The following is a 69681-nucleotide window of genomic DNA, read 5'->3' as shown; positions in this document are numbered from 1 at the left end:
CCAGGTGAGGACTCAGATCCCCTCCCTGCGTAAGACACAGCTCCCCCATCCTGTTGGGCTGGGAGAGCCGCCCTCACCAGACAACTGAACTGCAGGTACCTTGGTCTTAGAATGTCCTACCTCCAAGGCTATGGGGAATCAATCTCTGTTCTTTCTGAATTACCCATCTCTGACATTTTGTTGTAGCAGCATAATGCATACTAAGACTTCCTCTCACAGTTCCCGAGGCCCCAAGTCCTCAAGACATGTCTAGCTTCTGGTACTTTGCATGAAGCGGGAGGGGGCCTTAATGAAGCCTCCGCCCATTCCCTCATTTTCAATCTGGAGACCTGAGGCTCAGAAGGAATGGGACCTGAGGAGGAATGACCGGTGCACACCTCTTTGGAGAGCAGCTGGAATCAGTGCTCCCTTTATACGGTATGTGCTCGGAGCTGGCCCCTCTCTTCTCTGACTTACTAGGCTGGGCTCCATCCTGCCACCTTGAGAGCTCAGTGCTGCTTGCCTTGGACCCTCAGCACCTAGTGCAGCAAAAGGTGGGTGCTTAGAAAGTTTTGGGGGAGAAGGCCCCGTGGGTCAGTGCCTCTGCTCTGTGCTCACCTTGCACACAGCCAGCCCTCGGCAGAGCTCTGAATCACAAGCACCTTAAACAAGGTTATAGCCACTATCTTATCTCATCACGCAGCTCCAGGTGAGGCTGGGAGGACTTGGTCCCCTCCGCTGCTGATAAGGGTGCGTGTCTAGACAGAAAGAGTCCCTTGTCTAAGGACATACTGCAGAACAAGGATGGTGCAGAGCTTCGAGGGAGGGGCTCTGGGGTGCTCAGGGGTAGAGGGCGTAGGGTACATGCATATGGAGATGCTTGATAGAAATGGCTGGGAGAGACAGCACTGGCATGCAGAACAGATAGAACTTTCTGGCAGGTTGACTGTGGGGAGGACTGTGTGGAGAGCAGGAGGGGAAACCCTAGAGTCTAGGGCCGAGTGTAGGGGGTCCCTGATACTGTGGGTGGAGAGACAGAAAAGACATTCTGGTGTTAAGCAAAAATGGCTGTTAGGTGCTGTCATATATATGTGTGTATACACACACACACACACACACACACACATATATGATTTTTTTTTTTACGTTCTTCACTGGGTGGTGGCAAATTTGAGATGCCTGACAATTGGGGGGGGGGGTCTCTTCTTTGTCATATTATCTCCACACACACACACACACACACACACACGCTGTCCCTGCATCATTACTCAAAGGACCAAGTCCAGGCTACTGGGTGACAGGAGAAGATCCCATGCAGAATGGGTTTGGTCAATGTGAAACACAGCTCTTTCTCCAGAGAGAACAAAGTGCATCTCCCCACAATCACCAAACTGTAGTTAAGTGAGTCGGTCTGCAACATCTTCAGCACAGAGCGGCCTCTTCAGAGTGAAAGAGATGCTGATCTGGAGAACAGAGGGAGAACTAGAAAACAAGAAGCAATGTAAACAGGGAGAATGGGTCTGGCTGCCGCCATCTTGGCCACATACTAACTGTGTTAAGTGTTCTGCGGGCTGCAGGCCTTTGTTAACAGTTGGCTGCCTGCAGAGCACTGACATTCCCATAGAGACTCCAGAACCAGTCTTTCAAAATATGGCTTGTCTGCTTTTCCCACCTTACAACACAACCAACCTCAAGATCCTACAGCCTATAAAATCCACATAGACGCTAGACATGGGACCAGCAACCCTCAAGAAAAACAGCCTCAACTGCTGATGTCATGTCTGACCTTCTAACACAATGAAGACATAAAGTATTCCTTGTCAAGCCCTCTTAGTTTTTTAAAAAAAAAAACCTACACAATTCTGTACAACATCCTCCAGGTTTATTATACCCCCTACATCGGCCAGATGTTGTCTCTGTCTGTCTGTCTGTCTGTCTCTACTGGGATTGAGCTCAGGGACTCCTGCTTGAGCCACACCTGTAGTCCTTTGCTTTTAGTTTAGTTTTTTGAGACTCTTAGAACGTTTTGCCCAGACTAAATTTGAACCATGCTCCTTCCTTTTTTTTTTTGGTCATTCATGGGACTTGAACTCTGGGCCTGGGTGCTGTCCCTCAGCTCTTCAGCTCAAGGCTAGGCACTCTACTACTTGAGCCACAGCGCCACTTCCAGCCTTTTCAGTTTATGTGATGTTGAATAATTGAACCCAGGCCCTCATGTATGAGGCAAGCTCTCTACCTCTGAGCCACCTTCCCAGCCCCGCCCCATTCCCTCTCAGCTTACTACTTGGTCCCCTGTCTGGATTCCTTTCTTCAGTAGTGACCCAGGCCTCTGCCTAGGTCTGCTGTCTCTCAAACCTCCTCAGGCCTCACCTACAAGTAGAAGGACTTCCTTTACAATGGTCAGAGGTTTCAGAGGAACTGGAAAGCTACTCACCCAGCTGTAAGTGAATCCTGTCCTCCCTGCCAGGGGCTGTAGCAGCTGACAGGTGCCCTTCCCTGGTAGGAGGGGGCAGGGTCTGGGGCGGTGGAGGCCCCAGTGATGTCTGGGTGGTGGGGGCCCCAGTGATGCCAACTGCAGCCTGTCTTCTGTGCAGCGTGAATGGGGATCCACTGAGGCCTTCTTCCCTGAAGGCAGACACCCAGGGGGATGCCGTATTAACACGTGTACAGACTCAGGCCCAGTAGCACAAGCTCTTCTTACCCATCACTCTCTGACCATGCCTCCTCTCCCTCTCTTTTGCATCCCCAAGGGCTCCCCATCTTCTCAGGTGGCCAGTCCTTGGGTAAAACTGATTTCTCCCCACCAACTCTCCACTCCTGAGTATCAGATTCTGAGAGGTGAACAGAAGGACTTGGGGGTAGGGGACAGGAATTAGGCATCTCTATTTGACAGTGCGGGGAACGGAGGCTCTGACTTGTGATGGGACCTGCTGAGTTATGGAAGCAGAGATGGACTCCAGGCCGGTTGGCTTAGCTTTGGAGCCACATAGGCTCTGGTGGATGGGGCTGGGGAAGGAGGAAGACAGGCAATGAGGTCCTTTCTGCCCCCCAGTGAGCCTGGCCAGGACAAGCTCTTGCAAGTGCTCTCTGGAGATCCTCTAGGGACCGTGCCTTTGTGAGGCCGCAGAGAACTGTGCAGATCTTCGGCTGTGGAATGGGAGTGGGTATGAATCTCTCCTCCTGGGCAGGGGGCCTTGCTGGAGCCCCCAGGCCTTGACAAGCCTGGGTCACCTCTGGAGTGGGATTTCATGCCTGCTTGATGGGGTGCTGTGGGATGAGATAGCATCAGGTGGCCTTTGGCTGACTCCTGAGCCTCGGTTTCCCTGTCTGTTTGACAGTGAAACTTGCCTTGCTAGACTCTAACCTTTCAATGAAGTACTTCTGGGCCAGGAATGGTTTTTTTTGTTTTGTTTTGCTTTGTCTTTTTTCCTCCTACTTTTCTTCTTCCCAGCTCTTCGGGGGTTCATTTGCATTCCTGGAATGAAGCTGTTGACTGTCCGACCTGCTCTGCTGCCCATCATAAAAGCTCGGGCAAGGTTTATTTTGGAGAAGCAGCTCTGGAGTGCTGGCGGGTGGTGCCTGAGCCTCCCCAGGGAGAGCAATCAGACCCCCGCTGGGGCTGCGGGAGGAGGGGCCGGGCCTCCACCAGCCAATGAGAGCCTCACTCCAGGAGCCGTCTGGAGGCCGCAGGGAAATGCCTCATTTTTATATGTAAATAAATCATTTCCAGAGATTGCTCTGATCACAGCGGCAGCTGGCCATTAAAAGGTTTTAAGTGGGTCCTTTGCCACTATAAACTTTGTTCAGCATCTTGATCAAGCTTGGTTGTTTTTCCTCTCTCTGCTGATTTCACAGAATCGCTGACTCCTGGTGCTCTGGCCTGCTCTGCCATCGTATATACCCGCCTCTTGCATACCTCTGGACACAGAGAACTCACTACCTGTAGGCTGTCCATTCTGTGACTGGACTCCACTGACTGCCAGCCAGGGCTTCTGAGTGAGCTGGAATTGGAAATTGGTCAAAGATCAGCTGGCTGTGTCTGTGGGGGACTGTTTCTGGGCTGGCTATTTGTTCCCCTGATCGCTTGGTCTATCTAGTCTGTCACCAATACCACAGTGCCGGGAAGAAGACAGGTTCACTGGAAGTCTCCATGTACCCTGACCTGAGATTTCTGCTTCAGTATTGCATTTAGCTTTTCCCGATAACTTCATGCTATGGCCTGGCTATCTCCCCAAAGGCCTGTGTATTAGAGGTATGCTCCCAAGTGTGGTGCTTTTGGAAGGTGGCACATCTTTAGGCCAATCAGGTATGTCATTGGATAAGATATGGGACCCTAGCATCTTCCTCTTCCTCTTGGGGATGAACCCCAAGATCTGGCATCTGTACTCTACCACTGAACAACCCCCGTACTTTATTATTATTATTATTAGTGTGTGTGTGTGTTCACTGCAGTAGCAGAGCTTGAACTCAAGGCCTCATGCTCTCACTTGGCTTTCTCCACTCATGGCTGCTGCTCTGCCACTCAACCCAACCTCTACTTCTGGCCTTTTGGTGGTTAATTGGAGATAAGAGTCTCATGGGCTTTTCTGCCCAGGCTGGCTTCAAACTGCAAGCTTCAGATCTCAGCCTCCTGAGTAGCTAGGATTACGGACGTGAGCCACCAGCGCCCGGCCTCTTTCACGTGTTGTCATGTGACAATGAAGGCACCCCTTACAGTTGAGGCTGACAGGTAAGGGTGGTGATGGAGGAGTCATTGCCCATACCTACACATTACAGGTTGCACAATGTGGGTAATGTCTGGGGGTGGGGGAGGGGCGGGGGAGGAATCCCAGAGACAACAGTGGAACATTCCATCAGCTGCGCCCCACCAACCACCAAGATCTAACTCCTTATGAACCAGGGTGGGTGCAGCTGACCCTTTGGGAAATACATATGGGAGGAACTTTCCGATTGGATATCTTAGTTGATTCGTTTTTGCTCATGTCTCCTCATTATGTTGTAACTCAGCTGGGAGAAACGGAGAAGCCACATTTTGAGAGGTTGAATTGGGAGTCTTTATGAGAAAGTCAGCAGCTGTAGGTGGACTCTTGTCCACCTGCAGCCCCTTGAATACCCTTAGCATTGTTAGAAAACTAAGCCATGACAGTAGTAAAGCAAAGAAAGAGCAGAAAACCTATACCAACAAACCAGACCAACCCCATTGGAGAGCTGAAGTGGAACACCAGGGTGACTGGAAGAGAACCAGGAGCCAGGTGACACAGAGGCATGGGTGGGGTAATGAGGCTTGAGCGGGTCTGGGCCTGAACAGAGTCAGGGGCAGGGGGCAGGGTCGCAGGAAACTTGTGAGTTCGAAGCACAAGATTGACAGGTCCAGTAACCTATCATCCAAGTCCCTACCCCTGCCTCTAGGAATTCAGGCACGCCCATCACTGGGAGGTGGGACTCCACCTTTCTCCACCATGAAGATAAGATGGCACCAGTTAAACCCAATACAAGCAAAGTGGTGCCAATTAGACTCAGCATCCTTAATTCCGTTATGTGTGTATAGGAGTGATACACAGGTTTAAGAAACCCTTGAAATCTAAATGTGTCTAAAGCAGCTCCACTGATCAGTATGAAAGAAGACAGGGGGCATCTTGTCCTTGCCTAGGGGTCTAGTTGGCATCCTTGTTTGTAGTGGTTTATTCTTTCTTAGTTTGTGATTCTTAGAGACAATCAGCAGGGTAAAACAGCGAGGGGTCGCATCGGTCAGCCTCCTGGGACAAATCCCCTGCTTGCCTGGAGGAATTTATGAAAAGGAAGATTCACAAGGTCAGGCCACTCAGAGAGCCCAGCAGCAGCCTGGGAGAGAGGACTAAGAGAAGGGCAAGTTGGTGGCTGCTGCTGCCTTTGGTAGGGCAAGAGACAAGGAAATAAACCTCCACCTCCTGGTTAGCCCTGTACGAGAGCCAGAGGCCAAGGAATCCTTGAAGCTACTTCCCAGAGATTTCCTTCCTGGGGCACAGAACAGCTGAAGATCTGAACCAGGGTCTCCGGGCACTGCTTCTGACCGTGGTGCTGTGCTCTGTGCTCAGAGGGCCCCAGGTAGGTGGGAGCAGTGGGATGGGTGGGTGAGAGCTGGAGTTCTCTCTCATCCATTCTGGATGTCCAATGGCCCCCTGCAGTATGACTGTGGCTTGGCCGGTTCAGACTCTGCCAACCTCCTTCCTCCCCTCCCCTCTCCTGCCCACCCCTGACTTACAGCGTGACACTCTGGGGGGAGACACAAAACATCTGCTCCAGCTGACACTTGGCTCTGGGATGGCAGGCATCCGCACGCAAGGTGATAGACGGCGAGACCGCTGGTCGCTGCGTGTTTATGGTGCACTTGGGTGAGTCACGCATATTTCAAACTGGGTCTGGTGCCTCTTGCTCAATCAGCCTGGCCACCGGGGTCTGTTCTGATTTAGGGCTCAGGCTGTATCAACTCAAGTTCTGAGCTTTTTGGCTTGCCAAATCTGCAGCGGATCTGAGTTCACAGATCTGTGCACATCGGAGCTGTAGGCCCTGCTGGAGGTACAGATGGGGAAACTGAGGTCCTGCAAGAAAAAGTACAGACCCAGGCTTCACATGGGGGCAGAGAGAGGGAGACCCAGAACCCCAGGGAGCGGAAAACCGTTGCTTGTGTTCAGGTGTAGCATGGAATTTCAGGCAAGTTACCTGATCTTCCTGTCCTCAGTTTCCTACTCTGCAAAATGGGGTGATAGTATCTCCCTGCCAAGGCGGTTGTGGGAATCTGATGGGCACCCAGACAGAGGGATGGTAAAACATTTTAAGCAGTACTTGAAGCTAACAAGCTGGCCAAGGAGTTTGTTGAATGACTTGGTGAGTGTTTGACAAGCTTCATAGACTATTAAGCATAGAGTTCTGTCCCATTAAAGCAAACGAATTTCACAAGGCTGTCTATGCACAGCAGGGAGAGCCTGCAAACTGTCTGCTTTCATAGCCAAAAATCCAGGCTTTTACTGATGGGATTTAAAGGAGACAGTGACAATTTGAGCAGGAACCTGGTCACTGTCAGGTGCATGGGGTGAAGTTCTCATAGCCTGCACACAGCAGGATCAGAGGCAGCCGTGAAGCCTCCGGTCATGGCCATGGCCAAGAGGAAGTAGTTGATGCAGGGAGTGAGTCCTCTGGGGCTGCAGGAAGGATGTGGCTTGGACTGAACCCAGTGGCTTCACCGCAGAGAGGCTCATAGAGGAGTCTCCGATCCCAGGGCTGTCTGAGAGGGAACAGAGAGGCCACATGGCCCCCAGGATGGCCACAAGTTCCTCAGAGACACAAGATCCCAGTGTTGGGAGCTCAGAAGAAGGACCAGGCCTGAGAATGGCCTCCCAGCCACTTATGGGCTTGCCTGCAGCATAGCCGGTCAGCCCTGGGTTCCGAATGAAGCCCCGCCCATCCTCTCCCATCACTCTGAGGGGAGAGGCGGGGCCCCAGGAAGTGGGTGCTTCAGGTGCGGCTGTGTCAGGGAAGAGGTGGGTCCAGAGGAGCAGTTTGGCCGGGCGCCACGGCACCCTAGTTTAAAGGGCTGGTCTCACCCGCAAGCCCACCTGTCCCCCCCACCCAGGGCAGCCAAACCCTCCCCCTCAGCCACCCTGCCTGTCATTGCCAGAGGTGCAAACACAAGCTGCTAACACTACTGCTCCTCACCAACCCAGATCCTTCCTCAGCGGCTGCAGTGGGCGTGGTCTGGCCTCCTTGTGCCCAGCTCCTGCCCTCTTGGAGCTGAATAGCTTGTGGGTTTCTATGTAAAGTCTCAGTTAGCCTCTTGATGTGGCCGAGGAGGATCTTCTGGGACTAGACCACGGTGAGCAGGCCTGGCCTACCTGTCTTCATCTGCCAACACCTCCTCACCTTTAACCCACCCAGATGCCCCCTGCCCAGAGCCACTCATTAACCCCAGTGACATTCCAATACCCAAAGCATAGCCTTTTCTGCTGTCCTTACGCTCTCTGAGGACATAGACCCTTGGGCTAGAGCCACTTCTCCACATGGTGGTTCTAGTTCCCTCAGAACATGCTAGAAAGCCTGTCATGGGAGTTAAGGTGTTATTCATATAGGAATGTCCCGAAATCTGCCTTCCCTCACAGAGCAAATCACAGGCAAGCAGCACCCAGCACGTAGCACCTGCCACTTCTGTCACCACGGTCCACGCACAGGTGCAGCTGACTGCACATCTGCCTCCCAGCAGCCTGTGGGCCCAGCGGATGGGCCTCCAGCATCTCACAGCTCTGTGGAGCAGGTGGCTGTTCACAGGTGGGCGAAGGGAGGCTCAGAGGGGGAGGTAACTTGCTCCAGGCTGCAGTCACGGTACCTTGGATCTGAAAAGACCCATGTAGCACCCGTGCATTCTTTCTCTGCATTGCTGGAATTTCAAGTCCTGAATTTTCACTGTTGCTCTGATTAAGACCTAATGGGCAGAGGCTGGAGACCCAATGCTTGCTTCCTCTTTTTCCTTACAGTCCTGGAAGAGGAATCTGCCTGTTTAGACAGGAAGCCAGGACTGGCAGTGTCTATGCCACCTAGTGGTGGATCTGGGGATTGCAACCATGTACCCAGGAGGCAATAAAACGGTTCACAGTTCATTGAGAGGCACGCCTTCCGACTCAGGTTTAGAGATCCGGTGTCTCCAAGTCAGGACTGGTTTGCTCAAAGCAAGTTAGGGTTCTTCTGTATCACAAAGACCACTCCTTTCCACGTGAGTTTCAGGATCTGGGGGGAGGTCCTAGCACCTGGATCTTGGGAACTACCTCCCCAGTTTGAGATGCAAGCCGGGTTCTCCTTTGGACTCCAGGGCTATCCAGGTGGATTTCAAAGATGTCCAAATTAAAGACTAATTGAACAGCGAGGCTGTAACTCCAAGAGGAGGTGTGGAGGGCCGGGGCTCTGACTGCATCAGGCTCTGACTGTCATTATCTCTGAATTAACCACAGGTCCAGCAGCCACAGGAGACAGGCACTCACTGAACCTGGACACTTTTGACTGACAGGGCTCTTCTTCTGTTTTTCTGTCTTGTTTTGTTTTTCACAGCAAACAAATGCTACTTGGGTTCTTTCTCCATTCTTTAGAGCTCCCTAGAGTGAGATTAACATAGGGCACAGGCAGGATTTTGTTTTTAAACCCTTGGGCAGGGAAAAGCTGTACAGGGCTGTAGCTGGGGAAGAAAGAATGGCTTCCCGTTGGCCTGGCTCCCTCTACTGGGATCTAGCTAGCCCTTCCCTCTTCCCATCAAACCCACAGAGCACTCCTGGAAAGCACAGGTCATCTAGGCTGCTCAAGCTTCTGCCCTCTCCCAAATGCTCCTGCTCAGAACTGGCCTGGCCCTTTCCCTTGTTCTCCATTTAGGAAATTAGACAAAGATAGGAAAGTCCTAAAGGGAAGATGATAACATCCTGTGTCTCAACTACTCTAACTAAACTTCTGTTAGCCTAGAATGTTGACTCTGTAATACTCAGGCCATTTCTGCTTCCAGGCTTCATCCTCCCCCTACCCCCACCCCAAGGCTGTGATCCTGGCCAGTGGTTGGTGGGAGCATTTTACTAGGCGGGGCTTCCTTTCCCCTCCCACCCACAGGCACCAAGGTTTCCCTGTGCCTCTGTGTTTCTGAAATGTGTCAATCACACTGCAGACCCAAGGCGGGACTGGGGTAACCATGGAACTTGTCTTCAGTGAAGATAGGGCTGGCTGTGGAGACAGCTGGGACCCCAGCCCTAGAGCAGCCTCTGGGAGCATCCAGTCATTCACTTGGTACAGCCACAGCCCTCATTCCTGTTGCTCACCCTTGCTTTCCGGTATTTATAGGAAATAGGAAAGCATTGTCATCTTTGAATTGGCTGCTGGTGTGCGCTGAGGTTCTGTCACTCTGTGGGAGTCCTGTGGAGGCTAGCTGGCGGCCTGGGGCATGTCTTTGCCCTCCTTCTCTGCCATGCCCTCCCTCCTGGCAGTGGAAACCCAGTGGTGGAAACCACTGCCCACCCAGCCCTTTAACCAACAGATTTTACAGGAAGAAAAGGTCACAGTGCCCTCTGCTGGCCAGTGGCTGACTCTTTGTCAGCTTTCTGCTACAGAGCCATCCATGAAAGAGGAATGGGGATGGGTATGTTTAGCATGTTCTTGTGGTTTGGGAGTCTAGGGTTATGGAATAGGCTGGATAAACACAGAACCCCCCCCCCTCCACTGCTCTGTAAGGGACCCTATTAAAACTCACTCATTCAAGCAGAACTTGTTTGAGTCATTCTTTGGGCTGTCATCCCTCCTGAGAAAGTCAGGCACCACCTCTTCTAATTGTCCAGGTAATGGTCTTGCCTGCCCTCGGCCCAGGCTACAACACCTGTCACAGCTTCTGCCCCTCTGCAGGTCCTCCGCCCATCTGCAGTCCCTGCTGGCCAAGACACTGTCTCATAGGTCCTGGGCAGGGTCCAGTGTGGGCGGGGCCTTATGTGGGCGGGGCCTGTACTGGATGATTTGCAAGTCAACCAATTGTAGAGGTTTCATCCTTGTAACTTGGGTGTAAAAGCTAAAGCAAGCCAGGTGCTGGCGGCTCCCATGTGTGATCCTAGCCATCTCAGGAGGCTGAGATCTGAGAATGCCAGTATGAAGCCAGCTAGATAGGGCAGGAAAGTTCCTGAGATCCTCACCTACAATTAACCACCAAAAAGCTAGACGTGGAGCTATGGCTCAAGGGATAGAGCACTGGTCTTGAGGGAAAAGCTACAAGGCAGCGCCCAAGCCCCAAGTTCAAGCGTGCAAGTACTGGCGTGCAAGTGTCACACACACACACACACACACTAAGTGGGAGGTATTGTCCTTCCCACTTACACATGAAGGTCTTTAGGACCCAACTCAGAAACAATAGCTTCTAGAATATTCCCTAAGGCTTCTATGCTCAGCCTTTCTTCCTGCTTTCAACCAGCACATGTTATCTGTTGTATCTGTATCATCTCCTCTACCCCTTGCACTCCATGGGCGCAGGGGCTGTGCCTGATGCATTCTGGGTTCTTCTCCTACCTCTTCCTTCTCCTACTTCTCCAGCCCCTCTCACCCAGCAGGTGCAGCACAGGTGTATGTGGGAAAGGAGGATGGGAACGTGAGTGGATGCTAAGGACCAAGGAGAATCTGCGAACCCTGAAGGCAGTGTACAGAAGGATCCTGGCAATGGGAGCCTCCTGCTGTGCAAAGCCAGCATGGGGTCTGTGCTCCAGTGGGGGTGGGGAATGGAGGGTGGGTGCAGAGGGAAGTGAAGAGGACTCTGAGGTAGCGTGACAGTGCTGGGGGCTGTGGAGGTTTGGAGGAGAACCTGCTGGGGGGAGGCTGTGAGCTGGGGTGGATGGGGTGAGGGTGAGGGAATGAAACCGCCAATGCAATTCAGCCAGCGCCCTCTTGAGGCCATTCGAGGCTGCGCACTCAGAACCCTGCCCTGTCCCCTCTGCCAAAGGTTGGAGTGAGTGCAGCAGAGCGGGAAGAGCACCAGTCCTGGAATCAGGATTCTCTTCTAGTTCACAGCTTTCAGCCTCACTTTCCTCATCTGATGACTCAGTGGGTGGAATGAGATAACCAGCTCTCACAAATGGCAGGGCAGACCCTGGACTAGGAACCACGCCAAGACATGACGAGCAGGTGCAGAGAAAGAAACTGAGGCACGGAGAAGACAAAGGGGCTTCCTCTTGGCCACCCAGTTGGTAAGAGGACAGGAATTGGACTGGAAGTCAGGTCTGTGATCCCAGAGTCCCTCTGTCTTTTACCCTGTGATATCTCCCATGCTCTTGATGCTCCCTTCCATCGCTCTATAGATCAAGGCATCTTGTGGAGAAAAAAGATTCACAGCAGACATTGGGATCCTGGGAGGTAGATGAGACAGAATTAAGGGTCATCTGACAAGATATTCAAGCACAGAGCAACTTTGTAGACAGAACAAACAAACAATAAAATGAACAAAAAAACCCACAAAGCTTCTCACAGCTTTTGCTGGAGAAGAAATTATGGTCACGATTCAATTAGCCATCACAACAATGTTCTCTGGGCCAACTGTCCACCAGGGACTACAAGGAAGGAAGGATTTAGAACTTGCTCAAAGAAACATCATCAGATATTTGTTAATCTTGTACCTGCCCACCCCAAACTTGCTTCCTCTGAGCAGCTCAGAAATTCTCAAATACCCACCCATCTGCTTGCTCTCCTTCCCTCCCTCCATTCCTCCCCCCCACCCTGCCTCCTTCCCTCCCACACAACCATCCATCTTCTATCTATTCACTTATCATTCCACTCATCCACACGCTCACCCATCCATTAATCTGTCCACCCATCTATTTATCCATTCATCCACCCACCCACCCATCCATCTACCCACCCACCCATCTGTAAAACATTGCTGTGCCCTAAGCTACTAGAGCCTTATTCTTAGGAGCTCCTGCTCAGATATGTGTCTTAGATATGTAGGCTAATGAATACAGAAGCGTGTTGCATTAGATATCTGTCACTGAATATTGTTTTAGTAGCTTTAAACACCAAGCATATACAGCCTCGTGCCGTGCCAGATCTGTGGGTGGGGGGTGTGAGGGATATGATAGTGGCTGAGTCAGGTGGCCGTCCTGGATCTGAGTCCCTTACGTGGTTGTCATTAGGATGTTGGCTGGGGCTGGAGGATCACCTTCTAGGTGAGCTCCCTCAAGGGCCGTGGATAGTTCTTCATTGGCTGTTGGTCTGGGTCTTCTCCATTCCTCTTCACATGGGCCCTTCCACAGAGCTGCTTGAGTGTCCTCACAACATGGCGCCGGCTTCCCCAGAGGGAGTGATTGAAAGAGTATGGAGGAAATGGCCTGCTCTTTTGACCCAGTCTTTCAGGTTACAGCATCACTTTTCCTTCTACCAAATAGGGATTCATTAGAAGAAAGTAAAAAAAAAATCCAGTTCAAGGGATGGGGCATGGGCTCCATTCCTCCTCATAGGAAGGAGCAGCAACTAATTGGCTATCTACTCTACCACCCATACCTGTTTGGGAGAGCTGAGGTGGAGGCATAGAGGGGTAGAGGAGCATAGAGAGGAAGATGTGGCTGTATTAGAACCAAGAGGAAGCGATGGCTGTTCTAGAACCAGGGAGGAAGCGATGGCTGTACTAGAGTGGTGAGAGAGGCAGCAAAGAATGAGCTGGGTTCTCTCCCCACTTGTGACATGACCTTGAACAACTGCCTGTTTCTTTCTAAGTCTCTATGTTGTAGAAGTAAATTCGGGTCACTCAAGGGGATCCACTGAGCCCAGTCATTCTGAGCTCACTGTAACGAGGAAGCTGACCACCATCTTGTACATGGCAGAGACACGAAGGCAGACAACAGGAAGGGAAGGTCTTCATGGGGAGCCCCAGGGCACCCCAGCGGCTCCCTGTATGGCCTCCAGCAGAGGGCTGTTTGCTGAACAGCCCAGTGGTTTCTGATGGAGCAGAAGGTGATCTTTGTCCTATGCCACCCAAGGGTGGTCTGAGCAGAAATCAGAAGCCTGTGTCCTGGCGAGGCTATTTGGACCACATTTGGACCCTGTTAGGATATTCCTTCTAATGACATCACTTGATAGGTTTGAAAGAAAAAAATAAAAAGGAACAACTGACTTTTTCACTTTTACCTGTGTCCCCCGGCCACGATTCATTAGTCCTCATGAACTATTTTCAAAGTAATTATTTGAACAATATTCCAGTGAAGTTTAATGAATCATTCTGTTGAGCGAATTTAATGAGTTACAAAAGAAGCTACAGGAGAGATTTGGCGGACGGCAGCATGAGATAGCACCTAAAGCGTGCATTAAAATCCTGCCTCGGTGACAGGAGGATATTTAAAATGCCGCCCTTTCTGCACCCTGATTTACAATGTGGGTTAACAAAATCCAATGTGGCCCTGGCAAAATGGAAGAGCTTGCCTGAAGGGTCATGTTTCCAGAGACTGCAGCTGTCTGTGACAGGATCCCACCTCCTTGGAGATGGATCTGGCAAGGAATCTACCAGGGCCTACCTCCATCACAAGGGAAACTGAAGCATAGGCTCGGAAGAAGCACTCACTGGGACTTTACTTCCCATGCTCCGGCTAGGTCTCAGCCCCTGTGATGGCGCTGTGTGTGCCCTGAGTGGATTTGTATTCCATGGGGCACTTGGAAAACAGACAGGAAGCAGACCTCCCAAGGGCTTCATGGTGGGGAGCCTGGGATGGCAGGAAAACCTCACCAGGAAGATGGTTAAGACATAAAAGAGATGAGGGCAAGCTGTACAAATACCCAGGGAAGGAGTTAGCAACATTTTCCTGCCAAGGACTAGGTTGAGAACTTTGTGCACCTCCTGGGGACCTCCACTCAGCTGGTAGAGTGCAAAACCAGCATAGGCAATGCATCCGTGTGTAGCAGTTGTTACAATAAAACTTTATTTATACCAACAGGTAATAGGTTATAGTTAACTGATTATCCATCCACGTGAGGGAAGAGAATTTCAGCAGAAGGGACCAGCAAGGGCAAAGGCCCTGGGGGCAGTGTATCTGGTGTTAGAGGGGTAGTAAGGGGAAGAGTGGGGTTGGGGGGATGGGTAGGAGTGATCAGAGGAAATGGAGAAATAAGTGAGGAAGAGGCAGTTTGACTTGGTCCTGCTTGGGGTGTGTCCACAGATCCAACTCGGGTTCCACTGGACACAGGCCAGGCAACTGCAGCCCTGCTTGCTGCCCTGAGCAGAGCTGACTGACCCTGTTGAAAATCTGCGGAAGCTCAGATCCTGGGAGTGGGCCGCCCCAATGTGGCACTTCCTCAGCGTTCCCCCTACCCACGTCCAACCAACCCCTCCATCTCCACTGAGCCGAGGCCAGCTGCACGGTTCCTTCAGCCTCTGGGCAGGGATCTGTGGAGCTGGGGCGTGCTCCATCAAGTTCATCACCCAGAACTTCCGGCTCTCACTACTGCTTACGCCAAGGCACAGCGCCTTTGACCTGGAGGCTCGCTGGGGTCAAGCCTGGAGCACTGTTTGGTGGTCCCTTCTCCCACTCCATAGTCACGGGGCTGGGTAGACTCAGGTAGGTCATCATCTGCTGGGCTGAGCAGGGCAGGAATGGAAGGGGGTCTCTCTGCAGTGGGCAGCATGATCTGACAGGTGCCTTTCTTCCATGGGCCAGGCTAAGCACTGGGTACCACACAAGGGGACAATGTCAGCTGGGAGAGCTCAGGTGCAGAGGCTGGAGGTGGGGTCGAGGGGGCTCCAGCATTCATAATCACTGCCCTTTGCAGACCCCTGCACCAGGGGGCCAGGGATGGAGTCAGAGAGTGGGTGAGAATGAGCAGCCCTCCTGCAGACCATGCCCTTGCCCCTTTCTCAGGGCAAGAATACATATTCAAAGTGGGGCGCTGGTAGCTCACACCTGTAATCCTAGCTACTCAGGAGGCTGAGATTTGAGGATCATAGTTTGAAGACAGCCCAGGCAAGAAAGTCTGTGAGACTTTAATCTCTAATACCCAAATGCCAGAAGTGGTGCTGTGGCTCAAGTGGTAGAGCACTAGCCTCAAGCACAAAAACTAAGGGTCAGAACCCAGGCCCCAGGAAGGTTTTATATATATATACACACACACACGCGCGCGCGCGCGTGTGTGTGTGTGTGTGTGTGTGTGTGTGTGTATGTGTATGTGTGATGGCCAGAGAATTTCTTTTTGTTTTTTGTTTTGGTTTTTAAATAATCTCTGGCAAGTTTTATTAAAGAAAAATTGTGCACTCTTCACTCTTCTCCTGTTTGTTCTAGAATGCTTCTGGTGCTGTCAGAACCACTGGGGATCAATGCCAGTGTGCATACTCTGTAATGTTTCCCACATGCCGCGCCAGTTCAATATTATTGCCACTGTAGTGGTGAACATCAGTTTTGGCCAACATAGCATAGTATTCTATTTCAGATTTCCTCAAGTCTGGGCAATCTTTTTGAGGATGACCAATTTCCCTGTGCCCTGTCTGATCATCTTCAGAGTCTGCTTGTACCCTAGCATGTACTCTCCACTTTTCATAACAAGTTGGAGTCTGGAGTGGACTGGCTCTGGAGACTTCTTCATCTTCTAGGTGGCCACCATCTTCCTGCCTTAAGTGCAGGAGGCTTCCCAACCGAAAGCAGCTGAAAAGATGGTCGGGTGGAGAGAAAGACATTCAGAGAATTTTTAACAGTGTTATGGGCTGAGTTACGGACAGAGTTGTGATTAGAGATCAAGAAACGAGTGTTGCTGGGGCTGGGGGTGTGGCTGAGTGGCACAGTACTTGCTTACTATGCACGCGGCCCTGAGTTTCATCCCCAGCATGGGCAAGAAGCAAACAGAAGCATTACACAGTAACGGGGATCCTCCTTACTGCCAAAGCGGGACAGGTGGTTGCTGAGGAGACTGGGAAGACGAGAGACAAACAGGGACAATGCTCACTCTGGCTCCCCTCCATGCTCTCAGACCCCACAGCCCCTCCTCTGTAGTCACTGCGCTATGGACACAGACTGACAAGCTCTTTCTCCCCGGTCCTCTGATTCCTAAACTGGCACATGAGAGGCACAGTGCACGCATAGGAAGGTTTTATCTGCTCATTTGATTGCAAAGGGTTAAGTCAAAGTGCATAATTTTCTGCACATGGCAATATTCCAAAGGAGGTGGATGCTGACCCTATTTCAGATCTCCTGGGAAATCCCATTTCCAGGAAGTGGGGTTCCCAGGATGATGGGGTGAAGGGGATCTGCACCACACAGCTGAGGGGCAGGATGGCACAGGGCAATGTCCGGCACTGATGATGGCCTGGCTGCCCATGGGTGGTTTAGCCACTGGCCATTGTAGCTTCCCAATAGTTCTAAGCCAACCAACCATTTTACTCCATGCTCTGCTTTGCCAATTCAGTCACCAAGCATTTATGGTGCACCTACTGTTTGTAAAAATGCAGGGAGCATGCGGATTGAACTGCCCTCACCCCACTCCCCACAGTGTCCAGCCAGCAACGCTGCCCTGGAGCCAACATCTCCGCTCCCAGAGAGCCCAACCCCAGGTCTCCAGGCCTTTGCTCAGGCCGGCTATGGTTGCCAGTGTCACTGCTAATCCTTGAAACTGCGTGGCAGGCAGATCTTTGGCTCTGGCCAAAGTTCACTAGCTGCAGAGTTGCTTCTCTATCCCGCGCCTCAGTTTCCTCTTCCGTCACGGAGAATCCTGGTGAAAGCATTGGATGTATAAGACGTTTTCTACAATGAATGCCTGTTTAATAAATGGGTATTGCCAGCTGTGGTGGTGCATGTCCATAATCCCCACACTCAGGAAACCAAGATAGGAGGATGATGAGCTCAAAGTCAGCCTGGGCCATATCATGAGTTACTGTCATACAATTTGAGCTGAACTGATGTGCCCTGGCCTGCCAAGTGAGAAACTGAGGCCCTGGTTGAAGGAATAGATACTTGGATGTCACTGTCCTTGTCTGAGGCTCTATTCCTTTAATCAAAATCACAGGCACAACAATCTTTTTATCCTGTGATTTTACTCTAGATTTAGAGGTGCCACAGTGCAAAGCTGGCCTCATCCCCTTTCCCTACCCCCGCCCACCTCCCGGGACAGACATCACGAGTCGATCAGAGCACTCTAAGCATCAAGCCACCCAGGGACCTCGGAATCTTTCCAGAAGGCACCTGCCAGCCATCACTAATCAAATCCGAATTGGCAGTTGGGATTAAACGGACGTTTCATTCCTGACTGGCCCCCGAGCGGGGAGGACACGCACCAGAAGGGCACTGGAGGATACGGTTGAGGTGATGGGCGTTGGCGGGTGGATGGGGGGATCTGGGTGGTGGCAGGACTGTGGGACCGAGCCTCATTGGTATTCTACATGGGCACAGAGCCACAACTCCCCTGTGCTTGTTACCCCGGCCCCTTTCCAGGATGGCTTCACCTGGGCACCAGCACATCCAGCTGGGCAGAATGGCACATTAGGGTGACCGGCACTGACGAGGTTCCCAGTGATGTGTTATAGCTCGCCAACAATCTCTTACTCCTCATCGCAGCCCTGCCAGGGAGCTGTGACTCAACTCCACCTTCAGGGTGAAGGAATCTGAGACTTGGCTTTTTTTTTTTGTGGGGGGGAGGTAGGTCATGGTTCTTGAGCTCTGGGCCTGGGCACTGTCCCTGAGCTCTTCAGCTTAAGGCGAGCTCTCTACCACTTGAGCCACAGCACCACTTCTGGTTTTCTGGTGGTTAATTGGAGAAAGGAGTCTCACGGACTTTCCTGCCCAGGCTGGCTTTGAACTGTGATCCTCAGATCTCAGCCTCCTGAGTAGCTAGGATGACAGGCATGAACCCACCGACGCCCCACTTGAGACTCGGCCTTTTGACCAGGTGACTAATTATCCAGGTGTCGCCGCTGGCTCAGGCTCTGGCTTCCCTCCTGGGGCAGCCTGCTGTGTCCTCACCTGGATAGTAGGGACCACGGCCGTGCCCACCCCACAGGAGGAAGGAGCTCCCACGGATGAAGCTTTAGAGCACGAGCTGGCATTTAACAAGGGGTTTGCAAGCTATTTACACAGCTGACAACACCGCTGTCTTATTTATTGGCATAGCCTGCTTCCTGCATGTAGTAGGTGGTTATTGAGCCATCAAGTGTTATCTGTTCCTCAGGGGAGCCCAACATGCCTCTTAGATATATATTATATGTTATATATAGCATATATAATATAATGTGTATTATATATCACATATTATACACACGCACATACACACATATACATACATATCAGGACCAAGGTGCTATCCCTTGGCTTTCTTTGCTCAAGGCTGGCACTCTGACCCTTGAGCCACAGCTCCACTTCCAGCTTTGTGGTGGTTAATTGGAGATCAGGGTCACAAGGACTTTCCTTCCTGGGCTGGCTTCTAACTACAATCCTCAGACCTCAGCCTCCTGAGTGGCTAAGGAAGTAGCCTTAGGTGCCCAGCCCTGCATGTCTGTCCTTGCCAAGCGGAGGGTAGGAAACTGAGGCTCAGTGAGAGGAGGGGACCTGCACAAAGTCAAAGAGCTTGGAAAGGACGCCCAGCTCCCACCCAGGCCAGGCCTACACTGGCTCTTCCCAGCCTCTGCCTTCCCAGGGCCCTCACGCCCCACATTCCCCTTAGCACACTCCTGACTTGCCCAGTGCTTGCCCCCTCCCCTGCCAACACTTACAGATCCAGGCCAACAGCAGTAGAACACATGGTCTTGTCAAGTATCTGTGGCTGTTAGTCAGGCCCCACAGGTGACGGGGTAAAACACAATAATACATGAGATTCTCTGGCCACACTATAGTCAATCTAGACATCATTAACAGACAGGCTGACAGTCTACAACACTCAAAAACAAGGACACTCTTAAATCTCTTGAGGGAAATTGCTAACACATACTGAGCCAAATGCAAACACAAGCACCACACCACAGCACGGGAGATGCAGCCAAAGCAGGGCTGGGAGGAAGCGTCATAGTCCTTTCACATCTGTGTTTTATGCTTGCGTAGGAAGGATTGTGGGGGGGGGGGGGAGGGGAGTCCTGGCCTGATGGACGCGGGGCTCTTGGGGGGAGAGGCGTGGTGATGTGGACTGGGGGCAGAGCATGTCACTGAACCGAAGGACGTGTCCATCCTGCGTATCTTGGCATAATAGAAACTCAAAAGGGGCAAAACAAGGAAAAAACCCACATGGGTGTATTATCAAAGATGCAGAAAAGTCACTGGACAAAATTCCACCCCCCACTCATGAGAAAGAGTAGATAATCGGGAACCAAGGGAGCCTCACAAACCTCCCACCAAGAACATCCAGGTCATGGAAGACTCGACATGCCAATTCCACACCAAATTCCAGAGTCACGTGGCCCACAGAGACCAGCTGAGCCTCCAGCTCTTGGTCTCTCCATCTCTGAACCTCGCTCGTAGTATCAGAAGAGCAAGAGAGGGGAGCATTCAAACCTCAGGCTATGATGTTGGACCTGCCTTAATTTATGTTATGAGAAATTCAATCCTTCACCAAGCTTGGGACGCATAAGATCACACTGACTTAGGACACACTCCTGTGTCCTCTCCCCCCCCCGCCAAATCTCGTGTGTGCAACACTGAAGCCAAGAACCACAGTGCCATCCGGCAAGAAACAGGCCCAGGGAGGGTGAGTGAGGTCCTAAGAACACACAGCCAGGTGTGGAAGAATTGAGAGGTCTCATCCTCAAAGCTGAGGTTAGCACGATGTGACAACTCCACTGCAATTTGCCAGTGCCGGGAGCCGCAGTGGGGACCTGAGGCTGGCCGGAGGGGTTCGCTTCTGCTCTGCTCTGTGTCCTGCCTGGCTGTGATGGACAGCAGGCCGCGGGGCTGGCTCTGTAGCGCTGGGGACGTTATGTAAACATCATGCGATGTCTGTGCGCTGTGTGCTGCCGGCGCCTTGGCACGTCCCACCACGTTGGTGAGGTCGGGCCGGTGCTCGGGCCGGGACTGCAGGTATGTGCCTGTGGCACTGCGCTTGCAGCATCTCGCGATGTCACGGTGGAGGCCTGCATCCCGCGGTCAGCGTCGGGTTCCCACTCTGCCATTGGCTGGCCCTGGGACTGGGAGTAAGCTTCCCGGGCGGTTGGTGCCTTGGCTTCCTCCTCCATGCAGGACAGTGATCCTGGCATGACTGGGGCTGGCAAATGACTGGAACGCCGGTTCTGTACTGCGATCAAGGCGGGCCTGAGGCCACTGCCATCGGGTGTCAGGAGTCAGAGATTCCCCGATGACGCGGGTCTGGGAAGGGCCGTTCAGCCCCCCAGCACAGCCTAGGGGCCCCCACTACCCTGAGCCTGGGGCAGCAGTGGGTGATAGGCCTGGAGCACCATAGATATCGGGACACGGGGGACAGTCACCGGTGTCTTCCACCCAGGCCTGTTCTGTGACACGGCCATTCTAGTCCCTGGGGACACAGAGGCGGCCCGCAGCCACGTTTGCTGCCCTCGTGGGGCTCAGCCAGGGTGCAGCCGGGGGACAAATGAGAAAACAAGACAGCGAGCAGCTGTTGTCAGGCCCCTGGAGAGAAACGGGTCAATGGGATGGGTGAAGAGTTTAACTCATGAGCCACTTAGTGAGAAGCTGCTCTGCGACCAGCTCCTGTTTGGGGGGTCAGATGGCAAAGGGCCTTCTGTGTGCAGCCGAGAAGGTCAGACTTCATTCTGACTCTCTGAGCCTAGGGAGACGGTGTCATGGTGAATTCTGGAGTTGGCAGGAGGTTTCTCAGAAGGGAGAGTATTGGTGCTGGTCCTTGAAGACTGAGGTGTGACCAAGTTTGGATGAGTGGAGTTCAAGGCTCAGAAGTTTGAGGCTTGTCTCTGGGTGTGCCAGCCACGTGTAAGGAGGGAGATAACCCCACCCCTGCAAGGCCAGGCCAGGAACAAGAGGAGGGGCCTGGGAAGAGAGCAGCAAGAGCCATCTCAAGCGATCCACGGAGAAACCTGGGAGTCTCCTGACGAGAGAGGTGGCCCTGGAGGCCTGACTGGACTCCCCGAGCAGGGCCTGGTCAGCACAGGACTCCCAGCACCGACTCCCCAGATGGACGCCTCTCCCATTCCCGAGTCACTGCTGACATGGATGTGAGACCTGAGCCCATAGCTTGAGCGGAAAGTCTGGTCCCCGAGGTAAGTGCACAGCATCTGGCACACAGTAGGTGCTCAGGAAAGCAAATGTGCCGTGGTGGGGCTGGCTGAGGCTTTGCACACCAGCAGTCCTGGCTTCAAGTTCAAGGTCTGCCAAGTATTAGCTTGGAGGCCCTGGGGGATTGACTCAGCTTCCCTTGGCTTGCCTGTAAGTGGCAGCCACCAGGCCACCCTCTTGGGCCCTCCTGGCTTGGAGAGCCGCTGGGGGAGATGCGGCTCAGGTGCACAGTGCGTGGCCCCTGCCATGCTCAGCTCCTTACAGTCCACTTTTCCCTTCCTGCTCCTCCTTGCTTCCTTCTCCCTTGCCTCTTGGTGGAATTGCTATGGAAAGCATTTTCCCCCTCTGTACTGCAGCATCCTCAGCCTGGGAAGACACTGGCTGAACTGGACACGGAGCCCCACTGGCAGGGAAGGTCATCACTGGCTGAGAAGCCAGGAGAGAGCCTGACAAGAAGGTGACACCGGGCTGGGCTGGGAAGGCTCTGGCTGAGCTCCGAGGAGAGTGGCTGGAAAATGTCTTGACATCTGGGAAGAGAGAAGGTGCGCAGCGAGCGAGGCGGGTGCCGCGGGCCAGGGCAAGGACGGACAGGGGACTTTGGAAGCCACGCTCTCCACCGAAGGCAGGACAGGCAGGCAGCCCGAGGGCCGTGGCTGCCAGATGCACGGTGCCACCTGGCGGGCAGCAGTGGCCAGAGCCTAACCAGGTGACGGCGGAGCCTCAGGGAGTCAGTCCCTCAGCGGAGATCGTGTGCCTACCTTGCCAGGCAGGTTGGGCTGGAAAGGGCTAGAGAAACGCATAACCCCTGACTCTGCCCCAGCAGACAGAGCCACCTGTCCAAAGCCAGCATCCCAGCATGCTCCAGTCCCTGTGCCTGCCCCCGGGTGGGAAAAGGTCTGATTGCAGCTCCTCCACCTGGGCCAGCCATCTCTACAGGAAGTAGTTGGAGACAGGTGACAGTGGGCAGCCCCCTCATTTGTATGGCAGGTCGCTGGTGGCTAGTGGAAGGAGAGGGCTCCTCGCTGCCCCTGCCAGTGTTCAGAGGAGGCTGGACATCAAGGCTGTGGCCCAAAGGTGAAGGCTGAGCTGAGCCCTGGTGGCTCACATCTGTAATCCAATGCCAAGATCAGAGGATTATAGTTGGAAGCCAAAAGTCCATGAGACACTGGGGGTGTAGCTCAAGTGGTAGATGCCAGTCTTGAGGCAAAAAGCCAAGTGAGAGTGCAAGGCCCTGAGTTCAAGCCCCAGTGGCGGCATGCACACACGCATGCGCGTGCACGTGCGCACACCAACACACCCCCCCCCCCCAAACGAGGGCTTGTGTACAGACCACCAGCCCTTTGGCTGACCAGGGGGTCAGGAGGCAAAGGCAGCAGGAGAAAGGGGAAAGGAGAGGAGGAGGAGAGGAAGAGGCATGCCCGCTGAGCAGGCGGGCACAGAGGCCTTGCCCATTAACATTTCCTGGGCAGCCTTCCTCACCATCCATCCATCCTCATTGTGGGCCTTACCTTCTCTCTGGCGGGCTGGTGGGCCGGGCCAGCGTGGCCTGAACTCGCTTGCTCTAAGCGGTGCCCTGCTTGCAGCCCTGCCGGCGTTGGCACGGTGACAGTAGCCAAGTGTGCAAACTTGTGCCATTGTCCCCAGGCCAGGGGGAGCCATGGAGACTGGCTAATATGACACAGGAAAATGTTTGCTGATGGCAATTCTATGGGCTTTGTCCACCTCTTTCTCCATCATGACGACTCGATTTAAGTCCCTAACTGTTTGACTACAAATGCTAAGGGACCGTGCAACGCCAACCTTTTGTCCCCCAGCACTGAATGGGCAATTCAGGCTTTGTGCAGCTCAATTGAGGAAGCAAACATAAAGACAAGATTCCTGAGCGCTCCGGCTCCCTTCCCAGGGATATTCCAGCATCCTGTTAGCCGGCCCTTCCTTTCTCCACGTCAGTCAGTACCCCATCGGGCCTGGGCCTCGCAGGTCCTCCAGCGCCCCAGCCCTGGGGGAATCCTAGAGCGAGCGTGGTGCAGAGAGAGACAAAGACAGAGACAGACAGAGAGCCACTCAACACTCAAGGACAGCAGGAAAAACAGCCCGCCCTGCCTTACCCCGTCCGATTGTCTGTCTGCACTGGACCATGGCAGCTGTCGGCCTGGACTCTTGGGGGTGGGGGGGAGGAGGGAGAGGAGGAGTTGTGCAAGCCCTTCTCCCCTGCGCCCGTCCCTGGACCTTTTAAACACTCACACACGCATGCATACACGCGTACACGCCACCCCCTTGAGGAGCAGGGAAGGGAGGTCGAGGGGAGGAGGGGTGTTGGAGGCCCAGGAGAGCCCGGTTTGAAGGCCAGAAATTTACCGGGAAATGATTGCATTTGGAGCTGTCTTTTTTGTGATGGTCCCCATGGTGACAATTTGTGACGGCAAAGAATGTGGGAACGGGGCGCCGCCGGCGGGTTGGGATGCTTTGTATCTGGAGAGGCGCTCCTGATTGGCCTGAGGGCCCCCCAGCTCTGGGCTTGTCCTCCATTCAGTCCACTCAAGGGCTGCACAACTGCTCCTGGACACGGAGCGCGCGCGGCGCCACCGGGCCGGCCCAGGTCTGCGGGGGAAACCTGTCGGGCCACGTTGGTGGGGCCCCCCGGCCACACCTTCGGTCAGTGTGGAGGCCCGACGGCTCTGGCCCGGCCAGGTGTGGGGGGCGGGGGGATGCGGGCCGGCCAGGGGCCTGGGGGAGGGGCGCAGGGCTGCGGGTGGGGGCCCCCGGAGGCATGAAATCGCTGCAGCTGCTCCTCCTGGGGAGGCCCCGCTGCCCACAGCCTGAGATCAGTCTGCAGGGCAGGTCTCGATTAAGTGCTAGACAGGGGTCCTGCCTGGTCCTGCCTGAGAGCCGGGGGTGGAGCGTGGGGACGCGAGGGGGCGGGCTGCTGGGAGGGGCGGCTACCCCCAGGAGGAAGGGGGCTTGGCCTTTAAAGTGAAGCAGTTGTGTCAGCTCAGAGAAGAAGAAGAAGAAAAAAACCAAAACCAAAACTAAATAACGTTGCTGGCAAGTTGGCAGGGTAGTGTGCGGGAGGTGTGGCAGCCTAGGAGTCTAGCCCAGCGATGCCACGTAGAGCTGGACCACCTAGGGCAAGTTGCTTGACATCTCTGAGCAAGAAGAGGGTCACAGATCCCAGAAGGCTGTTAGGAATTGTCCCATCTCTCAGGTGCACAGGATGTGTGTCAAGACTTAACAGATGCTCCCTGCTCAGGGCTCTGTGGAAGGCTGAGGTGTATGTGTGTGTGGGGGGGGGCGGGAGGTAGGCACCTCTATTTGCATCCAATGGCCTGTTGTGTCCCCCAGGTCAGCTCTGCGCCCTCCTTGGAGCTCCCAGCCCCCAGCAGAGCCCGCCCTCTTCATGGAAAGGCCCGCGCTGTGGCCCCCTGGTGATGGCGGCCGACAGTGACGTGAAGATGTTACTGAACTTCGTGAACCTGGCGTCCAGCGACATCAAGGCCGCTCTGGACAAGTCGGCGCCGTGCCGCCGCTCCGTGGACCACCGCAAGTACCTGCAGAAGCAGCTCAAGCGCTTCTCCCAGAAGTACTCCCGGCTCCCCAGGGGCCTTCCCGGCCGGGGGGCTGAGCCCCACCTGAAAAGGGGGCCCGAGGACCGGCCCAGAAGGCTGCCCCTCCACCTGGGCCCTGACTGCAGCCCCAGCGGGAGTGGGGGCTACAAGGAGAAGGCTCTGGGGCACCCCTTCCGGCAGGAATGTCTCCCCACGGAGCTTGCCCTCCACGGGCAGAGTCCAGAAGCCGCCAAGCCTGGCCAGGTGCCCATGAGGAAAAGACAGCTGCCCGCGTCCTTCTGGGAAGAGCCCAGGCCCACCCACAGCTATGCTGTGGGGCTCGAGGGGGGCCTGGGCTCCAGGGAGGGACCTCCCTATGAGAATAAGAAAACTTGCCATGGCCTGGAGTCCCTGGGGCTCGAGTCTACCCCGGTGCCCATGTCCCCAAGGGTACCGGCTGACAAGAACCCGCTGGGGATGCCCGGGATGTCCCTGGGGGGCCGAATGGATGCCTGGGGCTGCTGCCCCTTCCAGTACCATGGACAGCCCATCTTCCCTGGCCCTCCGGGGACCCTGCCTCAGAGCCCAGTGCCCAGCCTGGGCCTGTGGAGGAAAAGCCCGGCTTCTCCCGGGGAGCTGGTCCACTTCTGCAAGGACGTGGATGGCCCAGGGCAGAAGGTGTACAGACCCGTGGTCCTGAAGCCCATCCCCACCAAGCCGGCCATGCCCCCTCCCATCTTCAATGTCTTCGGCTACCTCTAGCTGGGCAGGGACAGGCTCACTCCCTGCTCCGTCCTTGCAGGATGGGGTGGGGGGTGGGGGGCGGCCTGGTGAGCTCTCCTTGTGAGGAAGGGGCTGGGCCGTGGCGTGGCCTCCTGGGCATCCCCAGCCCCTCCCCCTTTCCCTCTGGGGGAGAGAGAGCAGCACCAGCCATCAGGTGGCGCCCCCAGGCACCCCGGGAGCCGCAGGGCCGGGCACGGCTGGCCCGTCCCCACGCAGGCCCGGGGCTAACAGCACCCCCAGGTGTACGCATGGGCACACCACGGGCTGTGGGACCCAGCCACCCCGCAGCCACCCCAGTTACCAGTTACTGGTTGCCAGTTGCAACCCCGTTCAGCCGCCACCACTGTGTGAGCCCAGCCCAGATGTTTGTTTTGTTCTTTGTAAATATTGAAAAGGTTGAATAAAGACATTTCTTTTGCAGTTTCCACAGCTTGGGTGTCATGAAGTTGAATGGTTTACCTCAGCACGGAGGTACTGGCTCTGGGGGAGCAGGTGTGGCTCAGAGCCGCTGAGACTTGTGGGGACAGGCTCTATTCAGAGGATGGAGGTGGAGAGTACTAGAGAGGGGCCAAGGAAGCATCCTAGGGGGGACCCCCCCGATCAGAAGACCTGGACACTGGAGGCTCCATGCTGCTCTGTGCCCAGAGGTGAAGCTACCTGCTGTTTCAGTTCTGCTTTGTGCAGAACTGCTTTCTGCCTGTGCCTAGTGGCCCAGCCCTGCCCAACCCTGCCCAGCCCTGCCCAGCCCTGCCCGGGGCGAACAACAGGCCAAATAGGATTGCAGTCCCTTGTGGACCCAACAGGCGATTCAACCAAGCACCCCATTTAAATCTGTTGGTTCCGTGACCCCCAAGCCAAAGCAATTGATAGTGTCCAGTTCAGGTTCCCAGGTTTGTCTGCTGAGAGCTCTCAGTTGCTGGCATGTTATGGTCGCCTGTCCCCAGATTGAGGGGCACTGGTGGCAGGGAGTGGGTCCTCAGACTAGTAAAGTCATGGGGGACTGGGGGGCTCCACCTGCCCACTCGCCCAGAGATGCTCCGCCGCCATAGCACACAGAGGCCCAGCCCAGTAGCCAGCCCTGGCTGGTGATGCGGACTGAGTTAACCTCCCAGAGCCTCCGCCTCCTTGTCGGTAACAGGACTGGAAAGGTACATTACCTCGCCGCATCCAGGCTTTCTGTCTCTCTCCTTCGTGACCCGAATCCCTTCTAGCGAACCCAGGGCTGCACAGGGCCCTTCCTCCCCTGCCTGGTTCCATCCCACGATCCATGGAGCAGGAAGTCCACTAGACAGGCAGCTCACCACAGGGGGAAGCAGGCAGGGTACCACGGCTCAGAAGACTTGAGAGCCGGATGCTGGGCTAACAGGCAGGCTCATTGTGAGTGATTGTCCGGCCTGTGGGATTGGGTACGGCCTCAGTGTGGGCCCTCAGCTGCAGACAGCCTGGGCTTCGAGAACAGTGAGGGGTAAGAGAAGGCGTCATGCAAGCCCACAGAATCTGTAGTGCTGGCCTTCTGTTCCCATTCTTCCACTGTGCAGCAGGGAGTTGAAAGCTCACACCCCAGCTCTGCTGCCTATCAGCTATGTGATCTTGGGCAAGTTACTTAACTTCTCTGAGCTCAGATTTCCTCATCCAAAAAGCAGTTGTGACCTGCTGCATGGTTTGCTGAGGGGGTGGGGGGTCATCACACTATCCAAATGCTCAGCAACTAGAGCAGCCAGAAGTCACCCCTCAAAATTACCAGGTGACATCTGCAGACCCTGCTGTGCTGAGTCTAAGAATGGTTTGTGTGTGCATACACACACATACGCACAAACGCGCGTGCGCGCGCACGCGCACACACACACACACACACACACACACACACACACTTATACAGGGGCTTGAACGTAGGACCCCAGTTTTTTTACTCAAGGTTGGTGCTCTTCCATTTGGGCCAGACCTCTACTTCTGGCTTTTTGCTGGTTAACTGGATACAAATCTCTTGAATTTGTTTGTCCTGGCTGGCTTTGAACCAAGATCCTTCTCAGATCTCAGACTCCTGAACAGCTAGCATTATAGGCATGAGCCACCAGACTGTACTAGCTATGGCTTGGACCTTCCAACCAGCCACACGGCCTATGGAAGGAGTGAGCTTCCAAGGCATGCTGCAGGGTCCTCAGCTGGGCACCTGCAGATCTCATCAAAAGCCTGGAGGCTTCGCTGCAATGCACAAGTGTGTACTAAGCCATGACAGCAGCCCCAGGCACTGTGACCTCCTGCATGGAAAGGTGCCAGAACACATCTGGGGAGACTGGCTGTTGATGACAATGATTTTAAAAGCACCAGCAGCAGACACACCCCATCTAAAGAGCCAGTTGTGTTGGTTCAAAGCCAGCCTGGAGACTCCACCTATCAGTGTCCAGTTCTCACTGCTGGGGCACACTACAGCTTGTGAAATGCCATGGTGGCCATACTTTCAGGATGGTTGGTGTTTTGTGATGCTGTGTGACAACCCAGACGCTGGAAGCCCTCCTGCAGCCAGGTCCCTCTGCAGAAGGTGACAGCAGCAAGTCCTTGACAGGTGTGATACAACGTGAAACATGGTACTCTGAGTGCCCAACCAATTAGCACTGACACCAGAGCAGGGCACAACCAATCAGCACGGACACACAGGAGAGGGCTTGACCAATCAGCTGTGACTGTGGGGGAGAACAGACAGGGACCTGAGAAGGGCAGGCTTTCAAGTGGGGCTGGGAGAGTCTGGTGACAAGGACTTGGATGGGCAGAGCATCTGTGTGTAACATTTATTTGAACTCAGTGAAAAGCCCCCTGGGCCAGACCCAGGTCCTTTCTCCCAGTGCTGGGCCCCACCTTTGGGGGGAAAGTCCAGAGTCCAGTGGAGGGGTTCACAAGGACGAGAGGGGCATGAGGTCATCCCGGACAGCAAACTCATCTCTACAAGTCTTCCAGACACAGTCCAACTGGAGCTGGGCCTCATGAGCATGCCCTGCCCAGACCACCTCAGGCTCCGCCTTGGCCTCCCGGTGAAGGTCTCTGCCCTTCTCACTGGCAGAGAAGGCCTCATCTACACAACAGTTTGAAACAATTATTCTTCTCCTACTGACACACTGTGCTCCTCGCTCTGGGCAAAGCTCTGCCACAGCCCAGCAAGGTCACTGCCGCTGCCCTGACTGAGAGGCGGCGGCCTGCAGCCTTCGTCTGCCCCTGCGGCCTCTGGACACAGGATACCACTCTCCTGAGACGTCAAGGAAGCAGGGCCATTCCTTCTCCCTGAGGCCCATTACTGGGTGTTCTCATACTTCAGGTATCTAATCAGCCTGCCCGGGAGAGGCAGCGTATCTAGGAGCTTTATACGATATTTCCCAATGGCCTTTCGAACCCGCAGACGACAAAGGTGAGCCAGAGGTCTTGGAGGTTCTGGAATAAAAAAGAAAGAGATGCTGACTGTTGTTTGCACCTAGCACAGGGTGTGGCCTAAGGGAGGTGCCCATTTGGTGTGACTGGACATGAGTGGGGTGCCTGCTATGGTAACCCCAGTCCGTGTAGTGAGGAAACTGATGAAGGGCCCTCCCTCTGGTGAAGGAAGCGAGGCTCGGGGCCTCACCTGAGATGTTCTGGGTCAGCCTAATGCAGCCTCTTTACACCCAACCTGGATCCCAAACACAGCCTTAACAAAGGAGTCAGAGTTTGACCTCTTGGGTGTACTGTGCATGGATTTTGGCTCTGGACTTCTGCTGGTACAAGAGGCTGTGGAGAGGGCAGTACCAGGCAGCTCCCTGCAAGTCCCAGCGTCCCTCTTAGCTGTGTTCCAGACCCCCTGGACGGCCTCGCACAGTGGGAGGCAGAAGCAGGGACCAGGCACCAGGGAATGGGTAATTTACTTGAACGCCAAATGTCAATCACCGGAGGTCATGGCAAGGTTCAGGATAAAAAGCATGAGGGGGGTGTGGAGGAAGGCAGAGGGCATCCATGCCTCATCCTCTAGATTCAGAACACAGCTTCCCTCTGGGAGGGTGTGGAGGGATGCAGGGGGAAGTAGAGGCTACTGGGGGACCAGGACATGGAGGCTAGGCTACCTGCTAACTCTGGGGTCCTCTCTACCTTCTTCCCCAAATAATATAAACATCAGAGCACCAAACGCAAAATCAGTTGAAGAGTTTTATAGGTGGGAGGTGGGGGTTAAATGAGCAATGTAGATGTTGGTTCAGAACTGTGGGTTCTGCTTGTCCGTTAGCATTTGCAATACAGACAGGGTTTGATTGTGTGCAGCTTCCTGGGTAGCTAGGATTACAGGCGTGAGCCACCAGCACCTGGCATGTGTTTCTCTGTTTGTTAAAGTGATGCTTAGAATATTTAAAATGGTACCCATGGATTGTGGTTAGGGCCGGGTCGTAGTGGGCTGTTGCTGCTACTCTCAGTGTTGATAAGGCAGGGCTGAGATGGGGAACTGGGAAGAGGACACAGGGCTGGAAAGATTTGCTGGGCAGCAGATGCCCTTTGATTCTGGATGTGTTCTCTCCAGTGGGAAGTGCTGGTCTAAGTCAGAGCCTCACTGCCTGCATTCAAGAACAGAGTGACGGGGCCGGCAACTCCTGTATCCGCAACGCCCTGTCCTCACCCTGTGATCCTGGACCAGTTCTTCAGCCTTGAGTCTGTCTCAGCGTTGGGACAGTCCTGGGACACCCTAGGTCTTTAAGAGGATTAAGTGAAAGGTGTGTGCGCATGGTTCTGCTTTTGTGGAGCCAACCGACCTCACATAAAACATATTTGCAGGGCTGGGAAGGTGGCTCAGTGGTAGAGCACTTGCCTGCTCTGGGGAAGAGAAGAGCTGAGACAGGGCCTGAGACCCACATCTAGGTATGGACCGCTCCACCCTCTAGTGGCCAGGGATAGTAATGACCGAAGCCCATTCAACAGGTAAGCTTCATTGTGCATCAGGTCACTTTCCCAAGAAAAGCCCAGGGCACTGGAGCACCCTGCCTAGATGAGCTTGGTGCTTAGCAGGGACACTAGCATTGGAGCCCTGGCGTTCAGGATCCCAGTTGGCACAGCTGCCCCCTGTACAGAGCACACATCAGCTTCCTGTGCCTGGCGCCACCACCTGCACACACCATAGTCTGGCAGAACTAGCAGGCGACTGGACCAGTCTCCTTTATCCAAGTGGGAAGGGCCTTGCCCAAGGCCATCTGTGTGACCCTGGCAAGATGAGCTCACAGCTCTGGGGCCCTACACCAAGGCTGCTCCACTGTCTGTGGGGCAGAGGCACTGGACACCTGGGGCCATGGAAAGGGGCTGGGGGAGGGCTCGTAGTGCTGCCAAACCAAAAGCCCTTTGGACAAGATGTCTGGGTGTTTTGTGAGTTCTCTCTGGGGATGCCCTGCCCCTCCCTCCCCCCCTCCCGCCATACTGCCTCTCAGGGGGCCCAAGGTGCGGGAAGCAGATTCCATAGCCCCCTGGGAGCAGAACCATTTCAAGCAGCGTGGAAAGATGTCCAAACCATGGTAGGGCTAGCATGACTCATATCTGTAACTTGGAATCCCAGCTGTGTGGCACTGACCCATATGACGTGCCGTTTATCATCCAAGGAGGCGTCCACACGCTGCAAGGGACCCCCAGACAGCAGGAGTCTGGCAAGGCCCAATGCAGAAGCTGTCACGTGCCCCGGGGCTTTGGCTCTGTGTCGGGTGGGGGAGCTGCCAGTGGCAGCAGCCACGGCCTACCTGCCTTCTCCTTGATGACAGCCCAGTCCTCGAAGCTGTCGATGTGCTCCTTGAGCCGGGAGCACAGCTGCACGTTGCCCACGTAGTCCAGGAGGACGTCGATGATGGGCCCTGCCCAGCGGCTCACCTCCGGGGCCGAGAGGAACTCGCAGAACTGAAAGGGCGGACCACGTTAGTTCTACAGGTGAGGCTAGGGAAGCAGGAAGATACTGAAAACCGAAGCCAACACACTTGGCTAGGTCCACATCCATAAACACATGCCCCTCCACACCTAGGCCTCTCTGCCCAAAGCACACACGGGCCACTTGGCCTGCCCATAAAATGGGTGTAAAACATCCACTTCAAGAGGACTTTTAGAAATGAGCATTCAGAGCCAGGCCACTAGTGGCTCGTGCCTGTAATCCTAACTACTCAGGAGGCTGAGATCTATGAGGACCACGGTTTGGAGCCAGCCCAGGCGTAAAAACCTGTGAGATGCCATCTCCAAATAACTAGCAAAAATCTGGGATAGAGGTATGGTTCAAGTGGGAGAATGTCAGCCACGAGCAAGCAAGCTGAACAAGTGTGAGGCTCTGAGTTCAAAACCTGGTTTCTGGTAATAGGAACCCAAACTTCTTTGCACACAGGTAGACTATAAATGCTGATCATTAATTGACAGTAAAAGTGGAGTTTTTTTTTTTTTTAGCTGACTTTTCAAGCTCTTGTACAGCTTTTGTGCTCAAGGCTGGCATGCTACCTGAATCATACCTCCTCTTCAGGCTTTTTGCAGGTTAACTGAGATAGTCTCATGGACTTTTCACCCAGGCTGGCTTTGAACTGAGATCCTCAGATCTCAGCCTCCTTAGTGGCTGGGGTTACAGGGGTAAAGTGCTGACTTCTAGAGCCACACGCCGTGGGCGGGTCCGGGCTCTGGGTCACTGGCTTCCCGCCCCTCCAGGAACCTCAGGCCTGCTTTAGCTGCTGTCTTAACCTTGCAGGTGGCGGTTTGTCCGGGGTGAGGAGCCCCTCCGCTCTGCAGGGCTCCCACCAATCCCTTGCTCGACGGTTGGTTCCTTAAACGTCCCCAAAGCAGGATTGTAATCTGTTTGGACAAACCAGGAAGTTCTGCCACCTCTGAAGGTGACAACCACCAAGTTCCTTCGCTTCCGGATCTGGGCTGGGGTCAGCGGAATGGGTGCTGATGCCAATGGTCAGCGTGGCCTGGCCCGGGGTGCTGCCCCCGGGGCCCCCTCGCCTGGCCCGGGCCCCCGGCCCCCTCGCCTCGCCCGGCCCCCTCGCCTCGCCCGGGCCCCGGCCCCCTCGCCTCGCCCTGGCCCCGGCCCCCCTCGCCTGGCCTGGGCCCCGGCCCCCTCGCCTCGCCCTGGCCCCGGCCCCCCTCGCCTGGCCTGGGCCCCCGGCCCCCTCGCCTCGCCCCGGCCCCCCTCGCCTCGCCTGGCCCGGGCCCCCGGCCCCCTCTCCTCGCCCGGCCCCCGGCCCCCTCGCCTGGCCCGGGCCCCCTCGCCTCGCCCGGCCCCCGGCCCCCTCGCCTGGCCCGGGCCCCTCTCCTCGCCCGGCCCCCCGGCCCCCTCGCCTGGCCCGGGCCCCCTCGCCTCGCCCGGCCCCCGGCCCCCTCGCCTGGCCCGGGCCCCTCTCCTCGCCCGGCCCCCCGGCCCCCTCGCCTCGCCCGGCCCCCGGCCCCCTCGCCTGGCCCGGGCCCCCTCGCCTCGCCCGGCCCCCGGCCCCCTCGCCTCGCCCGGGCCCCCGGCCCCCTCGCCTCGCCCGGCCCCGGCCCCCTCGCCTCGCCCGGCCTCCTCGCCTCGCCCCGGCCCCCTCGCCTCGCCCGGCCCCCTCGCCTCGCCCGGCCCCCTCGCCTCGCCCGGCCCCGGCCCCCTCGCCTCGCCCGGCCCCGGCCTCCTCGCCTCGCCCCGGCCCCCTCGCCTCGCCCGGCCCCGGCCCCCTCGCCTCGCCCGGCCCCGGCCTCCTCGCCTCGCCCCGGCCCCCTCGCCTCGCCCTGGCCCCGGCCCCCTCGCCTCGCCCTGGCCCCGGCCCCCTCGCCTCGCCCGGCCCCCGGCCCCCTCGCCTCGCCCGGCCCCGGCCCCCTCGCCTCGCCCGGCCCCCTCGCCTCGCCCGGCCCCCTCGCCTCGCCCGGCCCCCTCGCCTCGCCCGGCCCCCTCGCCTCGCCCGGCCCCCTCGCCTCGCCCGGCCCCCTCGCCTCGCCCGGCCCCCTCGCCTCGCCCGGCCCCCTCGCCTCGCCCGGCCCCCTCGCCTCGCCCGGCCCCCTCGCCTCGCCCGGCCCCCTCGCCTCGCCCGGCCCCGGCCCCCTCGCCTCGCCCGGCCCCGGCCCCCCTCGCCTCGCCCGGCCCCGGCCCCCTCGCCTCGCCCGGCCCCGGCCCCCTCGCCTCGCCCTGGCCCCGGCCCCCTCGCCTCGCCCGGCCCCCCTCGCCTCGCCCGGCCCCGGCCCCCTCGCCTCGCCCTGGCCCCGGCCCCCTTGCCTCGCCCGGCCCCCCTCGCCTCGCCCGGCCCCGGCCCCCTCGCCTCGCCCGGCCCCGGCCCGGCCCCGCCCGCCGCCCCGCACACCTGCACCGCGCCGGGCGCCTTGTCCTCGGCCGGCGCGTCGTGGAAGCGGCCCGCGCGCGGCGGGGCGGGCGGGTGCGGGCCGTTGCCGTAGCGGCAGGAGAAGCAGGCCTCGCCGTCGCAGCCCAGGTCCATGAGGAACTTGAGCAGCGACAGGCACTTCATGGCGAACATGATGGTGGCGGGGAAGGCGGTGGGGTGCGTGGCGACGTAGGCGTCGACGTCGGCGCCGTGGTCCAGCAGCAGCCGCATGGTGCGCAGGCAGCCGTGGCGGATGGCCACGAGCAGCGGGCTGATGACGTCGCGGTTGGGGTCGGCGCCCGCGCCCAGCAGCAGCTCGGTGGCGCGCACGTTGTTGTTGACCACGGCGAAGTAGAGCGCCGAGCTGCGCCGGTCCTCGTACAGGCGCGCGCGCTCGGGCGCCAGCGGCGCGTTCACGTCGAAGCGCGCGCCCAGCAGCGCCTCCAGCACCGCGTCGTGGTTGCGCTCGGCCGCCAGGTGCAGCGGGCTGACGCCGCTGCGGCGCACGCGCGTGCGGCTGGTCACCGGGAGCAGCATCTGCACGATCCTGGGGGGCCGCGGGGCGCGCAAGGTCACCGCCGGCCCGAGGTCGTCCGGCGGCGCCCCCCCCCCCCCGTGCACGCACCGACAGCCCCGCCGCGTCAGGACTGCCACACCGGGAGGGGGGCTCAGAGAGGTTCCACCCCTTCCCCAGAACCACACAGCCCCAACGCGGGGTGGCTGGGTTGTAGACGCTCAGATCCGAGCTCTGCAGACTCCCCAGACCCGACATTCTTACTCCAGATTGAGTGTGTGTGTGTGTGTGTGGGGGGGGGGGGTCCCTCCTAGCATCCGGACACTTTACGGAAAAAGTGACCAGAGCCGCCTCCTCCCCCCCTCCCAAGGCCAGCAGAGGCCTAGCGGTGGTCTGGAGCCAGCCCTGCCCTGCCTGTGGGGCAGCTTCCCCAATGAGCTGTCCTGTCCCTTTCCTCCTGCCCTGGGGTCCTGGGGGACTGGCAAGGGCCTCAACACTCCTGTGCTGGCTAGCCATGGTGCCACTGCCAGCCTTTTCCTTCTCTCCTGGACTGAGCACCTCCCCTGAAGACAGACTCCAGCTTCTCCCAGGCTCTGGGCCCTCTGACACAGAGTGGTCAGTCAACTACTGCTGAGGCCACAGCTCCCACAGCCCTCATCTCCTATCTCCTGCTGACTCCACACTGATCCCAGAGGAACCTCTCAGTGGCCCTTGGTGGTGTTACTTGTATAATAATCCTCATTTTACAGATGAGAACCAAGAAAACCAGAGAGAACATGTCACTTCCCCAAGGATGCACAGCTAGGATGTGACAGAGCCAGGATTTGCACCCAGGCAGTCTGATCCCTGGAGTCACACTTTGAACAGCTTCCTTGTTTCTGTATAGTGATTGTTGCAGCGGCTAACACGCCAAGGGCTTTCCGATCTCTCAGTGTGTTAACTTGCCTGTCCTGTTTTACCTTCCCTGCAGCCCAGAGGGGGAGTCTGAACAGTCTATGGCTTCCTTTGAACAGATGTGGCTCAGAGCACTGCAGTGAAGAATTAGAGGTCACAGAACATCTTTAGGGGCTTGGCCCCAGGACCCTTTGTTTTGGTTCTCTTCCTCCGGACCCCTGCTGCCTGCAAGAACAAGCACCTGCTGCTGACATGATTCCAAAGCTTAATCACACAATCCCGCTGTCAGGTGACCTCACAGCTTCACGTGGGGCTCTAAGGGAAGCAGCCACGTTGGGCAGAAGCAGGTGCCACCCGGCCTGTTTCCCACACCTCTGGCCTCCTGGCAAACCATTTCCCTCTGGCTTCCTGGAAATCAGATGCCAGAGTCCTGCTAGCGTCTCCATGGACAGCATTATTACCGTTAGTGAAGCTGTGTTTGGCTAAAATCTATCTCTAAAACCTCCAAAGGAAATTCACACACCCAGGGGGGCTAATTGCCTCCTAATTTCTATTTGTACAGGCACTGGAGACCTGACCTCACTCTGCAGAGGTGCTGGTCAAAAGCAAGGCTGGGGCCTTGCCCTGGACCAAGGCCATGGGCAACAAATGCTCTGTAACAGCCGTAACGTGCCCGAGTGCAGGAACCAACAGCAACCGGGGCTGGCCCCGGATTTCTGGCAGGCTGGCTGCAGCTGGTTTCCAGCAATCGCCTGCCGAAAATGGAAGGAATGTGGAAACCTGATGGCCTCTGCCTCAGGTCTCAGTGACGGGGAATCGCGGGATGGCTGCGCGTTTTGAGGACTTGGGAAGCCAGAGGGTGCATGGGTAACGCTGGCCTGTGTGATGCTAGGCAGGGACAGTGGGCCCAGCCCTTCCGTTTCACAGAGGGTGAAACCGAGGCCTGGGTTCAAGATGGGGAAGAAAAGGAAGTTGGACTGAAAGTGGGAGGCAAACCAGGGCAGAATGAAGGTAACTGGTCTTTCTATGGTACCCCATTTCTAACTATGGGAAGTGGCCCTGTGGACAGCCCAGTTTTGGAGGACTGAGGGCCAGAAGCCCTACAACATGGGTTGAGGTCATCCACTCTCCCACAGGAGGTCCTGGGGGAGCTGTTGCTCAGAAGCCCCCATGGATGGAAGGAGGTAACCACTGCCCATAGAACAGAGGTATGTGGGGCCTGGCGCCCTCCCTGCCCCAGGCAGGGGCTGCACCACACAGCTCAGCTTTGCTACCTGGAACCGGGAGTGCAGAGCAGACAACCCTGGGGCCGTGTGGAGAGTCCCAGGGCAGCGGCTCTGTAGCTGTGGTGGCTGCTGGGGACTTCAGTCCAGCTAACCTCCCTGCTCTGCTGCCTTGCTTCTGGGACTCCCCACTTCGGTCATGGAACCCCACTCCCCTTGCCCCAGCCCCTGGGTCCTTCCTGGCCAAGAAATCTGGTTCCCCAAGGCTGTAGCCAAGCTCCTGCCTGGCCTGGGCTCTGATGTCTTTCTTGTCTCATCAGCCCCGCAGCAGGTCGTGGGTGAGGCTGTTGGAGCGCAAGCAGGCCGCTGGCCTTAGCAGTGTGGGTGTCCCGCATGGGCAGTGTGGATGACAGTCAGCAGAATGTGGGCAACACAACCAACTCTCTGCCCAGTACTGGGTCATCTACTTAACCTCTCTGAACCACACCTGTGACAGACGCGCTTGACCATCATCATGATGATGGTGGTGATGATGCTAACAGCTATTGCTGTTCTTTGTTGAGCCCCAAAGGCTGGAACACATCACCCAAGAGCCATGATTATTATGTTCTTAAGCACTTACTATATGCCAGGCACTGTTTAAAGTTCCCTTTTTTCATGTGCCTCTTTTAGTCCTTTAGAAGAAGTCTATGACCTACACCCCCCACCCCCACCATGGTACTGGAATCTGAACTCAAGGCCTTGTTCTTTGTAGTCAGGTGCTCTACCACTTGAGCCTTGCTTCCAGACCTTTTTTGCATTGGATATATCTCAGGTACGGTTTCACCATTTTCCCTGGGGCCAGCTTTCCTTGTAGCTAAGACCATAGACACACACCAGACTTCTTTATCGATTGAAATGGGGTCTCACTAAATTTTTTTTGATCCAGGCTGGTCTTGAACCAAGATCCTCCAGATCTCTACCTTCCCAGTACCTAGGATTTCAAGCATGTGCCACCACACCTGACCCGAATTAACTTTTTGACTCTTCTTATTCTTCATAATACCCCATCAAAGGAGGCTTGTGGTGCCAGGATTACAAAACAATTCTCTAAGTCTCTTGGCAAGCTTGTTTTTTGAGGATGAAGTGGCACACATACCCTGGTCTGGTCAGCTCACAGTAGGCAGTCAAGAAGTGGTGGCTCTTGGTGCCCTGAGCACTAGCATGACAGCAACCGCAGCCCTACCACACCACATGCAGATCCTGGTCACCAGGTACAGTCATCTGACCTTTGTCAGTGTTCACTGGAGACATGGTGGGCGAAGCTGACCTCATTTGGGAACTAGCACCTCATGGTGATTCTGCTGTGTACATGTGTGTGTGCATGTGTGTGTATGCATGCATGCATGTGAGTGAAGGAAGACTACTTAAAAACCAGGAGGTTAGAAGCAAGGCCTGGGATGCAAGTCTCACTTTCTGCTTACCACGAAGGAGACACTAAGATTTTGGTTCTCTCCAGGGCTGCACCCAGACGGCACCCAGACTTATGAAGGCCATAAGCTGGGCACCCAAAGCTAATACTTGTAATCCTAGTTACTCAGGAAGCTCAGATCTGAGGACTGAGGTTCAAAGCCAGCCAACAGGAAAGTCTGTGAGACTCTATTTAACCACTCTCTCTAACCACCAAAATGCTAGAAGTGAAGCTGTGGCTCAAGTGGTAGGGAACTAGCCTTTAAATAGAAAAACCTAAGGGATATTGCCAAGGCCTTGAGTTCATGATCCAGAACACACACACACACACACACACACACACACACACACACACATAGGAGGGAGAGGGAAGGAGGGAGAGAGGGAGGGGGAGGGGGAAGAGAAGAGAAGAGAATTGCTGGGTGCTGTGACTCATGCCTATAATCCTAGGTACTCAGGAGGCTGAGATTTGAAGATCACAGTTCAAAGCCAGCCTGGACAGGAAAGTCCATGAGGTTCTTATCTCCAATTAACTACCAGAAAACTGGAAGCAGAGCTGTGGTTCAATGTGAAGGAGGGCTATAGTGCCTGGAGCAAAAAGAGGTCAGGGACAGCCCAGTCCCTGGGTTCAAGCCCCATGACCAACAAAAAAGAAAGAAAAGAAACTGAAGGTTGCCACAGCTCTGCTGCCTGGACATCAGGTATTTACCTGCCCAGGGGTCAGGTGTACACCCACTGTTTTTCTGGGCCTCTTTGGGGGCGTTTGCACTTGTCTGACTCATACAGGTTCTTAATAAATCTGACGGTGATCTTTGATTTCACAAGATCCCTTTGCCAAACTGAAAAACAGGAAGCAGTGCACCTGGGGGGTGGGCGTGGGGGTAGGAGGAGCCCCTTAGGCCATCCCTGCTCCCCACATGCTGAAGAGCAGACACTGCTGACAACCACCACCAGCGTCCAGAGCTGCATTCCAGGCAGGCAGGACAGGTCGGGGCCGGCAGGGTGGCAGGGCGGAAAGCATGGAAAGCATGGAGCAATACGGAATGTGGAACGTCAGGCCAATGCTCCAGCAGCCTCCAGAGGCCAGGGTGGGGAGGACCTCTGAGTTGAGTGAGGAGCTGGGGCTGGCTGGCCACGGCCCTGCCAGGTGAAGCTGCTGAGCACCTAGCTTTAACCCTTTGCTGGGCAGCCCTCAGAAAGCTAATCACACGTGGTGCAGGCAGCCTCTGTAGCCAGTGGGACTGCCCGAGTCTCCCATTTCATGCTCCCTGTTATCATTCTCCTCCCCTCTCCCCAGCCCCTCTTCTCTCCTCCTTGAAGACTAGGAAGGGAGCACCTCACCTGAGGCAGACGAGCGGGATTTAGGGTGAAGTTTTCTATTCGTTGTAGATTCTCAGTGTTATACCTGCGCATCAATCAGCTCTCTTCCCCCACCCTCTCCCTTTCTCTCTCTCACAGGGCTTCCTGCTTTAGCACGCGAGCCACAGCTCCTCATCCTTCTGCACTTAGATTGTTTTTCAGATAGAGTCTCCAGATAACATTCCCTGGGGTGTGCTTTGGACTGCGATCCTCTTTTTATCTCTGATTCCCAAGTAGCTGGGAATATAGGCATAAGCCACCACAACTGGCTGTTTAGAATGAATTTGTTGTAACTTAAAAAAGTATACTTAAACAATACAAATGTGTCTAAAATCAACAAGAAAAGCTTTGAAGGGCCGGTGGGGTATCTAATTCCTCATCTTAAAAGCCCAGGGAAGGGCTTGCTATGGGACAAGGCTCTGGACTACTTGGGCCTCAGCTTTCTGTCCTATCTGTGGGGACCAGGGTCCACCTGGCCACCCACAGTCTGCTGCCTGGTGCTGAGGTCACCTGGGAAACAGACCTCACGAAGTCCTGCCCCTTTAAGAGTGCATCTTCCTCTTTCCCCTGGGACATCTTTCTCCACCCCAAGTGCTGCTGCTTTTAGCCCCTGGCTCTTAGGTAGGGGACACAGAGAGAAGATTTGCAGCATTTGCCAGTTTTCATGGTGTCAGAATTCCCACGGTGGCTAATGAGTGGTCAATTAATAAATATGTAGCTGAGCAGTTATGCTTGCATGCCCGGGTAGATGCCAGCTCCTTTACACTTCTGCTCCAGTCCATAATAGTCTCTTTCCAACAGGATCCTGCGAGGCTCAACTTCCCACGCCCTGCATGCCTGCGTGCATGAATTCACGCACATGTGAGCATGCGCTCGCATGGAAATGTGGGTGCCTCTTCCCAGCTACCAGATTGCTCTGGGAGATGTCAGCAACTCCCACCTGTCTCTAAGTACCAGGCGCCCCATTAGGATTCAGCGCTTGCTTGCTATCTGTGCCTTGAGCACAATTCCTGTAGCTGGGACATTGAGATCTTATAAGCCAGGCGACCTTGGACGAGCCCCTCCATCTCGCTGTGCCTCAGGCTTCCTCATCTGCAAATTGGGTATCGCAACCCATCTGTGTCACAGAGTCGACAAAGCTTACTGTGCAAAGTGCCGGCAAAAGCTTGGCATGGGCATGCCGCCATTTTAATGGCGATGGTTACCCATGGTGGCTGCATGCTTGCCCATAGCCAAAAGGTTCCCTCTGTCCACTGGACAGGTGTCCTCTACATGGACCCCTCCTGAGCCTTCCTGGCCCCGGGATGGACTTGGAGCAGGACTACCCTGCCCCTCCCCATCCCCACCACTGGATTGCTGCGCTGAGGGGCTGTGGTGGCTGGGCCCGGGCTGACCTGTAGTTGCCCCTCCTGGAGGCGATGTGAAGTGGGAGCAGACCGTCCTTGTTGGCCCTGTTGGCGTCAGCGCCCTGGGACAGCAGGAACTCTGCCACATCTTCGTGCTCATTTTTGCAGGCCTCATAGAGCGCAGATGCGCTGTCACTGGCCTGCGTATTAATGTCAGCACCTAGGGTCAGAGAATCAGAGTGGTAAAGCATGGACAGCCCTGCCTTGATGTATGCCTTCCCATGCTGGGCACTGCTAAGCTAACCCCCATGGTCCCCTAGAAAGCAGGAGTCAATTCTAGGGCCACCCCAGATTCCTCAGGAGACTTTGAGACCCAGAGCCCTGCCAGCCTGAGCACAGGTATCTTAGAGACCAACAACTGCATGCAATGACGCCGGCTTTTTACTGAGCACTTACTATGGGCTGGGTGCCTAGCTGCTCCTATCTCTGAATCTATAACCCTGGGACTTTAATGCTGCTCCCAGCTCCAGATAATGTGTTTCAGTTCTCCTAGTTCACACATACTGACCCAAACACAGCCAGTCTGAGGGTAGAGGCCACACTCCTAGGCCTCCCTCTGTGTAAGACACCCAGGCTCTGCTCCAGGAGCAGCCTCCTAGCCCACAGTGAGCTCCTGATGAGAAGAAGCTCCTCATAAATGAAGGCCCCAATCTTTTTATCAGTTGGGATTTGCTGCTTTTTCTGCCAGAAGTGAGATTACCTCCACCCCCTTGGAGGCAAGCCCTGAGCTGTGCGGGTAGGAAGGGGAACTGAGCCTGCCCATATTCTGCCTTCTGCTCAATCTCCTGCACCTTCTGCAGGGTGAGAAGCGTCTGCACGTGGTTCTTCTGCAGAGGGGCCCACAGGAGCCCAGATAGTTGAGGCTCACCAGTATGGGCTGCCATCAAAGGTTCTGCCTGGCAATTTCATGCTCCATGACAGTAGACCAGTTTCTATCCTAGCAGAAACAGCTCAGGCCTTGGCGGCAGACAAGGACAAGTTGAGGTTTCTGGTGGCTTCCTTTATTTTTATTATTCTATTCTTTTATTTTGGGCTGGTACTGGGGCTTGAACTCAGGGCCTGAGCTCTATCGCTTAGGTCATTTTTTGCTCAAGCCTGGAGCTCTACCTCTGTTTTGTATTTCTTGTTCTGTTTTGTTTTGTTTTTGCTGGTTACTTGGAGCCAAGAGTCTCACAGACTTTTCTGCCCAGGCATGCTCTGAACTATGATCTCACATCTCAACCACCTGTATAGTTAGGCTTACAGGCAGAAGCCACCAGTGCCTGGCTCCAGGTAACCTCTAGAAGCCTCAGTTTACCCATCTGTTCACCAGAAGCCAAAATCCCTTGTTGCTGGATGTAAGTATGACATTGTAAGCAAATCTCTCAACACAATATCACAGTGACCTGCCAAAGAAAAGCTACCAGTTAGGTGCTGGTAGCTCACTTCTATAATCCTAGCTACTCAGGAGTCTAAGATTTGAGGACCATGGTTCAAAGCCAGCCTGGGCAGGAAAGTCCCTGAGACTCTTATCTCCAATAAACCACTAGAAAATCAGAAGTGGCGCTGTGGCTTAACATGGAAGAGAGCTAGCCTTGAGCAAAGGAACTCAGGGACAGTGCCCAGGCATAGAGGAAGAGGAAGAGGAGGAGGAGGAGGAGGAGGAGGAGGAGGAGGAGGAGGAGGAGGAGGAGGAGGAGGAGTGGGGAGGAGGGGTGGGAAGGAGGAGGAGGAGGTGAGGGGGGAAGAGGAGGAGGAGGAGGGGGTGGGGGGAGGAGGGGGAGGAGGAGGAAGAGGAGGGGGTGGGGGGAGGAGGAGGAAGAGGAGGGGGTGGGAGGAGGAAGAAGAGGAGGAGGAGGAGGAGGAGGGGGTGGGAGAGAGGAGGAGAAGGAGGGGTGGGGAGGAGGAGGAGGAGGAGGAGGAAGAGGAGGAGGAGGAGGAGGAGGAAGAGGAGGAGGAGGAGGAGGAGGAGGAGAAGGAGGAGAGCTACCACACTTCTCTCAGGCTCTACAAAAGGCAAGGTGTCTCCAGCAAAACTGGCTGCTCACACAAAGAAAATATTTGGACTGAAAAGCAGTCTCAGCCCCCAAAGTGGGAGGAGCAGCCCCTGACACTTCATCTGCAGGAGGCTGGGCAGATGTGTGGAGCTGGCGGGCTCAGCCTCACCCGCTGAGCGCCCTGCCCTCTTCCCAGGGCCTGCTGGACCTTGGACTCCTAGGACCCTGCTTGGGTCGCTTTGTTCTCCTGCTGGTTGGTCCAGGTTTTTCCCTAGAGGGGGCGGGGCACCCTTGGGGTCTGTTTTCCTGACTGCTCAGGCTCCCGCTGTGGACATGGATGCCTGTCTGACACAGTCTCCTGTCGGTCTCTCTCCAGGCCGAGGGGCCGTGCTCAAGCAGGGCACAGTTTGGGGCCAGAGGGAAATAGGGCTGAGTCTAGGCTCAGATCTAGGCACAGATCCCTTCACCCTCCTGAGATGAGCAATCCTTGTGTATTAAATGGGGTGAGGACCCTGCCTCACTCTTATGGCTTTGGGGAAACCTTCAGTGGCATAGTCTGTGGTTGTGCGTAGCAGAATATTCCAGAGCTGCCTGGCCCCCAACCTTTCTGGGACTACTTCCCATAGAGGGGGAAAGGAAATTCCAGGTGTTCTTGAGGGAAAATCACAATACACTTCTGCTCTTCAACCAAAAGAACGTCTTTCTGGGCTTCAGGACCTCTTGCCACTAGGATATCCTAATACAGGCTCTATTGTTTTGGCATCTCCTGTTTAGATTTTTCACAAGCAAAGAGGGAAAAGTCTTGGGTTCAAATCCCAGCTCTGCCAGTAATTCATGGGTGGTGGGGGGTGGGGGGGAGGAGGGTGGCATGTGACATGTCCCTTTCCCATCCTGGATTTCATCACAGCCAAAGGAGGGAGGTGGTCTCACAATCAGCTGACATGCTCTAAGGTGTGGCATGGTTAAAAAACAAAACAAATCATGGTTGGGGCTTCGAGAGGCTAAGAATCTGGCTAGTTCTGTAACTTGATAGACTAAGCCTGCATGGGCGACGGCTCCCGGATGACGATGACACCGGAGGCTCGCCCAGCTGTGCCCAGGGGCTTCACGCCACACTCACCATGCTTGGCCAGGAACCTCAGCGCCTCCAGCTGCCCACTCTGGGCTGCCACGAATAAAGGAGTGATGCCGTAGGCATTCTTGGCCTCCACCTTGGCGCCGCCGCCCACCAGGATCTCCATGACCTCCAGGTCGTTGCGTGACACGGACTCGTGGAGCGCCGTCCAGCCTCGGTTGCAGCGATGGTTGGCATCTGCGTTGTGCTGCACCAGAATCCTCACCGCCGCTGCGTTCTTGCGCTCACAGGCTGCGTGTGCCGGGGAGAAGCAAGCGTGTCGGCAGAACCCCGGCAAGGGCCTGCTCAGCCCTGGATTCATTTGCTGGTTTGTCCATTCGTTCACTCATCCATCCATCCATTAGCCATTCAATCAACAAGTGACTACAGGGGGTCTGTATCAAGCTCTGTCTCTGCTCTGAACCTAGAGCACTTGATTATAATAATGCTGACATTAGCAGTAGCCTTTGCTGATAGAAAGAGAAGGCTGGATCTGTGTTCCACTCTCTGTTAAGTGCTTTCCACGATTGATTGGCTAGCTTGATCCCCTCAACTGCCCTTGTAAAAGGTGATGTTACCCCTTCCACAGACAGGAAACCAAGGTAAGTGACTTGCACAGATAGTATGTGGCTTCTCTCCCCTGGCATGTTCCAGGATGTCCTTAACTTGTCTCCCCCTCCAATGCTACCTGCTTTGGTCCCCCCCATTACTAAGACCAGAAGAACCTTCTAGCGTATGAGTAGACAGCACCATACATCTATCTGTTCAACCCTCCCCCACCTCCAAAGGTTACTCAATTAATTTGGGATAAACCTGTGTCATCAGTGCAGCTTTTATTTCTCAACCTGCTCAACCCCTCCTCTTCCTGTTTCCTCTGTCTTGACACCCCAAAGGTGTCTGGCCCCCGGGTCCCCCCTGAGGGCTGCTCTTGGTGTTGGACACAGGTCAAAATTATCCACCGGGGAAGCCAGGGTCAGTACCGGGGGAGGAGACATGGGGTCCGGGAGAAGAAATGTTATGGAACGTTCCCAATGGGAGCAGGAGCTCTCCGCCTCTCCCAGCCTTGTCAACTTAAAATAGGTCACCAAAGCTCCGGAGAGGATGCTGGGAGGCCCAACCCAGGGAGAGCAGGGAGGCACAGACTGGGCTTGGCACACTGCAGAGCCAGGGCCAGGCTCCTGGCTGTGGCTCACGCTTGTTCCTGGGAGCTCTCTTTGGGACGGCGGAGGCCCCAGGGCAGGTGCTGGTGCATCCACGCGAGTGGACAAAGACCCTTCTACCCACAGATCACACTTCTACAGCAGATCATGACCCGCTTCCCAGCCCCCACCGCCCACAGAACATTCTGAACACCAGATACCAGGCGCAGGGGAGCCAAGGGTGTCTGTAGTTCTCACAGTACAAAGGCATTGGAGTTTATGGAAGCCCCAACTGATTTCTGAAGCAGTGGCATGAGCTAGATTATGAGAACGTCGGGGTTCAGAGCATGGTGCTGCTTTCCTCCTCCCTGAGCTGAGACCCCGAGACTCCGTTTGCTGGCTGTGTGAGCTTGGATAACTCAGTCTCCATCTCTGTACCTCAATCCTCATCCATAACCTGGGAAGGTGGCAATGCCTCCCTCCCTCCCGCACAGATGGGAACGAGGGCATGCATAGAAGGTGCCCACCAAGTGCCAGTTGTTTTTCATCCAGATGCCTGTGACCCTGGGCCCTGCTAGGGCAGCCAACTAATATCTTGAATGATGAATGGAGCAAGAAAAGAAGAATCATTGTTTTTTCCTGAACAAATATTCCAAGCCAGGTGTCAGTGGCTCACAACTACTCATGAGGCTGAGATCGAAGGATCGTGGTTGAAAGCCAGACTGGGCAGGAAAGTCCATGGGACTCATCTCCACGTAATCACCAAAAAGCCAGAAGTGGAGCTGTGATTTAAGTGGTAGAGCACCCAGCCTTGAGTTAAAAAGCTCAAGGACAGCACCCAGGACCAAAAAAAAAGCCAGGAGTGGAGCTATGATTCAAGTGGTAGAGCACTAGCCGTGAGCAAAAATCTAAGCAGGAGCGTGAGGTCCTGAGTTCAAGCCCCACTACAGTGTCTCACCACACACACACACACACACACACACACACACACACACACACACACACATCCCAGAGGTGCACACCCTCCTGTCGCTCAACTTTTGCCCATGCTGTGTCCCAGCTTGGCCAGCTGGTAAATCCTTCTCTTTGGATTCAGCTCTGCCATCTCCTCCCGGGCATTCCTTCCCCTGTGTTCCCCCAAGGCCTTTGCCAAGCCCCTCATTGCTGTTGACTGAGTGGGTGCCCGGCTCGGGAAAGCCCACAGCATGGGCTGTAGCTTCTCATCCTTGAGCCCAGTGCCCTCGGCATGCCTGGCTTGGGACAAGATTCTGAGCCATGACATGTGAATGAATGATTCAAGTATATAAATGAGGCATCTGAGAACATCCTACCGCGGGGCTGTGCTGCAGCAAACCCAGGACCCACCTTTGTAGAGTGGTGTCTCGCGAGACTTGTTGGAGATGTCAGGCTCTGCCCCAGCCTGGAGCAGTGACAGCAGGCAGTCCAGGTGTTCTCGACATGTGGCCAGGTACAGAGCCGTCTCTTCCTGCAGTGTGCGCTGATCGATGGCCCCCGGGTATGCTGGAGAGAGACCAGGGACTCCATGAAGAATGGTACCCCCCCTCCAACACATAGACCTCCTCACCACGCTCACCCCCGCAATTCCAACGATTCATCTGTCATGGGATCTTTTTCCTTGTCCCGCTACCTCCTCTGGGAAGCCTTCCCTGATTGAGCCCCCAAGTCCTCAAAGTTCTTGTCTTCTGTTCCCTCCCACCAGTCACTGCTGAGCATGGCGGGAGGATGCCCAGTGGGCTCTCTTCTGGGGGTGTGGGCTGCCTGAGCACCTTGCTGACCCCTCCTGCAGGTATTACCCATCTGAATCTGCAGGGGGGTGAGAGGAAATAGGGTGAGCTTAGGGTCCCACAGCTGGTAGGGACAGCCTTGGCAGGGCACCGCAGCAGCTGCGGTATTTTCCACACCAAATCATCCTCTGGAACATTCTGGAACAAGTTGGCCGCGGCTGCCCCCCAAAGTCAGTCCTCCCTCCTTCCTTTTCTAGGAATCAGGCTGCTCTGCCTGGGAGGCCTGGAGAGATGGAGTCAGGGGTGGGAACAAGCACCCCGCCCTGATGGCCCACCCCACCCTGACTGTCCACCCTACCCTATTCAGAGTTCCAGCCCTTTCCCCTGATGGCGTCCCTACCCCAGCAGCGCCGCCCCTCACCTTGCTGCAGGACCTTCAGGCAGCCCAGCTGGCCATAGTAGGCAGCCTCGTGGAGTGGCAGCCAACCCTCCTTGTTGGGCTCAGCGAGGTTCTTCCCATCCTTGATCATGACCTTCAAGGCCTCTTCATTGCCTTCCTTGATGGCCTTCAGCACAGGGTCCATGGCCCTGCGAGAGCAAGAAGTAGCTCCAGAAGAGGCCAGGCCAGGGAGCCCCTGTCCCCAAGGCAAGCTGGTGGTCAGGAGCCCCTGCTGGCTTGTCCCAGCTGGTCCCAGGACAGGTGCTCAGTTCCTACACCCCAGTGGCTATGAGAGACTTGGGCATCCCCTCTGTCCCTGTGGCTTTCCATGGCTGAAGCTGATGTTATACCAAGAGGGTTCAGGCTGGGAGCCCCAGCGGCCAATGGCGTGGCGGATATGCCATCCATGAATCCAAGGCTACCTTGACGCAATGGCGTCCTCAAGGGGGCGCTCCAGTGCACACCGGCACCAGGGCGCTGGTGACACAGAGGCCTGGGAGTAATCCCAGGACTCTCCGTAGCACCCTTCTTTTGTCCATCCTTATCCTCACCCCTGGTCCATCTAGCAGATTGTCTTAAAAGTGTAAATCCTTGACAGGTTAATTCCTGGGAAGCCTTTACAGTGTAAAACTTTGAAATGTTAAGAATTCAGGGCTGGCCTTGAGCTGAAGAGCTCAGGCACAGCACCCAGGCCCAGAGTTCAAGCCCCACGACTGCCAAAAATAAAAATAAAAAGTTCAGGGCTTATGTGAAGTACATCTCTGCTCGGCTTGTTAAAGTCACTCTGTTCATTCGTTCATTCTTTGAGCTCCCCTCCCCATCATCAATGAGTTAGTGTGATTCCCAAACATACTTCCCAAAGAGGAGAGACTGGAGGCCAGCCTGGTGCCCAGCACTTCCTCTACGGGAGGGGAGGGGAGGGGGAAGGGGCACGGGTGCTTCGGATAGGATGGGTTCTAAGGGTCCCCAACCCCAGCCCTCGCCCCCTGTCTGACACTTACTCCAGCACCCGAAACACAAAGCACTTCCTTCTGACTCGGCCTTTCTGGTTCTTAATAACATCAGCTTGCACATAGCAGTGAAACCGCAAACCCAGCAAGGAACCGATAAGTCTCCACTCAGCACTGCTATGGAGTTCCACTTAGAGCAGCCCCTCCCCGCCCCCACCTCAGGAAAAGCCCAGAGGGGTAAGTACACACTGCCGAACTGGAAGAGAAGGGCCTGGCTAGCCTCGTGGGTTTGGTAAGGGACACTCTCAGGACCAGCAGCCCATCGTGGGTGCCTCCGCTATGGCACACGGACCTGGAAGGCTTCCCCATGAATTCAGACACAGTCCCTTCCTCATGACGGGGAGGGGCTCACTGGGGGGGGGGGGGCAGGCCACTGGGAACTAGCAAGCTGAATGGAAACTACTTTCCTTCTCCAATCCTGTGTTGCACCGAAGTGGGGTCTGGGGTGGGGGTGGGGGCAGCTCCTCTCCAGCTGTCACGGGGAAGTGGCAGAGACCAGAACAGGGTCTCTCTTCAGACTGCCAAGCCCGGGAAGCTCCAGGGACACGGTGGCAACAGGGTGGAAAGGCTGGGAAGGAGTGTGCTGGCCAGCTGCCCCTCTGCTCTCCGCAGTAGGATGGGGCACTGGCCTTGGCATCCTCTCTGGGGGCCCCTGTTTTGCTCTTAGCTGCTTCCAAAGTCACTCTGGGGTACAGAGGAGGGAGAAGAAGCAGCTATTCTCCAAGCCCGTTAGCCTAGAGCCCGGGTGCCCGGCAGCTCGAACCCTCTGTGGCTTGGATGATTCTGAATTTTGGCATGTGACACCTGAAAACAGCAAAGCCAAACACGAGCTGTGGGTGGAGAGATTTAGGATTTTCTCAGATGGACCCCCCAAAGAGGGACCTGGGGAGACAAACAGTAGATAGGGAGCACCTCAGTTCTGTGGGCCTGCTCCCCTAGGTCTTCCATCTGCTGGAACCCCAGATCCAGGCCCCGTGGGATACCTCAGCACCAGCCCCACCCGCGATCTTCCAACGCACCCATTCCAGGAAGACCGTGATCTCTGGCCACAGCCCAGCTCAGTGGGGGCAGCAGAATCTAGAAGACACATTTTTGGGCGGACTTGACCTGGAAGATGCCAGCTTGGTGCCTCCTGCTGTCCTGAAGCTGAGGACCTGCTTCCCACCCCCATCCCTCTTGCCACCCCGGGAGGGGGGGTGAGCTTGGCGACGGCCCGGGGGCTGGTGGGGGTCACTTACGCCAGCTGGGAGGACTTGAACAAGCTGCTGTTGTACTTCTGCATCACCCCCTGGAACAAGCCCATGGGCGCTCGGGCCGGCGGGGGCTCGGGGGGCGCCGCGGACCTGGAGGGTACAGAGCAGGAGTGAAAGAGGGAAAAGTAGTCTGCATAGGAGAAGCAGGTCATGGTGGGAGGCAGAACTGAGGATGGAGAGAGAGAGAGAGAGAGAGAGAGAGAGAGAGAGAGAGAGAGAGAGGCTGAGTGACAGACAGACACAGGGCTCTGAACCAAAGCAGATGGCCGAGTCCTCTGTGTGTGCTGGACACAGCTGCTGTGTCTCTGGATTATTTTTGGCCCTTGGAGGAAGCCCTGGGAGATTTAAATGACCATATAAGACAACAATGAGGTTAGCCTCACCCCCGCCCCTGCCGCCCCCCTCCCCAGCCAACCACAAGGGCAGCAGATAGGAAGCAAGGTGACATTCTTCACCCCACAAGATGTGAGATGTGATCAGAAGCAGGTCAGGAAGGATGGAGGTAGGTCCTAGCGGGGCTGGACCAGAGACCCGGGGGGCCAGTGGGAGGCTGGGGAAGCTGATAGGCCAAGCCCTGGGCTGTACCTTGTCAGTCCCTACGAGGAGGGCACCCCAAGCTCCAGACCTGACCCTGACGGTCTAGAGGTTACAGCAGACGGGTGCACACACCGGGCCTTGGAGTTAGACACAGGTGCAAATTCAGAGGCTGGGTTAGCCATGTGACCTGGGACAGGTTCACCTTCTCGGGGGCCTTAGTGTGAAAAAAGTTTAACTGTTCTAGTTTGGTGCAGGAATGTCTCTTAAAGACTCAAGGGCTGAAGGATTGTGCCTTCTGTCTGTCTGTCTGTCTCTTTCTGTTTCTTTCTTGTGTCACTCTGTGTCTCTGTGTGTATGTATCTCTGTGTCTGTCTCTCTCTGTCACCCTGTGTCTGTGTTTGTGTGTCTCTCTGTGTGTCTGTCTGTCTGTCTGTTTCCTGGCTGCCACAGGTAGGCGGTCTCCTCTATCCCCACGCTTCCCTGCCCTCATGATGCTCTGTCTTACTTTGGGGCTCAAAGCAATGAAGTCAGCAACCATGGACAGAAAGCTCTGAAGCCATGAGCCAAAACAAATCTCTTCTCCTTGAAGTTGATTTTTCTCAGGAGTTTTGTCAGATTAACCAAGGCATTCATTTACAGATGAGGAAACTGACACGCTGAGTGTGTGTGCGTGTGCGTGTGTGTGTGTGTGTGTGTGTGTGTGTGTGTGTGTGTGTGTTATCCAGAGTCACATGCCCCAGCTCAGTGAACAGAGCTGAGGCTCAGGCAGGCTCTCACATCGCTCACTCCCCCAAAGGCCTGGCCCTTTCAGGCCTCTTTATTCTCTCTTCAGCTCTAGGCTTCCACATGTGCATCTCAGTGCCTTCTTCATGTCTCTCTTTCCTTGTTTATAAAATTGTAGTAGGACCAGACTGGAGTTTCCCACCATCTGTATGGTGTGCAGATTCTGAGTTTGAAAAAGGTCCAAAAGCTGCTGCAATGGGATGGCTATGCCCAGCCCGGCCCAGCCCAGGGCCCCTCTAGGCAGACCTCGAGAGAGCTGCTGTCCAGGCTCTCCCTGCACTTGCTCCTGTCCAGGAGAGATGAGGCTGGGGTGCGGTGGAAGGCAGACAAGGCAGGCCCCTGCTGTGAGCTGGAGCTCTGTGCTCCCCAGGAAGCCCTGGCCTCTCAGTCCTTGCATTTGTTTGAATGTTTTTAGAGAGATAATACACATTGGTGAAAAACTGTTGTGCAAACCTAAAACTAAGACTCGTTCTGCCTAGTAACAATAGCAGTGGCTCACGCCTGCAATCTTAGCCACTCAAGAGGCTGATAGCTGAGGACCTGGGTTCAAAGCCAACCTGAGCAGACAAATCCAGGAGACTCTCACCTCCCATTAACCACCATAAAACAAAAACAAAAAGGCAAAACCCAACCCAGAAGTGGACCAAAAAACCAAGCAAGAGCTAGAGGCCTGAGTTCAAGTTTCCGTACACACACACACCAAGGTTGGTGCTTCGGTGGAGCGCGGAGGCTAACGTGGGTGGAGTGGCGTGTTGTGGGTGGAATCCCTGCTCTGGCGTGTAGCGCCAGTGTTTCTGCGTTCATCCCACACCTGGCCGCGTTCTGTCCTGTGGCCACCTGGGAGGGGAGGCGGGGTGCACTGCCATTCTGCAGGTGAGGAAACGAGGTGTCACCCAGCAGAGATTTCCCACGCTGGCTCTGTCCCTAGCCACTGCCAGGCACTGGGGATGCAGCTCAACAGTCACATTCCCCGTGGCTCCTGAAGATGGACACAGGTCACAGTGGGTGACAAGGACACACACAGGGGAAGAGCCATAGGCAGGGCTGAGATCAAGGCAGGAGGACTGGGGCTGGGGGTGGGGCATTGATTAGGTTCGGGGGGCCAGACAGGGCTGTGAGTCCGACCAGATGGGGAGTCGCCCCCTAAGAGGCTGCGTGTGCTCTTTTGGATCCAGGCTGGAGGTCTCACTTCTCAGGGGCCTGGGGCAGGGGAATCTCCAGCAGAACCTTTGCTGCCCTGAACCATCAGAGGTGGCAGGCAGCTGACCTGGGCAGGATGTGGCTGCTGACCACGCACTAGAAGAGGCCACGTGGGGCCTGTCTGGTCTGTATGCCCATGGCTGTATCTCCCAGCCGGTGCGCACCTGTTGGCCATTGAGAAGCTACATCCAGGTGCCTGGATGCACCTAGGCTGCTCAGCGCACAGCAAACATGGTGGCCTGCAGTGATGTCTACCTCGGAGCGCACAGGAGCCCGAGCCAGGTCAGGCTTCGTCAATTCCTGCTTTGTCTTCTTAGAAATGTGACTTAAAATAAAATGCAGAAGTTGAAAGGCTATGAAGAGCCAGCTTCCCAGCCCCCTTTGGCTGGTCTGACTATGGAGCCTGGGTCTCCCTCACTTTAGGGGCACGTGGACTGTCACCATTTTGATCCCAAGAGCGTGGTAAATTACATCTCCAGAGCATTGCATTGGTTTCAAAGTGCATCCGTTTGCTCCTTAGGTGCCTACAATGACACCTGCTCTCCGCTGGGCACTGAGGTCACCAAAGTGAAGAGTACCCCCTCCCCCATCTTAAAGACCTGGCAAAGGAGTAGGGGACACTCAGGAGACCCTCCCAGGGTGGCACCAAAGCTGGCTGAGGAAGCAGTCTTGGCATTGATGTCCCTGTGACTAGGGGGCTCATGCTGTGTTTCTGAACCTGACTGGTCATATTTGCATTTTTAAACAGACAGCAAGGTGGACAGTGTTCCAGTGGTGGTAGAGTGCTTGCTTGCAATGAATGGGGCTCTGGGTTCAATCCCTGGCACTATCAGAGAGAGAGAGACAGACAGACAGGCAGACACATGACATAGAGACATAGAAAGAGACAGAGAAATGACCACAAGGTCAATAGAGCAAGCTTTGATTACTGCCATTTTAGGAATAAGGCCACTGGGGCTCAGAAAGGGAAAGCAACTTGCCTAAGCTTGCACATCCTGTAAGGAATGGTGATAGGATCCTAGGATCCAGCCTCTAAATCTGCCCTTCGCTTTCCACAGACTCTCCATTCATATCCATCCATTCACTCACCCATTCGTTAGCTCACACGTGACTCTTGGGGCCCTGCCATGAGCCAGCCCTGGGCTCTCAAGGATAGAAGGGGGACTGAAGTCTTTGCCTCCGAGGGATTTTCAGGCAAGTAAGAATTAATTGTAAGTCGTAGTCTGGACTCTACAGGAAGGGCCAGCGGCCGGCTTGCACGGGGAGCCGGTCAGGGCAGCATTTGCTGAGGAGGTGACAGTCAACCTGAGAGAGAGCGGCCTCCAGGGATGCGTGGACGTCCTGTTCCAAAGGCTCCTGCAGCCGGGGATGAAGCTGCTACTCTGGGGTGAAACCCACAGGGCGCTTGGTCATGCCTCGGTGTGTGTGTTTTCGGGGACTGTGAACCTCTGGGGATGGGGGTGGGGGTGATGTAATGAAGCCAAACCCCACTTCTAGGTGGAGGAGGAAGAAGCAGAGAGATGTCAGTAGAAGCAGCAGTTTGGCTGCCTGAGCCTCGGCGCGCACACGCTCAGTCTGCGTTTTGTCATCTGTTAAATGGGTGCCATAGGTCCTTGGCAGGGCCCTGCCTTCATGGAGGGCATGCTGCTTCTTTCTCGGCAGAGCTCCCTGCGGGGAGAGAGGACCTGGCCGCAGCCTCTTCCTCCTCCGTGGCTCCTGGCTGAATCTTAGACAGCTTCTTCCCCCAGAAGTGGGGGGAGGGGCCTCGGTTCTCCCATTTCTAGGGGTCTCAGGACCCCCCCCCAGGGGAAGGGCCCCTTCTGAGGAAGGCTCCCAGCCCCGGGGACCCCGTGCTGCAGACAGGCCCCGGACGGCAGGCCTGTCTCTGGAGGGAGGTGGCCCCATCTTGATCTGGTCTCCTCCTGAGAAAGAGGAACCTGTGGTCTGACTTCAGCTGAACTGCCGAGAACAGGAACCAGCAGCACAGCTGCCAGGAACCTAGGCTGGGTTGGGGTTTCTGGTTCCGAGGCTTGATGCTCTCAGCTCAAGAACCTGAGTCCCCATCCTCTTTCTGGGCCGCCCCCCGCCCCCCGCCCCCACCATGAGACGGGTCCCTCACTGGGGGTGGCCTGGCCTGACAGCCTTGGCCAAGGCCATGGTCACTTTGGAGGAGAAATCTGGAAGGTTCCATCCATGGGGAAACCAAGGCTGAGACACCCATCCCCACCCTTTAACCCCGTCAGCCACTCTGGGAAAAGTCTGCTCCCAGAGATTCTTAGTAGAGAAGGAAGAGGAGCTTTTAAGAGGTTGAGTGCTTTGCCAGGGTCACGCAGGGGTCAGGTGAAGACAGTGAGAATTTTTTTTTTTTAATTTTTGGTGCCAGTCTTGGGGCTTGAACTCAGGGTCTGGGCACTGAGTTTTTATACTCAAGCCTAAAGCTCTACCACTTGAGCCACAGCCCCACTTCCGGTTTTTAGATGGCTCATTGGAGATAATCGTCTCACGGGCTTTCCTGCCTGGGTTGGCTTCCAACAGCAATCCTCACATCTCAGCTTCCTGGGTAGCTAGGATTACAGGCGTGAGCCACCAGCACCTGGCGTGTGTTTCTCTGTTTGTTAAAGTGATGCTTAGAATATTTAAAATGGTACCCATGGATTGTGGTTAGGGCCGGGTCGTAGTGGGCTGTTGCTGCTACTCTTAGTGTGATAAGGCAGGGCTGAGATGGGGAACTGGGAAGAGGACACAGGGCTGGAAAGATTTGCTGGGCAGCAGATGCCCTTTGATTCTGGATGTGTTCTCTCCAGTGGAAAGTGCTGGTCTAAGTCAGAGCCTCACTGCCTGCATTCAAGAACAGAGTGATGGGGCCGGCAACTCCTGTATCCGCAACGCCCTGTCCTCACCCTGTGATCCTGGACCAGTTCTTCAGCCTTGAGTCTGTCTCAGCGTTGAGACAGTCCTGGGACACCCTAGGTCTTTAAGAGGATTAAGTGAAAGGTGTGTGCGCATGGTTCTGCTTTTGTGGAGCCAACCGACCTCACATAAAACATATTTGCAGGGCTGGGAAGGTGGCTCAGTGGTAGAGCGCTTGCCTCGCATGCATGAGACCCTGGGTTCGATTCCTCAGTACCACATACACAGAAAAAGCTGGAAGTGGCACTGTGGCTCAAGTGGTAGAGTGCTAGCTTTAAGCAAAAGAAGCTCAAGGATAGTGCCAAGGCCCTGAGGTTAAGCCCCAAGACTGGCCAAAAAAAAAAAAAAAAATATATATATATATGTATATATGCATATATGTATATATACATATGCAGGAAAAAAGAAGTCTCTTCTGAATGTTGCAAACTCATTCCTTATCATCATTCTCTAGGCAGTACAGAGAACGATTTACTTTACCTACTGCGTGATAGGGACTGCAGTCACCTAGAGATGCTTTACAGCATGGGGCAGGCAGGGAAGTCCTGTGTGAACACAAGGGTGTTTTACGTAAGGGATCTGAGTGTCTGGCTTTGCTATCTATGGGGTTGTCCTGGTCTCAGACTCCATCTGACTCTGAGGGGAATCTGGCAGGTGCAGTTAGAGTTCAGCAAGTGGAGATGACAGATGTAGATCACCCAGTGTGAGAAGTCCCTTCCCCCCCCCCCCCGCCCCTGGCCCCCTCCCCGCATCCACCAAGAGTTTGGTCAGGAGGAAGGGCGCTCGAGGTCTGCAGCTTGTAGGTGCCCCGCAGGCCTGGGAGTCCCCATTCCGCCCAGCAGCCTGGCCTGGCTCACCTGGTCCATGGGTAGAAATGGGCGGGTTGTTGGTTGGTCCGGGTGGGCGCCGTGGCCTCAGTGGGGCCTCGCGTCTTGTCTGCCAGGCTCTGCTCGATGGCCAGCTGGACCTGCTCCTCCTCGCTCAGGCTGCTGTACAAGCTGTACTCCTCATGCCACCGGGCACTGCCCTGAGCGCTGACCTCCGTCGCCATCTCCTCCACCTCTCACTCCGGCCTCCAGAATGGCTGTTCTGGAGGTGAGGGGTTCAGTTCAGGGAGGGGACGCCAGAGAGAAAACACTGGAAGGAGACCAAAGCCTGCCTGGTCACTGCATGTTTTACCAGATAGTTGAGGTTATCCACAGGGGAGGGGAAGTTTTATTTCCTACGCAGTCACATATTCATTTATGTATTTGTTTATTTGGTCACATGATCCATATCCATCTGTCCATCCACCCACCATCCATCTACCCATCCACCCATCCATCCACCATCCATCCATACACACATCCATCCATGCATCTATACATCTGTTCATCCATGAATCTATCCATCCATTCATCTACACATCTACTCATCTATCTACCCATCCACCCATTCAGCCACCCACCCGTCCAACCATTCATCCATCCATCCATCTACCCATTCATCCATGCATCTATCCACCTCTCTCCTCTATTTACCAATCTACCCTTCCCTCAAGTTATCCAGCTACACATTTATCTTCTTTAATTTCTCAAACATCTGTCTACGCACCCACTTATGTGTCCATCCATCTGCCCATCCATTCACCCATCCACCCATGGGCCCAAACTCCACCTACTCCACCCGTCCATTTTTCCTCTACCCATCTATCCAGCACCCGACTATTTAGCTCTTCTGCCCCTCAATGCTCACGTGCCTATTCCGCCTTCTCCTCGCCCATCCATCCCTTTGTCTGTACACCATGGGTCTATCTCTGTTACCCATCCTCCTTTCTGTCGGCCCACTCACCCCTTCATCCTTCTATCCTCTCATCCTTCCACATTTACATCTATCCACATATTCACTCTTCCACTATTCACTTTCCCATTCCAGACAGCACAACTATAGATGTACACATGCATAGATTACAAAAAGGCTGTTCATTGAGAAAGTTCTCCTTGTCTAGAGCTCTTCCTGAGAATGCAACACTAAGCAAACAAGAGTGATCCAAACAAACGGCCCCCAATCCTGCGCAGATGGAGCACACGCAGCAGTGAGCACATTGCTTCCTCCCATACCAGCAGCATCCTCTCCTGGCCACTTTCCACTTCGCGGTGGGAGGGCTGAGAAAAACGAGAGATGAGTCACACCCAGACTCACTCTTTGAGACCTCATTAAAACCAGCCATTACAATAGTTCACTGCCTTCCTCAAGAATTCAAGAATGCCTCAGGAAAAAAAAAAAAAAAGGACTGGTGGAGGGAACAGCTTTAGGAAATGAAATAAAATCGACTCAGCCTGACTTGCGTTTTGCCTGACTGACTTGTGAGTGATGCAGGCCAATGGACGGACATTAGAATCACGAGTAAGGTCGAAACACCCCGAATACCAGGACTATACTCTGGTTTGTTCAACAAATGCGTGTTCCCCTCACCCACCCCCAGAAACATTCTCCCTTCCCCCATCCCTTCCCCATTGCTGCTGGACCCAGGCTTATCCAGCTAGCTCTGGTGTGTGGATGCCAGGGAACAAGGCACAAGCAGACTCATGACCCGAGCAGCCTTGTGTGACAGGCTTTGCTCTTGGTCTTCCCAGGGAAGCTCCTACCTTGCAGCCTGGGCCCCAGGAAAAAGTCAGGTAGGTAGGCCGAGAGCCAACCTGCCAACCTGTGTCCCACGGGGCCTGCGGTCCGCAGCCCAGTCTGCCAGCCCTGCAGGACTCAAAGTCTCAGAGCATGGGGGTCGGGGATGGGGAGTGCCCCACTGTGCTGGGTCCCTCGGGCGCTCATTAACTGAGACCCAGAGGACGAGGTGAGCACTTCGCGGAGAGAACAGCCAAAAGGCCAGCAGCCAAAGATGAAGGCGTTTCCCTTCATTCATGTTTGGGGCCCGGGGGACGGGGAGGAAAGGCAAATGAAACTCCAAAGCAGTACCTCTCTGTACCCACCAGCGCAGCTCCAGGGAGAAAAGATGGAGACTGCCAGCGGCAGGGAGGGTGTGGGGTGACCGCAATTCACCCCAACATTGGAGGGGACATCAAGTCGCAAAACTGCTCGTGGGTGGGGAGGAGGGGGGAAGGGATGGTTTTGCTACCAACGAGCTCAAAGCTCCATGGCTAGCTGTACATCCCAGACAATGACGGATGTATATGCACCAAGGGCAAGGCCAAGACCTCATCACAGCCCTGTGTCTACCAGCGTGCAAAAGGCTCAGCCACAGACGCGGGCCTGGGACAGGGCCCGCACACCACAGACACAAACAGCCTCTGGACACGGCACAGACCCGCCGTGCCAGCCACACAAAGTAAGTACTCTCCGTGGGCTCTGAGAACAGACAGACCAGTGAGAGGAATGAGCGACGTCGCTCCCGCTTTGGGAGGGGTGCATGGGGGCCCCTCTGGGGTGGGATGGGGGCATTGCTCCATGTCTCTCCATCCCAGGAGTTGCCTGCTGGGGTTCACTGGAAGAACCCTGCCACGCGGTACGCGTGGGGTCTGTGCAATTCCACGCCCGTCCATTCTGCTAGAATAACCTCACCGCTTCAAGATCCCTTTCTGAAAGGGCTCGGGCTCCATCTTAGACCATTGGGTAACCCCCTTTTCCCAGGAGGGAGGGCAGGAGGGAAGAAGGGACACGCACTCAGACAAAGGCAGGATGGGCCCCCGGGGAGGAGATCCCCTGCCCAGCCCCTCACAGGGGTTCTGCTTTAGTCTCTGTGGCAGCCCCCAACTCCGGCTCCATCAAGACCCAGGGAGGCGTTGCTTGGCCCTTCTGGTCTTTCCTAAACACAGCTGGTTGCAGGTCACAGAACCCTTCCTCTACCTGACAGAACAGAGCTCCTGCCCCAGCTTCCTGTCCTCTGAAATCTGGTCCCTATCGCTCTTCCGGTCCCCCCACCTCTTCCGGTTCTCACAGCTCTTCCTGCTCCTCCTCTGCATGCCTGACCCTCCCTGTGAGGTAGACGGTGCGCCGATCTTCCAGCACGTCAGAGGGCCCTGCCCCCGTGCCCTTGCTCAGAATGCCTCATGTGTCTCCCTCCTGTCTGCACTCAAAATTTCTCCTCCCTCCTCAAGAAACCAGAGCGTGTGCCCCTTTTCTGGGCAGTCCACCCAGATTCTTCAGAAAGAGGAATTCTCTCTGGGCGGAGGTCCGCAGCACACGTGTGCCCTTGAACTTTGCCTCCCTCCCCCAAGCTAGTAGCTCCTGTGAAAAGGTTGCAGTTCACTTTAAGGCCCAGCCATGTCTCCATTCCCTTGGAACGGAGCTCAGCTTTGTGCACTGTATCTCTTGTGGGGATGAATCGTGACAAGACAATATCGTCTGGGGGCAGACATGTAGCCAGTTCTGCCTAAATAGAAATATTGCCGGTGTCCCCAGGAAGGATTTTGTTTCCTAACGTAAGGAAGAATAGTGGAGAAAATAATGCCTTGCCCCCAGTCCTGTCTCTGTTATATGAAGACTTGATGCTTACCGCGATGGCAGCCATCTTGTGACTGTGTGTTTGACAGTGACTACACATGAGGTCCTTCATTAGAATCATTAGAACCAGGGCTGAGGGCTTGGCCCCCTCTTGGCTTGTTTGTGCACAGGAGGCAGCCCTGGGCCTCTAGACCAGGGAGAGATCTCAGCCTGAGTGAGTTTGATTCCCAGATCCGAGGGGAAAAAACAAAGACTGAAGATCTTTGTGGGTGAAGCTGCAGTCAAACCCCTCATGATGCGGGGGGGGGGGCAGTTTCCTGGCCTGGATGAGTTTTGAGAATGGGGTGAGGTGGGGTCCCTTCCCGTGAACCCCCAGCTTGGGGCTCTGGTCCTGAGGTGCTTAGCGTTCCTGTTTGGAGTTGGGACTGAGAAGCCCAGCTCCCACATGGCCCTTGTGTCCACACAGGGGAGGGGGGGGCCTGCGGCCTCCAGGCACCCCATCCCTGCTGCCCAGGTCAGGGTCCTTCACTCTATTACAGAAAGAGCCTGGGTTGCAACGGAGAGACAGACGAATCAGCCCCTCCCTCACTCCTGTCCGAGGCCCTCAGTTTCTCCATCTGTGAACAGGCAGGGTGAAAGCTGGGCACTGGTGGCTCAAGCCTGCAATCTGAGCTATTCAGGAGGCTAAGATCTGAGGATTGTGATTCAAAGCCAGCCTGGGCAGAAAAGTCCATGAGACTCTTTAACTCTAACCACCAAACAAGCCAGAAGTAATAGAGCACTAGTCTTGGGTGGAAAAGTTCAGGGACAGTGTCAGGCCCTGAGTTCAAGACGCAGTACCAGCACAAAAAAGCAAGGGGGGTGGGCAGTCAGAATGGCTGAGGGCCTGTCCCCTGAGCCCTTCCCAGCTGGGGTGCCGCACCGTCAGGCCTGGCTCCCATTCCCTCCCTTCCTTCCTGGGCCCTGGCTCCTGCCAGCCTTGATTGAGCCAGGTCTGCATTCGGTGGAGTAGGGAGGACCCGGGGAGAGTGGCTGGAGCTCCAGCCTGGGGTCTGGAGCCTCAGGTGCAGTTGCAGTTCTGCTGCGTCCTAGCTGTGTGACCTTGGACAAGTCACTTCCCCTTTTTGGGCCTCAGTTCCTTCTCCATAAAATGAGAAGAGAAGGGACCTCCTGGATCTGGAAAGGCATGTGGGTCAGGCACACCTGGGCCGTTCTTCGGGGGTGTGGCCAAGATGGGCTAGTCAGCCATGGTCTCCAGGCAGAGGCTGGCCTCAGCCCCTCCCAGGGCATGTCCTTCCTGGGCACAGAATGTCATGAGATCCCAAACCATAAACCAGAATGGAAAGGCACTTGGTGCCTTGGGCTTATTGGTGGCACTGGACGGAGGAGATGATTGGCTGGGTGGGTGGGAGGGGCGGGCTCAGGGCTGAAACATAGGAACCTGAAGTCCTCCAACCTCAGACCCAGGCCCCTTGTGGCCACTGCCAGCCACGGGCCCGTGTGAGTCGTGGGCAGGGTGGGGTGGCCCTGTCTGGGATCCAGGCCCCCGACCCCAGGCTGATGGGGCTAAAACAGGCCTTTCCCAGGGCCTGCCGGGGTCCAGCAAGTCTGATCCAGGAGACTGCAGCACCCCAAATGTCAGCTCTAGGGGAGCCCCCTCAGGCGGTCACTGGCTTTGCGGGGTGACTTAGCACCTAGGGGGCGCTCAGCCCCTGCTCCCGCAGGGGAGGCCTCAGTCTTGAGTCTGAAATGCGTGGTGTGGGGGTCTTTTCCCCCCTACAGACCCAGGCCTGTGGAGGGGGGCGGGGGCTGCGTGTCCCATCACAGAGCAGGGCAGCGGCGCGTGCCTGGAGGCAGGGGCCTGGGGCCGGGGACCTGCTCCTCAGCCGCCTTTATCCACCTTGACTGCCTGAGACACGGTCACCTTTCCAAAGAGTCCAGAAACTTCCAAAGACCAGGACTGCGTCCGATCCATGGCATAATCCGAGGTATCTAATAAGTGCAGCCTGGAATGACAGGCCTAACAAGACTTCAGTGCAGGGCACAGGGCAGACAAGGGGAGACTCGTGGATCCGGCCCAGCCCTGCCACCTGCTGGCCGAGTGAGGCAGAGCAACTTGCTCACCAGCAAGGGCGAGGGGGAGGGGGTGTTAACCACCCAGCTGTACAATGGAAAAGTCTGGCTGTGGCTATGTTGTCATCTGACATGAGGTGACAGGACGTTCATGATGATTGGTACCCAGCACCCAGCACCCAGTCCATGGCCTGTGAAACTGGTACTGTGGTGCACAGTCCCAAGATGCTGAGGTGCTATGACCCCCACCAGAAAGTTGGAGACACAGCTTCCCCCATTCCTGCAGGAGGGGCTCTCTGAGGGACCCGAGATCTGGTTTACCAGGAAGACGGGGGGGGGGGGGAGGTTAGGGGGGGAAAGAAGGCTTCTGGGGACACTCTGAGCCAGGCCAGCCCGGGGTAGGGGCAGAGCTGCGGGGAGAGGGGTGTGCAGGGTGAGTTCTGCTCTTTGCCTGCATCTAGCCCAGACCCCACTTCCTGCCCACAGTTTGCTGTACCAGAGCTCGGAAGGCCCCACAGAGCCTCCCCATCCTCCCTTGACTCACCTCTCCAGGTGACCCTCTGCTGATAAACAGGGCCCTGTTCACTGAGTACTGGGTTATGGTCTGGCCCATGGGAAGTGAGCTGTGGTCACTTGGGTCTGCTTGAGTGGGAGCGGCGGGTGGGCTGCTCTGGGGGGCTCCTGTGGGCAGGGGGGGCTGTCACCTCCGCTCGCTGCTCTGGCCACATTCTCTTCCTGCTCCCATCTGCTGCTGATGTTGTCGTTGGAGCCAGAGCACCCTGCATGATGGGGCATTGTTCTTGTCCAACAGATGGGGAAACTGAGGCATGCCCAGGAAGAAAGTGACAAGGGAGGGACTATGGGCACATCTGCTTCGTGTCAACCTCTCATCCCCAGTAACTGAGCTGCCCGCCTGCTGGGTTTTAAGGTTCGAGACCTTTGTTAAGGGGCTGTGAACATGCATATCTTAGACATATACAATTACAATTAATTAGTTCCACATGTTTGTGACTTGACCCCCATACGACATCATAGGCTTTCTTGTGTCATGTGGAGCACACGTGCACACATATACATTTACACATTTACATTTACACACACACATACATACACACACACACATATTATATATATATATATATATATATATATGTAATAGTGTCCCTTCTGCAAGGCAAGCGCTTTAACCACTGAGCCACCTTCTCAGCCCCTAGTGTCCCTTCTGTATCTCAGAGTTCTGTATGTCTGGACTCAGCCACAAATCAAAGCTGTCCCGGCGGGAAAAAGTGCTCCAGTAATTCCCGCATTACAGACTCCTTTCCTGTTATCACGCACAAACAGGAGCACCAGGTACAGATGAGCACTGCACCCACTTTGTAGTGGAAGGGGGGGTGATGGGAAGTCTCCACGGGGACATCTGTGCGTTAGCTGCCGTTTTGCAGAAGAGAGAGCACATATGCCGATGTGGGTATCCAGGGAGCATCCTGGCACAGACCCTCTTCCACCCACAGCTGGACGGCTGCATCTCTGCACACGTGCATAGTGCCCCAAAAGCTGAGGGTTTCCTTAGCCTTGGGCAATCCTGGGGAGGAGGAACTAAGAATTGCTGCTCCTGGGCACACATGCAGCCCATTCTTGGCCAGACCCTGGCTGCAGAGTGGCCTCTGCCACTCACCCTACCCCTAGTCCCCAGGGATTGAGGAAACAGGAAGCTGGGGCTGGGGGCTCAGCGGGAGGCAGGGAGGGCTCCCTTCTCCTTCCCTGCTCCTTCCGGTCACAGTGCTCTGAAGTCTAGACAGCAACATGCCAGCCTCCTTTCCGCCTCACTTTCTCTCTCCCGATCTATCTTCCCCTCCACTTTCCATCTCCTCTGCTCTCCATCTCTTATTCTTCTCCTTTTAAAATTTCTCTCTTCTTCTTTTTCCTTTTGCAAGTCCTGGGGCTTGAACTCAGAGCCTGGACACTGTCCTTGAGCCTCTTTGCACTCAAGTTTAGTGCTCCCCTACTTGAGCCACAGCACTACTTCTGGCTTTTTCTGAGTGGTTTATTGGAGATAAGAGTCTCACGGACTTTCCTGCCTGGCTGGCTTTGAATAGTGATCCTCAGATCTCAGCCTCCTGAGTAGCTAGGATTATAGTGTGAGCCACTGGATCCTGGCTCTTCTATTTTTTTCTACAGAAAATACTTCACCACTACCTCCCCAACATATTCCTTTCAGCCCAAACTCTTAACAACTGCTCTCCTAAGCACTGATTGTTCTAGAAGATAGGCTGTGGAAGAGGACTAGAGACCCAAGCTTCCTAGTGATGGCGCTTTCTCCGGACAGCCCTTTGCAATGGGGCAGAAGACCTCAGGGACCATTTTGTGCCCCCCTGGGGAAGCCTGTCTCGGGTGAAGCCTGGGATCCTCTGAGGGCCATGGGGACACTTTTGCCAGGTGCTGAAAGGAGCTCATTACCACTGCCCTGTCCAGAAGGGGCCACCTGAGGCCACGTTGGCTGTCCACGTGGACCCCGAGGCTCACATTGATTCTCGATTCTAACACCTCATAGCTGCCCAGCCTCAAGCAAGATCCTTTGCCTCTCCTGGCCTCAGTTTCCAAATCTGGAAAATGGGGTCAACATCCGCCTCTGAAAGGGGTCCATGAGTGGAGTGGCCCGGTGAGTGGTCTGTGAGCGCGGGGTCACCAAGGTGGGCCATGTAAGGGCCCAATCCCAGGGGGAGGGGGAGACGTCCACCATGGCCACTGACTTACTTACAGAAAGGCTGACACAAGGGAACTGGAGGCACAGGCCTGGCCAGCAGAGGGCGCAGTCCCCACTGTTTTGGAAGACACTGCATCCTTTGCCACTGGCTGCCTTGTTGGGCTGCTGCCCAGGTCTCTGGTGGCAGAGTTAGACCAGGATGGGGGGGGAGGGGCAGGGGCAGGGGGAGGGGCTATCTGCCCAGGTCCCTCGGAACTCTCTCGGACCCTTGCTTTCCGTGAAGGGCCTTTCCTCTTGGAAAGAGGGCTCTGCAGCTCCGGGCAGGGGCTCCGTCTCTGCCCTACCTCAGTCTTCCTGTCCTTCCTGATCCCCACGCACTCCCTGGCTTCTCAAGGAGCCGCCTAAAGTGAGAACCACCTGCCCGGCCTCTGCCCAGACACCCAGACTAGGATCTGATTTCCCCCTTGGCCTGGAATGAGCTGTCCCCCCTCGGGTAACCCCAGGGCCCCTGACGTGTCTGCCTCTCCCCAGCTGCTCCTCCGTTGGGGGGGGCCCTCACCCCATCCTGGTGGCATTCCTCCTGGCCTTTCACAGGCCTCCCCGACCCTGCCCCGCGTGCGACTCCTGGGCACGCGACTCCTGGGCACGCGCCTCCCACGAGCTACTTTCCCCTCTCTATTCCACAACTTTGTTAAGTCTCACACAGAGAACGTTCCTCATCAGATTTCCTCCCCTAAACCCCAAGCACCAGCAAGCAGAGCCCTGGCACTGTGGTTGTGAGCGGCCCCTGGTTCTGAGCCTGCGCAGCCTGCTGCCACTCCCCGCTCCTGGAAATAGCTCTGCTCACCCCAGCTAAAAGATCGTTGCTGATGGTTATTTGTCTTGACAATCTTTGCAGATATCGCCCCGGGCCTCTGGATCCAACTATAGCATCTTTGATAGCCCCATCCTCCTTTCCTTTTTCAGACATGCCAGTGATATTCTAAGGCCAAATGAATCTTCCAGAGGAGCGGATGTGTACGTGCCTGTCGCTGCCCCCCAGACCCAACTCGAGTGCCCGGATGCCACTGGAGAGGACAGGAGGAGGGGGAGGTTTCCAGTGAGTTCTGCAAGCACACACAACCCAGGCAGCCACGCCAGCCGAGCCCTCTACTGCAAAGGCGGGACAAGAAAGTCAAGTTGTGCATACCTGTAGGTTCTGTCGCCAGGGCACGGTTCAAGGGGGAAATAGGAGGATTTGCTTGAGACGGTCTGAAATCAGAATGTGCTCCCTGCCGTCTCCCTCTGCCCTGGCCCTGAGCTTCTGCGTGCTGTGCCAGGCAGTTCTGAAACGCTCTCCTTTGAAGCACAGAGTTTATTTCGGGCCCACCGCATGACCACGGATGGCAAGCCAAGCTATAAGATGCGGAGCAGCTCAGATTTCCTGTGTGAAGATTGCCCCGGGGCCGCTGCGCGCCCGCCTCCTCCCCGGCCCTCTGGGTGCGGGGAGCCGGCCCGGCCTCCCAGAGCATCTCCGAAGGGCTTTGGCCCTCACGTGATGTCATCATTTGTGATCCTTGACATGGAGCCCATATATGGCTATGTTTCTGGAGCGACCCAGGAGGGAGTGAGAGAGGAGACACACGGAGGCGGAGGCACGGCACGGAGGAACAGGGGAGGAGGGCAGAGAGATGGGGAGTCGGGAAAGAAAGTGGAGCACAAGGGGGCGAGGAGAGGGCAAAGGAAGAAAAGACAGAGGAAGGAAGGCAGGACACAAGATGGATGCTGACAGAGGTGGGGATGGGCGTGCCAGGCCTGGGGGAAGCCGGGCCTCACCTCTGCAATGCCGGTGTCCAGGCTGGAGGTGGGGCGGGGCTGCGGTACAAAGGACAGGACACCAAGCACTGTCCCACAGGCGGCAAGGCCTAGGCCCGCCTCTCAGACCCAGTTGAAGGGCAGACCATCCCGGTCTCAGTGCAATCGTCAAAACAGGAAAGCTGTGAAAACAGCACCCGTGGGCACGCTTGGCATGCTCGCTGTGGCCCGGGAGGAGCCCAGGATGAGCCGGGACTCTGCCCCGCTCACAGGGTGTGTCAGTCCAGAGGCGGAGCCACGAAGCGCGGCTGGTCTGTGCTCTACCTGCGGTGATGCCATTCTCAGGCCCATGCCCTGGGATATGTCGGCTTCAGGCCTCAAGGGCTGGGATGGCTCAGCTTCCACTCAGGAAGCCTTCACGTGGCTCCATGCTCACGCCTCAGAAGGAAGCTCATGTGGCACAGGTGCCTGGGGGTGGGTGGAGGCTCTGGGGGAGTCCGCTCCATGCCCAGGATGGGAGAGATGTGTCGCTGTGCCACCTGCCCAGACGCACATCACCCAGGCTGGGACTGTCTCCCCAAGCCTCTGTGACACACTTTCCCCCAAGTGTTTATTAGAAGAAGAAGAAGAGGAGGAGGAAGAAGAAGGGGAGGGGGAGGGGGAAGAAGAAGAAGAGGAGGAGGAAATTGGAGGCTTTGGTGGTAGAGCACCAGCCAATGAGTGAAAGCCTCAGGTACAGAGTTGGGCAGAGGCAGGGGCAGGGCTTGGGCACTGTCTCTGGGGAACAGGAGTGGGGAGGCAGGGGGTGGGGTGGGCTGAGGGGCAGGACACAAGTGGACAGCCCAGTTGAAAGAGATATGCTGGGGCTAGCCTGTGCGCTGTCTCTCTCTCTGTCTCTCTGTGTCTGTCTCTGTGTCTCTGTCTGTCTGTCTGTCTCTCTCTCTCTCTCCCCTGCCCCCTCTCAGCCTTGATCTCCTCTAACATGAGCAGCTGGCCAGCGGCTCTGTGCTGGCCCTGCAGGTTCTAGGGGTCCCTGTTAACTATAACGCCGGTGTTGTGCTGTTCAACTCCACGGCAGCCGCCTCTCTCTCCATTTGTTCTGTTTGCTCCACTTGAATCCAGGCCTAAGCAGCACTGACTTAAAGGGATTTAAAAACAGAATTAACATGTAGGTAGTATGCCCACAGAAAAGAGCACCTTTCACGCAGGCGCATCCCAAGACGCTCCACAAAGCTCACCCCCAGCACCCAAAGCTCCAACGGTTCCCCTCCAGCTCCTCCCTCCTCCCTCCCACCAGGCCACGCCGGGCTGCCCGCGTGAATGGCTTCTCCCGGAGAGCCCCACAGGGTGGCTTCCAGGAGAAGGACCAGGTAGCCAATCTTTCCAGAACACATCTTCAGGTGAGCGTGCGCACCCATTTCCGTTGAGTGTACTTTTGGGAATTGCTGGCTCTGAGCGGGGCGCAGGTCCAGTGCACGCGAGCAGTCAGCTCCGGGTGTTCCACAGAAGTTGTGCTCATCGGTGGGCGACAGCCCGAGCGGCGTCACTCTCCAGCGGTGAGTGTTTCCTGTCTTTTGGTATTGTTTGTGTGTATGGGTACTGGTGGGATTCTGCCACCTCTTCAAAGAGCATGCGCATGATGACAAATCACACCTGGGGTGGAGCCACTCCCGGAGCCTCTACAGGGCCCAGGGGTGGTGCTGGCGCCGGCTCGGAGGCTGTGCGGCCCAAGGGGGTCCACGGAGAGACATGGTAGAGAGAGGGTAGCCTGTGGAGTGAGGAGTGGTGGTGGCTGCCACCGGCACCTGTCTCTCCTGGTCTCCTCCCTCCGGACACCTGCCCTGGCTTTCCCTTTCTCTGCACTCTCCGCCGACCCCTTCCCTCCTGTCTGCTCACTGTGTGCGGGCGCCCGGGTCTCCCAGGTGGGATGGAACGGGGCGAGTTTTGATCATTGCTGTGTTGGTGCCATGACACTGTTCCATGGCAGGTGCTCACTCAATAATCTCTGTGTGCGTGGGACCATGCTCAAGCCACAGCTCCTGGGGCTGAGCTGGAAGGGTCCTGGACACAGGCACACATGCATACACACATATGCACAGACAGACAGACAGACACACACACACACACACACAGAGCGTCATCAAGCCTCTCCTGTGGACTTCTCTCCATGTGCATATGTTTTCTAGAATCATGAATGTGTGTATCTCTGTGTGTGTGTGTGTGTGTGTGTGTGTGTGTGTGTTGGGAGACAGTTCAGACCAGGCAAGGGACTGATGGGTGCTGAGCCCTGGCACCTCTGCCAGCCATGAAACAGCATCGCCAGAGCTTAATGCAGCCCCTCTGGGGCCTGGCTCCAAATCGGTTTATTTTGGTTTCACATAACCGGATAAAGAGCGACAGACAAGACTCCAGGCCTTGTCCTGGGCAGCATTCGGGGGGAGGGGGGTCAGACAAAGGCCCAGGCCTGGAGGGGGTCGGGAGCGAGGGGTCAGGGAGCAGAAGCCCCTCCTCTACAATGCCTGTCTCCCCGTGGCGCTCAGACCCTTCCCTGGGAGCAATCTGGGCCAGCTCTGGGGAGAGAAGCTGGCCCTGCACCCCCCTTCGCCCCCCCCCCGCCCCCAAGGCCAGCAAGGCCGGCCGCCAGGGCACCTGCACGTCATCCTCAGCTCCATCCCACCGCGCTCAGAGCTCTTGCAGCACAGGGGCCATGACAGCTCCCAGGGTTGTCCCAGAGGCAGGGAGCACTGGGCCACCGGGGACCCTGGTGACCGTACTGAGTCTACCCCCACGGGTGGGCCTGGGCCAGGGGCTGTGCTCCGTCTGCTGCCAGGGTCACTGGGCCCCTCCGCGGTGGGACTCGCCGTGCCTGAGCTGCCCTGGGGAACTCTGGAAAAAAAGGAAACCCTGATCAGCCCAGAGCCCCCAGTCGGCTGCTTGGAAGGGGTTTTCCTGAACCTCACACTGGTCTGCGCAGTGCCGAGCGCTTCCTGGGCCCGGCCCCTTCCCTGGGCATGAGCTAGATGCGCGGCAGACCCTGCACGTCCTCCGCGACGGGCAGGCCGGCCATCTGAGCCACCCTCCCTTTGGCCCCTCAGGCTGGGGAGGGGAGGAGAGATGTGGGGCCAGGCCGCAGCTGTCACCGCTGGCACCTGAGCAGGGACAGCCTGAGCGACACACCTGCTCCTCAGGGAACCCAAGGAACCAGGGACGTGACGTCACAGAGCCAGCCAGCCCGGGCACCGAGGAGGGGCCAGGCCGCTCAGCTAGGAAGGCCGGGCTAGGGACTGGCTCCAGGAAGGACATGGGGAAGGCATACTCGGCCCACCCCATCCTGGGAGGGAGGAGTCACCATTCTGCTGTCACAGAAGAGAAAGTGAGGCCCTCACGGGACCTGCAGGGACCCAGGGATGTGGGCCCGCAGCGGGCACCTCCACC

General features: G+C 55.9%; 2 protein-coding genes and 1 pseudogene across 2 annotated transcripts; 1 reads left to right on the top strand and 2 right to left on the bottom strand.

The window, feature by feature from the left end:
- Positions 1-15746: 15746 nt before the first annotated feature.
- On the bottom strand, positions 15747-16089 carry LOC122118839 (annotated as a pseudogene).
- Positions 16090-25045: 8956 nt separating this feature from the next.
- Fam181a (family with sequence similarity 181 member A) lies at positions 25046-25969 on the top strand. The gene has a single exon (XM_042692451.1). The coding sequence runs from the start codon at positions 25091-25093 to the stop codon at positions 25967-25969; it is 879 nt and encodes a 292-aa protein (XP_042548385.1). The 5' UTR covers positions 25046-25090.
- Positions 25970-28761: 2792 nt separating this feature from the next.
- On the bottom strand, positions 28762-56289 carry Asb2 (ankyrin repeat and SOCS box containing 2). Its single transcript, XM_042692850.1, has 9 exons — positions 56096-56289; positions 49794-49898; positions 47528-47694; positions 46727-46882; positions 44229-44474; positions 41121-41292; positions 34270-34834; positions 31714-31867; positions 28762-29410 (listed from the first exon to the last, which is right to left on the bottom strand). The coding sequence occupies exons 1-9, from the start codon at positions 56287-56289 to the stop codon at positions 29274-29276; spliced, it is 1896 nt and encodes a 631-aa protein (XP_042548784.1). The 3' UTR covers positions 28762-29273.
- Between the last annotated feature and the right edge of the window lie 13392 nt (positions 56290-69681).

Source organism: Dipodomys spectabilis, unplaced genomic scaffold (assembly GCF_019054845.1).
Source record: "Dipodomys spectabilis isolate Male_0828 unplaced genomic scaffold, ASM1905484v1 ptg000157l, whole genome shotgun sequence".
Taxonomy (NCBI): domain Eukaryota; kingdom Metazoa; phylum Chordata; class Mammalia; order Rodentia; family Heteromyidae; genus Dipodomys; species Dipodomys spectabilis.
The sequence above is the reverse complement of the archived record's forward strand: the minus strand, read 5'-3'. Positions and strand labels throughout refer to the sequence as shown.

Coding starts and splice junctions, on each gene's coding strand:
- Fam181a (XM_042692451.1), top strand. CDS start 25,091: ATGGCGGCCGACAGTGACGTGAAGATGTTACTGAACTTCGTGAACCTG.
- Asb2 (XM_042692850.1), bottom strand. CDS start 56,289: ATGGCGACGGAGGTCAGCGCTCAGGGCAGTGCCCGGTGGCATGAGGAG. Junction 46,883..47,527: donor CCTGAAGGTCCTGCAGCAAG/GTGAGGGGCGGC, acceptor GTCTCTCTCCAG/CATACCCGGGGGCCATCGAT. Junction 34,835..41,120: donor TCCAGGAGGGGCAACTACAG/GTCAGCCCGGGC, acceptor GCGGCCCCCCAG/GATCGTGCAGATGCTGCTCC.